This window comes from Odocoileus virginianus, chromosome 22 (assembly GCF_023699985.2).
Source record: "Odocoileus virginianus isolate 20LAN1187 ecotype Illinois chromosome 22, Ovbor_1.2, whole genome shotgun sequence".
NCBI lineage: Eukaryota > Metazoa > Chordata > Mammalia > Artiodactyla > Cervidae > Odocoileus > Odocoileus virginianus.
The window spans coordinates 41,476,521-41,548,609 of record NC_069695.1 but is presented as its reverse complement, the minus strand read 5'-3'; the positions used below and the strand labels follow the sequence as shown (position 1 = coordinate 41,548,609).

General features: G+C 37.2%; 1 protein-coding gene across 1 annotated transcript; it reads left to right on the top strand.

Annotated features, from left to right (window-relative positions):
• Positions 1 to 56,424: 56,424 nt before the first annotated feature.
• Positions 56,425 to 57,276, top strand: LOC139030419 (nematocyst expressed protein 3-like). Its single transcript, XM_070453032.1, has one exon. It carries the CDS (start codon positions 56,425 to 56,427, stop codon positions 57,274 to 57,276), a length of 852 nt encoding a protein of 283 aa, XP_070309133.1.
• Positions 57,277 to 72,089: the final 14,813 nt, after the last annotated feature.

The window sequence follows — 72,089 nt, the reverse complement described above, 5'->3', positions numbered from 1 at the left end:
CTATGGCAACCTCTGGAGCTGACTCCAGTGGGAAGGAGGAATGCAAACAGAGGTGGGGGCTGAAATCATAGCTGAGCCACAGGGGCCATGTGACTAAAGAAGAAGAGCTGAAATCTCTCCTCACAGCTGCATGAACTGTGGAATTGTACTTTTGCTGACAGATTCCTAAATTAAGCGTTTGCAAAACATCTGAAAGGACAAATGCTGCTACAGTTGGGATAGTTCTAGCTTTCACAGCTGTGGGCTTTATGGACAAGTACATATTGGGATTGGGCATGACCAGAGTCTGAGTTGCCTTCACAGTGCCCACAGTGGGTCCAGGTGCATGACTACTGCAGTCCTGGGACCTGACCTCAGAGGATCTGTGCTAGTGGCTTCAGGAAATTAGTATCTGAGAATCACCAGGACCAATTGCTGGCATATCAACAGTTAAGATAGGACTAAGAACAGTACCAACAACAGTGTACTTTGTAAGCCACACAAAGAGCAAAAGAAGACACAACAGCACATTCACAAGTGAACAACTCCATAAGTGGAATACTCAGTAGTTTCTCTCCCAATGGGAGTGCTCCATTCCCACATACTTTGCACCACAGATCAGAAACACAGCTAAGAAACCTAATAAACAGATCAAGGAGCCTCTACTTGGATAACTAAGGAGAAGACCCTGTCCCTGACATGGGAGTGACAACCACAGAGCAGAGGGGAGGTCCCTCTCAATACCCAGAGCAGGCCACAATAGGCAAATCCCCTATCAAGGGGATGATGGCACAAGTTTCCGGATCGATGTCATTAGCCAGGAGGCAGACACCAGGAGGACAAGAACCACAAACCTGAAATCTACAGAAGGGAGAACACAAACACAGTAAGTTAGGGAAAAAAAAAAAATGAGATGATAAAGGAAATATGTTGCAGATGAAGGAACAAGATAAAAACTTACAATTAAATGAAGAGGATATAGAGAACCTATCTGAAAATGAATTCAGAGTAGTGATAATAGAGATAATCCAAGATCTTGAAAGAGGTGTGGATCAATAATATATAAGAAATATTTAACAAAGACCTAGAGGAACTGAAGAACAGATGAACAAAAATAAAACTGAAACGAAAAATACACTAGAAGGAATCAATAGCAAAATAATCAACAGCAGAAGAACAGATAAATGAGTTAGAAGAAAAAATGGTAGAAAGCATTGTCATAGAACAGAATAAAAAAAAAAAGAGAGAGAGAGAATGAAAAGAAATGAAGACAGTCTCAGAAACTTCTGGGAGAACATTAAACAAAGCAACATTTGGATTAGAGGGATCACAGAAGAAGAAAAAGAGAAGTGCCTGAGAAAATATTTGAAAATATTATAGTCAAAAACTTTCCTAACGTGGGAAAGGACATAGTAACTCAGGTCCAGGAAGTAGAGTCCCACACAAGATAACACAAGAAAGAACACATGGAAATACATACTAATCAAACTAACAAAAGTTAAATACAAGTTTTTATTTAAAATTAATATGAAATTTAATTATAAGTTGAATATAAAAGCAAGAGAAAAGCAACAAATAGCATACAAGGGTATCAGCATAAGGTTATCAGCTGTTTTTTCAGCAGACACTCTGCAGGCCAGGAGGAAGTGACATGATTTATTTAAAGATATGAAAGGGAAAAACTGACAACCAAGAATACTCTACTCAGCAAGGCTCACTTTCAGATCCAAAGGAGAAATAAAAAGCTTTACAGACAAGCAAAAGCTAAGAGAATTCAGCATCACCAAACCAGCTTTAAAACAAATGCTGAAAGAGCTTCTCTAAGCATAGGGAGGAGTGCTAGAAAAAAGAAAATTACCAATGAGAAAACTCACTGTTAAAGGCAAAAATATAGTAAAAACGAAATCTTTCATACACAAATATTATAGTAAAACAAGCAATCATTCCAAAGAGGAGAGTACGGATAAAGGAAATGAGAATTGCACTTGACATAAAGAGACCAAAACTTAAAACAGTTTGTAGGTGTATATATATACATGGTCTATCATATACACTATACATATATGACTTTTATCAAAACATCATATGAAATGCAAACCAAAAAATAACAATAGGTCTACACACAAAAAAAGGAAAAAGCAAACTAAACACCACGCTAAAGATGGTTATCAAACCATAAGAGAAGAGAACAAGAGAAAAGGAAGAAAAAAGATCTACTAAAAATTTTAAGAAAATGGCAATAGGAATACATGTATCAATAATTACCTTAAATATAAATGGATCAAATGCTCCAACCGAAAGACATAGACTGGTCAGAAAAAAAAAAGGTCTTTAAAATAAAGACTATTACAACAGACAACAAATGACACTAAATAATGATGAAGGGATCAATTCAAGAAGAAGATATAACTGTAAATATATGTGCACCCAACATAGAAGTCCCTCAACACACACAGCAAATGCAAACAGCCATAAAATGAGGGATTGATAGCAATGTAATAACAGTGGGAGACTTTAACACCCCACTTACACCAATGGAAATATCATCCAGACATAAAATTAGTAGGAAACATAGCCTTAAGTGGCATGTTAAGCCAGAGAGATTTAATTAATATTTATAAGACCTTCCATCCAAAAGTAGCATAATGGTTTCTTCTCAAGTGCACATGGAACATTCTCTAGGATAGATCACATCTTGGGTCTCAAATCAAGCTTCAGGAAATTTAAGAAAATTGAGATTATATCAAGCATCTTTTATAATCACAATGAAATTAGAAATCAATCTGGTGGGTGGGGGGATCTGTTAAAAAAAAAAAGAAAACACAAACACATGAATGCTAAATAATATGTTACTAAATAACCAATAGATTACTGAAAAAAGTCAAAAGGAAAAAAAAAAAAAAAAACTCATGTAGAGACAAATAACAATAAAATCATGACGATCCAAACCTAAGGGATGCAGCAAAAACAGTTCTAAGGAGAAAGTTGGACAGCAATACATTCTTACTTCAAAAAACAAGAAAAAAATTTTAATAAAAAACTTATTCTTACACCTAAAGCATTTAGAGAAAGAAGAAAAAAGCAAAACACAATGTTAGTAAGTGACACGAATTCTAAGAATTCATAAAAATAAGAGCAGAAATAAGTGAAATAGAGATGAAGAAAAAATAACAAAGATCAATGAAACTGAAAGCTGGTTAATGGAGAAAAATAAACAAAATTGATAAACCTCAACAAGAAAAAAATGGAGATGATCAAAATCAACAAGGTTAGAACTGAGAAGGAAAAGTTTCAGGGGACACAACAGAATACAAAAGATCATAAGAGACTACTACAAGCAGCTATATGCCAATGAAAGGGCCAACCTAGAAGAAATGGACAAATCATTAGAAAGATGCAACCTTTTAAGACTGATCCAGGAAGAGATAGAAAATATGAAGAGACTGAAATCACCAAGTACTGACATTGAAACTGTGATAAAAAATCTTAAAACAAACAGAAGTATAGGACTAGATGGCCTTACTGGCAAATTCTATCCAACATTTAGAGAAGAGTTAACACCCTTCTGAAACTCTTAAAAATGTTTGCAGAGCAAGGAACACTCCCAAGCACATTCTATGAGGCCACCATCATCCTGATAACAAAAACAAAGATATCACAAAAACATAAAATTTCAAGCTAATGTCATGGATGGATATAGATGCAAAATTCCTCAACAAAATATTAGCAAACTGAATTCAACAGCACACTAAAAGGATCATACATTATGGTTGAGTGGGATTTATCCCAGAGGTCCAAGGAAGATTCAATATACACCACTCAATGTGATACACCATGTAAACAAATTGCAGAATAAAATCCATATGATCATCTCAATGGATGAAAAAACTTGAAAACAATCCAATACCCTTTTATGATAAAATCTTTCCAGAAAGTGAGTACAGAGGAAACCTACCTTAATGCAATAAAGGCCATAATATGACAAACCCACAGGAAACATCATACTCGATGAATAACTGGAAGTATTTACTCTAAGATCAGGAATAAGGAAAGGATGGTCACTCTCATCATTATTACTCAACAGGGATTTGGAAATCCTAACCATGGCAATCAAAGAAGAAAAATAAATAAAGGAAATCCAAATTGGAAAAGAAGTAGAATTGTCAATTTTTGCAGATGACATGATCCTATACATAGAAAACCCTAAAGATACAACTAGAAAACTACTAGAGATCAATGAAATTTGCAACGTTGCAGGAAACAAAATTAATAGACAGAAATCTCTTGCAGTCCTATATATTAACAATGAAAGATCAGAAGGAGAAATCAAGAAAATAGTCTCATTTGCCATTTCATCAAACTGAATAAGATACCTAGGAATAAACCTACCTCAGGAGGTAAAAGACCTGTACTATAAGATACTTTTGAGATAAGTCAAAGATAACACAAACAGATGCAGAGATACACCATGTTCTTGAAAGAATCAGCATTGTGAAAATGACTATGCTACCAAAGCAATCTACAAATTCAGTGCAGTCACCATCAGATTACCAATGGCATTTTTCACAGAACTAGAAGAGAATCTCACAATTTATATGAAAGCACAAAAGATCCCAAATAGCCAAAGCAACCTTTAGAAAGTAAAACAGAGTTGGAGGATTCAGGCTCCATGATTTCAGACTATACTACAAATCTACAGTCATCAAAATAGTATGGTACTGGCACAAACACACACACAGAAATATAGATCAATGAAACAGGGTAGAAAGCCCATAGATAAAGCCATGCATCTATGGTTACCTTATCTTTGACAAAGGAGACAAGAATATAAAATAGAGATAAGACAGTCTCAATAGCAGTGCTGGGAAACCTAGGACAGCTACACATAAAAGCTTCCTTGGTCACTCAGATGGTAAAGAATCCTCCTGCAATGCAGGAGAGCTGGGTTTGATCCTTGGATTGGGAAGATCCCCTGGAGGAGGGCATGGCAACTCCAGTACTCTTCCCTGGAGAATCTCCATGGGCAGAGGAACATAGTGGGGGTCACAAAGAGTTGGACATGAGTGAGGGACTAAGCACAACACATGGAAAAGAATGAAACTGAATACTTATTAACACTGTACACACAAGTAAACCCAAAATGTACTAAAGATCTAAATGTAGTGGCAGACAGCATAAAACTCTTACAAGAAAACATAGACAAAACACTCTTTTACATAAATCAAAACAAGATCCTTTTTGACCTACCCCCTAGAGTAATAAAAATAGAACAAAAATAAATATGACCTAATTAAAATCAAAAGCTTTTTAAAAAAACATATCAAAGAACATATCATAAACAAGATGAAAAGACAACCCTCAGAATGGGAGAAAACAGTTGCAAATGAAACAACTGACAAAGAATTAATCTCCAAAATATACAAACAGCACATGCAGTTCAATTAAAAAAAAAAAACATAATCAAAAAATGGGTGGAAGATATAAATAGATATTTCTACAGTGAAAACATACAGATGGCCATGTATGCATGGCCAAATACTTGAAGAGATGATGAACATCACTAATCTTTAGATAAATGCAAATCAAAACTACAATGAGGTATAATTTCACACTGGTCACAATGGCCATCATCAAAAAATCTACAAACAATAAATGCTGGAGAAGATGAGGAGAAAGGAGAACTCCCCTACACTGCTGGTTGTAATATAAATTGGTACACTCTATGGAGAACAGCTGAAAAATTGATGCTTTTGAATTGTGGTGTTGGAGAAGACTCTTGAGAGTCCCTTGGACTGCAAGGAGATCTAACCAGTCCATCCTAAAGGAGATCAGTCCGGGGTGTTCACTGGAAGGACTGATGCTGGAGCTGAAACTCCAGTACTTAGGCCACCTCATGTGAAGAGCTGGCTCATTGGAAAAGACCCTGATGCTGGGAGGAATTGAGGGCAGGAGGAGAAGGGGACAACAGAGGATGAGATGGCTGGGTGGCATCACCGACTCAATGGGCATGAGTTTGGGTGAACTCTGGGAGTTGGTGATGGACAGGGAGGCCTGTCATGCTGCGATTCATGGGGTCGCAAAGAGTCGGACACGACTGAGCGACTGAATTGAGCTGAACTGATGGAGAACAGTATGAAGTTTCCTTAAAAAATAAAAAATAGAGCTACCATATGATCTAGCAGTCTCATTCCTGGGCATATATTTGGAGAAAAAAACAAAGTTCGAAAAGATACATGCACCTCAGTGTTCATTGCAATGTTATTTATAATAGCCAGGAGGTCATGGAGGAATGGATAAAGATGATTGATGCATATATACAATAGAATATTACTAAGCCACAAAGAAAGAGAAGAAAATAATCCCACTCTCAATGACATGGATGGACCTAGATATTGTCTACTGAATGAAGTAAGTCAGACAGAGAAAGACAAATATCACGTGATATCACATATATGTGGGCTTCCCTGATAGATCAGTTGGTAAAGAATCTGCCTGCAATGCAGGAGACCCTGGTTTGATTCCTGGGTCAGGAAGATCTGCTGGAGAAGGGATAGGATACCCACTCCAGTATTCTTGGGCTTCTCTTGTTGCTCAGCTGGTAAAGAATCTGCCTGCAATGCGGGAGAACTTGGTTTGATTGCTGCGTTGGGAAGATCCCCCGGAAAAGGGAAAGGCTACCCAGTCCAGTATTCTGGCCTAGAGAATTTCATTGACTGTATAGTCCATTGGGTCACAAAGAGTCGGACAGGACTGAGTGACTTTCACTTTCACATCACATATATGTGGAATCTAAGAAAAGGGTACCAATGAACTTTTCTACAAAACACAAATAGAGTTATAGATGAAGAAAACAAATTTATGGTTCCCAGGGTCAAACAAGGAAGGAAATAAATTGGAAGAGTGGGATTGATATACATACATGTATGCACTGCTCTCTTTAAAATAAATAACTGATAAGGGCCTACTGTACAGCACAGGAAAATCTACTCAATACTCTGTAATTGCCTGTGGGGAAAAGGATCTAAAAAGGAATGGATATATGTATACCTATTAATATAACTTATTCACTGCTCTACAACTGAAACTAATCTAGCATTGTAAATCAACTATACCCCAATAAAAGTTATATATTTATACATATATATGTATATATATATGAGATTTGTCTGCCTGACTTTTTTAACAGCAGTACTTGGATGCAATCTCAAAAATGACACAATGATCTCTGTTCGTTTCCAAGGCAAACCATTCAATATTATGGTAATCCAAGCCTATGCCCCAACCAGTAATGCTGAAGAAGCTGAAGCTGAATGGTTCTAAGAAGACCTACAAGATTTTTTAGAACTAACACTCAAAAAAGATGTCCTTTTCATTATATAGGACTGGAATGCAAAAGTAGGAAGTCAAGAAACACCTGGAGTAACAGGCAAATCTGTCCTTGGGGTACGGAATGAAGCAGGGCAAGAGTTTTGCCAAGAGAACACACTGGTCATAGCAAACACCTTCTTCTAACAACACAAGAGAAGACTCTACACATGGACATCACCAGATGGTCAACACCAAAATCAGATTGATTATATTCTTTGCAGCCAAGGATGGAGAAGATCTATACAGTCAGCAAAAACAAGACTAGATGCTGACTGTGGCTCAGATCATGAACTCCTTATTGCCAAATTCAGACTTAAACTGAAGAAAGTAGGGAAAACCACTAGACCATTCAGGTATGACCTAAATCAAATCCCTTATGACTATACAGTGGAAGTGAGAAATAGATTTAAGGGACTAGATCTGATAGACAGAAAGCCTGAAGAACTATGAATGGAGATTCGTGACATTGTACAGGAGACAGGGATCAAGACCATCCCAATGGAAAAGAAATGCAAAATGGCAAAATGGTTGTCTGAGGATGCCTTACAAATAGCTGTGAAAAAAAAAGAAGTGAAAAGCAAAGGAGAAAAGGAAAGATACTCCCATTTGAATGCAGAGTTCCAAAGAATAGCCAGGAGAAATAAGAAAGCCTCCCTCAGTGATCAATGCAAAGAAATAGAGGAAAACAACAGAATGGGAAAGACTAGAGATCTCTTCAGGAAAATTAGAGATACCAAGGGAACATTTCATGCAAAAATGGGTTCGATAAAGGATAGAAATGCTACGGACCTAACAGAAGCAGTAGATATTAAGAAGAGGTGGCAAGAATACACAGAAGAACTGTACAAAAAAGATCTTCATGAAACAGATAATCACAATGGTGTGATCACTCACCTAGAGCCAGACATCCTGGAATGTGAAGTCACATGGGCCTTAGGGAGCATCACTACGAACAAAACTAGTGGATGTGATGGAATTCCACTTGAGCTATTTCAAATCCTGAAAGATGATGCTGTGAAAGTGCTGCACTCAATATGCCAGCAAATTTGGAAAACTCAACAGTGGCCACAGGACTGGAAAAGGTCAGTTTTCATTCCAGTCCCAAAGAAAGGCAATGTCAAAGAATGCTCAAACTATCGCACAATTGCACTCATCTCACACGCTAGTAAAGTAATGCTCAAAATTCTCCAAGCCAGGCTTCAGCAATATGTGAACCGAGAACTTCCAGGTGTTCAAGCTGGTTTTAGAAAAGGCAGAGGAACCAGAGATCAAATTGCCAATATCCGCTGGATCATCGAAAAAGCAAGAGAGTTCCAGAAAAACATCTATTTCTGCTTTATTGACTATGTCAAAGCTTTCGAATGTGTGGACCACAATAAACTGTGGAAAATTCTGAAAGAGATGGGAATACCAGACCACCTGACCTGCCTCTTGAGAAACCTGTATGCAGGTCAGGAAGAAATAGCTAGAACTGGACATGGAACAACAGACTGGTTCTAAATAGGAAAAGGAGTATGTCAAGGCTGTATATTGTCACCCTGCTTATTTAACTTCTATGCAGAGTACATCATGAGAAACGCTGGGATGGAAGAAGCACAAGCTGGAATCAAGATTGCTGGGAGAAATATCAATAACCTCAGATATGCAGATGACACCACCCTTATGGCAGAGAGTGAAGAAGAACTAAAAAGCCTCTTGATGAAAGTGAAAGAGGAGAGTGAACAAGTTGGCTTAAAGCTTTACATTCAGAACACTAAGATCATGCCATCTGGTCCCATCACCTCATGGGAAATAGATGGGGAAACAGTGGAAATAGTGTCAGACTTTATTTTTTTGGGCTCCAAAATATCCGCAGATGGTGACTGCAGCCATGAAATTAAAAGACGCTTACTCCTTGGAAGGAAAGTTATGACCAATCTAGATAGCATATTAAAAAGCAGAGACATTACTTTGCCGACAAAGGTCCGTCTGGTCAAGGCTATGGTTTTTCCAGTGGTCATGTATGGATGTGAGTGTTGGACTGTGAAGAAAGCTAAGCACCGAAGAATTGATGCTTTTGAACTGTGGTGTTGGAGAAGACTCTTGAGAGTCCCTTGGACTGCAAGGAGATCCAACCAGTCCATCCCAAAGGAGATCAGTCCTGGGTGTTCATTGGAAGGACTGATGCTGAAGCTGAAACCCCAATACTTTGGCCACCTGATTCAAAGAGCTGACTCATTGGAAAAGACCTTAATGCTGGGAAAGATTGAGAGCAGGAGGAGAAGGGGATGACAGAGGATGAGATGGTTGGATGGCATCACCGATTCGATGGACATGTGTTTGGGTGGACTCCGGGAATTGATGATGGACAGGGAGGCCTGGCATGCTGCGATTCATGGGGTCGCAAAGAGTCAGACAGGACTTAGTGACTGAACTGACTGACTGACACACACAAAAGTGTTGGTCCATGAATTTGCCTATACACTGAAACAGAGTGTAAATGTACACTATTTCTATATCAGCAATAATATACTATATTCAACTTATATTTCTAATAGCATTTCATTTCGGTCTAAACCACATGATACAACATGACAAAATGTTTGCTAATTGAACATAATTTAGAATTTTTTGGCAGCAGATAAGACAATTTCCCCTGCATAAATGGTAACTTATTTACACCTATGGCTATGCAAAAATATATAAACTCTTCCATATCTGATAAAATTTCTTGTAGTGGATTTGAATGATTATGTGATCTTCTCATCATTTATCAGAAATATATACTTTCTTCATGTAAAGGAGCTTGACCAATGTCAGGGTCTCTTAAGCTATCTTCTTTTTTCATCTACTACTTTGGTGTCCACCTTTGTCCTTCACCAAGATGGTTGCTATGTTTCTGAGTCTTTGCTTACATGATGAGTAAGAAAGAGAATCTATAAGAAAATAGTTCCATCCTCATAAAATTCACTACCTTTAATCTTCCAGAATAGAAGTGCTGTGAGGACAGGATTTTTGCTTTTCTTTCTCTTATGTAGCCCCATTTGCAATCCTCAATAAATATTGGTTCAGTTAGGTGTATGAGCAATAAAAGAAAAGGGTGATATGTTTACAGTTTATATTTATGTTTGGACATTCTTGTAGTGATCACCAACCTTCAGCCCTGAGATAGGATACCAGATGCTGAAGCTTTGTTTATGGATGTAACCCTGGTGATTGTGATTTCTTCTTTATGTTTGTATTAATATTAATATTATTCTATTAATTCCAATATCCCTTAGTGGGGTTTACTTACTATGTGATTTTCAATCAAAAAGCTTAAAAGTATAACTTTTCTCTTTGATTCAGTGGTTATCTTGCTTACAGTCTAGAAAGTTTTCATAAATATAATGATTATTTTGGAGGCTGAACAATAACAACATAATTGACATACAACATTATCTTAGTTTCAGGTGTACAACATAATGATTTGCTATTTGATTATTGTGAAATATATTGTAAAATGATTATCACAGTAAGTTTAATATTTGTCTCTATACCTAGCCACAATTTTTTTTCTTATGATGAAAATGTATAAGATTTCCTCTTTTAGCAACTTCAGATATATACAATATAGTATTATTAAGGACACTTGCCATGTTTTTCATTACATCTTCATGTATCATTTGTTTTAGTCTTCTGTCATTCATTCTTTTACTTAATTTTTAAACTCTTGCTGAAATATCAGTGCTCTATACTTTCATATCTCATTCTCAAAATACTTCCCTATGAAGTTACTGAAACTAAAATAGTTTCACTGGTTTTCATTATAAATTTAATTCCAGATCTAAATTCTCCCACTATCTATATTAGACAAGTTTTGTTCCCTAAAAAGTGACCACATTACCCATTGCTACATTTATTCATAGGGCTTCCCAGGTGGTGCCACTGGTAAAGAACTTACCTGCCAATGCAGGAGACCTAAGGGACTCAAGTTTGATTGCTGGGTCTGGAAGATCCCCTGGAGGAAGCCATGGCAACCACTCCAATGTTTTTGCCTGGAGAACCCCATGGACAGAGGAGCCTGGCAGGCTACAGTCCATAGAGTCGCAAAGAGCTAATACGACTGAAGCAACTTCGCATGCATACGGCACATTTCTTCTTAGTGAGTAATTTAGGGAAAGTGCATAGTCAGTATACTGTTGCCAGTCAAAGCTCATGAGTTCTATAAAGGAAAGTGAAAGTGTAAGTCGCTTAGTTGCGATGGACTCTTTGCGATCCCATGGACTATACAGTCCATGGAATTTGGTAGGCCAGAATACTGGAGTGGATAGTCTTTCCCTTCTCCAGGGGATCTTCCCAATCCAGGGATGGAATCCAGGTCTCCTGCATTGCAGGTGGATTTATCAGCTGAGCCACAAGGAAAATTTTGTGCAAATAACCTGTTGAGGCTGTGGGTAAGGACAAATAATATATGTGACCTATTTGAATTTTAAAACATTCTGTGACAATGTTAGATCCAGTTAATAAAGGATAAGAAAAATGAAATGAGACTAGAAAACAAATGTGTGTGTTCTAATAGAGTCAGGGATAATTAAATTAAGAAAAGTGAATGAAAAAGTTTGGTTGTAGGAGGGACAAGAACAAGTGGCATGAGACCAAACTTATCAGGTCATTCTGTTTCTCACCATTCTGCTTTAAACTTAATCACTTTGCAGATTGGAAAGGTGAGTTTCTAATTAGCTCCTTTTTCATCAGTCAAGGCTGTCTCTCTAAACAATCTTTGGGTAATGATCATATCCCCACTTTGATCAACGTTAGGGAAATTTCAGAGCCAAATATTAAACAGGTGCTTAGGAAATTGTGCTCAACCACCTGTTCTCTTGACCCCTGGCTGACCCAGCTAACAAAGATCAGTGTACTTCAATTAGTGCAAGTGATACCAAATATAATCAACCCCTCATTAACACTGCACTCTCTTCTCTCAATCTTGCAATCTTATTTTCCCAAATTAATCTTCAGTATATTTTTATAACTCAGTGGAAATCACTAAGAAACTGTAACTTGGTCCTGAAATATCTGTGTGTAATATTGACTACAACAATATGGATTACAATCTACTGCTTGATTTGTGTATTTATTTGATTTGCTTATATTTCCTTGTCTTGGGGTTAAAACAATTTTCTACGTAGATTAAAATATTTTTCTTATGTTAAAAAAATAGTTTCACTGGTGTCCATAGAAACCTCCTAGGGTCTCAGTTAAAAAAGAATTCTAGATCTCAGATCCTGCTTCTTAACTTCGGAATGAGTATCTCCAATGGTGGATACTCTCTACTAGGTGTTTGTAGTTTTAAAAGTTCACCAGGTGATTCAAATGTAGACCAGTCACTGAGAACCATAGGGATGATATTACCTAGTTGACCCTTGAAAAAGGGTAGAGGGTTAGGGGCCCCAACCCTCCACCAGGGTTATACAAAAATCTCCTTATGATTCTATAGTTGGCCCTCCAGGCCTCTGTATCCCTGGTTCTGCCTTCTTGGGATTCAACCAACCCAGGGTCATGTAGTTCTGTAGAATGTATTGAGGGCAAGGAATCCACAGGCTAATTGACCTGTGAAATTCAAATAATGCTGTTCAATGGTCAGCTGCATTTGGAAGATAATCAACTTAGAACAAAGCATTACAACTTTGAGTGAAGTATCTGTTCCTGTTGTGTAGTGATGGAAGTATTTCCTGACAAAGAAGAATCACATAAAAAGCAGGTGAAAAGTGGGCAGGTGGAAATCTGGGTAGATAAGCAAAAAGGCATTACTCCTCTTGTTCTCTATACCCATCTCAAATTAATTCCATTCTTTCAGTTATTCTTAAAAACATTCCAAGTGCCTGTCTTTGTCAGGAATACACACATACACACACACACACATGTATATATATGTCACACACACATATGTATATATATGTATACACACACACACATATATGTACATGTTGCCACACGTGGGAACAAGAAAAATGCCAATTTTATAATATGGAATCAAATGTTGTGGTGGTTAAGGGTGCACATTCTGGAGTCTGACAGTCTGCATTTGAAACCTGTCTCTGCTATATATCAATTTTGGGGTAAGTTCTTTTTCTGATCTAAGCTACTTACTTCATTTTCATCTGGGAAATGGAATTGTTGGTACTTATTTAGCAAGACTGGCACAAAGATTAAATGATTGACTCATAGCTATTGTTCCATATGATTATTTACCAATAAACAGATAACATTTTCAGTTCACATAACTTCTTTTCACTGTTTATGTCATTTTCTCTTAGAGATTTAGCTTTGTTAAATCTAGTGTTTTACAGTTTATTTCTAAGTATTGTATCCTAAGTGTGCTATGTAAGGAAAAATTTATGTTTCTTAGAAATGTTTTCTCTTTAAGTGTAGGTAATACTTCCTAATATTTTTGCCACAGCTTCTGAAAAGCCAAATGTACAATGCTATATGTGCTCATTAAGTACATATGAAGCTTAATTATGTTACAAATTAAAAAAATGTATAGAATAGTGTGTAACTGTGTTTGTATCTGTCTGTATTATCTATTTGTGTATAGCAAATTGCCTCACAATTTGAGCTGCCTCAGACAACACACATTTTTTTTATCTCACCATTTCTGTGGGTTAGGAATCTTGAAACCAAATAGCCAGGCCATCTGCTTTAGGATCAAGTACAAGGCTATAGTCAAGGTCTGAGATGTCTACAGACTCATCTGAAGGCCATTTTGGGAAGAACCCTCTTCTAAGTGCACTCATATTGTTGCTGGCAGGATCCACTACCTCCAAGACTTGTGGACTAAGAGCTTCAGGCCCTTGTTGGTTATTATTTAGAACCTGCCCTTAGTTTCTCACTGAATGTCACTCATCAGCTTGCTTCCTTAGGACAGGCAAGCAAGAAAAGCCAGAAAGAGAGTACTAGCACTATAAAAGTTATATATATATTTTTTTATATCCTAATTACAGCCATACTCTATTTTCTAAGTAAGTGTCTACCTTCAGTCTATATGTAAGGGAGCAGGATTATACAAGTATATGAACACCATGAATTGACAATTACTCATAGCCACATCAGAAGTTGCCTACCACTACATATTTTGGTAAGTGCTTAACTCTATTCTAAGCATTCTCAAACTCAAGCATGCATTCAGAATCTCCTGGAACCATCTTTAGAGTTTCAGGTTCAGCTGTTCAGGTGTGGGACTTTATAACAAGCCCTCAGGGGATGCTGCTGCTGTTGGTTTGGGGCCAAACTTTGAGAGAGTCTGTTTTAGAGCACATGCCATGTCTTATTGCACAAGGATAACCAAGACTCACCTCTTCGTGTAAACTCATTTGTCAGACACTCTGGCAGGCTTTCTTTTTCTCTCTGGGAAAGCTAGTGATACCTGCTGTCATCTGTTGCCATTTCTAAACAAAAGACACTAAGGTTTTTTTGTTTGTTTTCACTTGTTTTTATTTTGTTCTTTATGAAGTGTTTTCTTTACTATTTCCTTTGCATGTGGGTAGATAAATGAAGATCCAGGGATTACCTAGCTTGCTAAAAGATCACAGGCAAATCTTGTCTAGATTTTTTGGAAACATTGGCATTTAGGATGAACTTTGAAGAACAGAGGATAATGAGAGACAGAAAAGGAGAACCATTGAGTGACCTAGTGAAATCATTCTTTTTTGGTCCACTGCAGCATGTTCTTCACCTCCATGTTAATAGAATAAAAAGAAGTAGAAAGAAAGAAACCTAAAAGACCAATTAACACTCTGGAGAGCACTTTGGCATTGCTTTCTAAACTTGGTGTAATGAAAACAAATGGGCATTTTGATTAAATGGCTATCATTAGGATGACATGTTATGATCTCAACCTCTGGTTTAATGGTCTAATTAAGACCAAGAAAAATTCATTATGGATTCTCAGATCAAATAATTCATTTTACAGAGCCATGGAAGAACATTATTTGTTCAGGAGAGGAAGACTGTCTCCAATGAGTGAAGAAAAATACTCAATCCTGAGGAGTTTATAATTGTTTTTATTTCTAAGAGGAAATGATACAGGCAAAGAAGCCAGCAACTAAATGTGCAAACTACTGGAAAGAAGTCAACTCAGGTCCTGGAGGTACTTTTGCCTCCAGTCATTCTTTGCTGTATTTTACAAAAGGAAGATTTGGGAGAAAGATAAGCTGAATGAACTAGGATCTCAGTGTTATCATACCTCAAGGGCTAAGACAAAGAAGGGAGTTGGAAAGCAGGAAAAGTAGGGTGAGAAAAGGCAAATTGCACAGAGGAGGTCAGAGAAAGCAGTAGAAAGAAAGCTGGGATGTAACAGTGCAGAAACTATGATAGTTAACTTTGAGTCAACTTCATAGGGCTAAGGGATGACCAGATAGCTGGCAAAATATTATTTCTAGATCTATCTGAGAGGGTGTTCTTGGAATCAGCAGACTGAGTTAAAGATCTGCCCTCATCAACAGGATTGGAATTATCCAATCTGTTGAGGGCACAAGTAGAACAAAATTGTAGAAGACCTTTCTCTTCTTGAGGTGGGGCATCATTCCTTTTCTGCTCTAAGACATCAGAGCTCTCAATTCTTGGGACATTGGACTCTAGGACTTACATTCTTAACCCTTTCATCTCCAACTGAGGGTTACACAGTTGACACCCTGATTCCCAGGCTGCTGAACTTGACTGAATTATACACTATTGACTTTCCTGGTTCTCTAGCTTACAGAGGGCATATCATGGGACTTCCTCAGACTCCAGATCTGAGTAAGCCAATTCCCACAATAAATCTTCTCTTACATATCTATACCTACATCTATCTATCTATATCTATTATTGGTTCTGCACTCCAATACAGTAACCAAAATATTGAAAGAAAAGGAAAATTGAATGGATTAAAATTAAAGAATGAAGCAACCATGAGATTTCTATGGAATACTACATGTAGTTTTCTTGGAGATAATGTTTTCACCTCAAAAGTCCAGTCTCACTGAAATCTGTGTTCTAAAGTTTCATTACTTTCACAAATTCATTGCACGTCTCTTAGCTGAAGTCTTAACCTAAATATCTGAGAGGGGGAAAAACACTATTGGACTAATGAGGAATTCTCAGTTAAAAGCATTTAAGATTAATTCACTTAAAACCTAAAACAAAAATTAAATAAAATAACAGTATTATCTGTAGTTTTGCCAATGACAGTCTATTAGATGTATTAAATCAGGAAATCCTGAGGTGGGTTTATAAGTAACCGTTGTCAGCCTTCTTTTCCTGTCAAACATAATATTACCAGCAGACACATTTGATCCTGCCTTATTCTTTTTAGGCTTGAATATGTGGTGTGTTAGGACCTCAGCCACATGAGCAAGGAAGGGAAGAGACAGTGGTTGAATTGCACAGGTTGATGAATGGGGGAATTAGTTTAGTTATGGATTTGGCCCCTTAAAGGTAACTTAATAATGTGCAAATTTTGCTTGATTAGATTAAGTGTTAATGTATGAGGAAGTTCATTCCAGAGCAAAATCCAAATGCTAAACAACACCCCAAATCAAACCAATGGTAATGCCATAAGTTCTATTATGAGTATGGAAAGTATAAACAACGGCTTTGTTTAGGGAGCTTATGAAAATTAAGCAAAATATCAGAACATCCATTTTTACAATAGAAGGATATGAAGGAAACAAGGATAAAACTGAATCAAAATATTTCGGCCATTGTGACAGGAAAGTACCTGAATGCTGTGACTCACAGGACTAGTTCTAGATTCCACTGTTTAGTGAGATGAGCTTGCTGATATCCTTTTTGCTGAGTTAACATTAGTTGAGATGGGAAAAGTATCCATCCGTGTAAGTAGCAGGGTGGGAAAAGCAGGGGTTGACAGAACACACAACCATTCTCTGCTTCTTTCTGCTGATGGAGCTCCCTGTTTGCTAGACAAAACAGTCTCATGGATCTTCCAGTCACCTGGGTTTTACCTTGTTACCAGCTCCTTCACAATCAGAACAGAGAGAGATGCTCTGGAGATTGAACTTCAAAATGATATTCCCATGAGGCTCTGTGGTAGAGGAGATAAAGTACAATTTTTTGAATTCATGCAGAAATTGAGTTCAAATGCATAAATGCTCTTTGGATCTTGTTGGTAATCTAAGACTTAGTTTCTTATCTTTGAACCAATTTAGCATTGACTGTTTCATGGTGTTACTGAGGTGATTCAATGGTGGGGGGGGGGAGTTAAAATTCTTAGCTCACGAGCTGTCATTCAACAATTATGAATGTTGAATTCATAATTGAATTCAACTCTACTCCCTCTCTTTCTGTCCATATTTTCTTTTCTCTTATTTAGGGCTTCTTAGCATTCACCTACTGCCTGCTAGTATACTTATCTTTGTGGCTTTTTATAGCACCCTACCTTCAAATACGATACATGTTACTCCATTCTGGCCTAGTGTGTCTCTCATGTCTCATGGTTAAGAAAAAAAGAAAAAAAAAAAAACTATTGAATCAACAGTGTCATTAGCAAACCAGATTGTTGGACATCTAAATGATTGACAATAATCACTTATTGGATACAAGTAGCATTTAGAAGTCGGAAGACTGACAAGACAATTTTTACACTTTATATACCCCTTGTTTTTTTTTCTTTTTAATATACATTCACAGGAGTAACATGAACTTTAATTTATGTAATTCTTATGTTATTCTAAAATTAATACAAATTGAAACCTGATAAACCTGGAATCTCATTAACTGATATAAATATAATGTAGCTATCCTTTCTTTGTCATAGGGTGTTAATTGTTGCTTTGATATATTTTGTTTTATGTCATGTTGTTTCATTTTGCCTTATAATTCTTACAAAGAAAAAAAAGGTTAAATTATCTTTAAGATGAGAATATCAGTGAGTAATAACCAACATTGGTTAGAGTGAAATAATATGATAAGTCAGAATTTTTGCATTACTTTGACATTGTTCAAAATAATACTTTTACTGACCATGAGCTATCTTCCAGGAATATATCAGGTCTGAGAGGAGGCAATTGTTAAACATTCAGGAATATTTAAAAATATGGATAATGCCTAATGGGTAATTAGATAGTTGGAGTAGTCTATTTCAACCAAAATATAAAGGAAGCCCCAAAACCTCTTTTAGTAGGAGAGATAAAGTAGTTTACTTAACAATATAGACCTGTTTCATTCCAATGGGAATGTTGTGAGAAAAAGTCAAAGAATCAAAGACCTCAGTAGATGGAGGATTTGAAAAGAATAATATTGGGAGATAATGATGAGCCATACAACCACTTAATGAGAAAGGTTACTGAAGTCTATTCTTCACTGTTCATTCCCTAAGTCATGGCTGACCCTTTGAGACCCCATGAACTGCAGAATGCCAGGCTTCCCTGTCCTTAACTATCTCCTTGAGTTCATTCAAACTCATGTCCATTGAGCCAGTGATGCCATCCAATTGTCTCATTCTCTGTCACCCCCTTCTCCTCTTACCACCAATCTTTCCCAGCATTAGGGTTTTTTCCAATGAGTCAACTCTTTGTATCAGGAAGCAATAGGATTGGAGTTTCAGTTTTAGCATCATTCCTTCCAATGAATATTCAGGGTTGATTTCCTTTATGACTGACTGATTTGATTACTTTGCTGTCCAAGGGACTCTCAAGAGTCTTCTTCAGCAACACAGTTCAAAAGCATGAATTGTTTGGTGCTCAGCCTTCTTTATGGTCCAACTCTCACAACCACACTCTGACTACTGAAAAACAACATAGTTCTGACACACAGATCTTTGTTGGCAAAGTGATGTCTCTGCTTTTTAATACCCTGTCTAAATTTGTCATAGCTATTCTTCCAAGGAGCAAATGTCTTTTAATATGGCTGCAGTTGCTGTGCACATTGATTTTGGAGCCCAAGAAAAAAGTCTGACACTATTTACACTTTTTCCCCATCTATTTGCCTTGAAGTGATGGGACCAGATTCCATGATCTTTGTTTTTTGACTGTTGAGTTTTAAGCCAGCTTTTTCACTGTCCTCTTTCACTTTCATCAAGAGACTCTTTAGTCTCTCTTCATTTTCTGCCTCTAAAGTAGTAGCACCTGCATATCTTAGGCTGTTGATATTTCTCCAGGGAATCTTGATTCTGGCTTCTGAGTCATCCAGCCCAGCATTTTGAGTGATGTACTCTGCATATAAGTTAAATAAGTAAGGTGACAATATACAGCCTTGACTTACTCCTTTCCCAATTTTGAACCAGTCCATTGCTCCAGGTCCGGTTCTAACTGTTGCCTCTCATCCTGAATACGTGTTTCTCAGGAGTGGTCTGGTGGTCTGGTATTCCCATCTCTTTAAAAATATTCCAGTTTGTTGTGATCCACACAATGAAAGGTTTTAGTGTAGTCAATGAAGCAAAACTAGATATATATATATTTTTGGAATTCCCTAGCATTTTCTATGATCCCGCATATCTTGGCAATTTGATCTCTGGTTCCTCTGCCTTTTCTAAATCTTGCTTGTACATCTGGAATTTTTTGATTCACATACTACTGATCCTAGCTCCAAGGATTTTGAGCATTATCTTGCTAGCATGTGAAATGAGTACAATTGTGCAGTAGTTTGAACATTCTTTGGCATTGCCTTTCTTTGGGATTGAAATGAAAACTGACTTTTTCCAGTCCTGTGGCCACTGCTGAGTTTTGCAAATTTGGTGGCATATTGAGTGCAGCACTTTTAAAAACCATCATCTTTTGGGCTTTGAAATAGCTTAGCTGGAATTCTATCACCTCCACTAGCTTTGTTCATAGTAATGCTTCCTAAAGCATAAGAATGTTAGTCACTCAGTTGTGTCCAACTCTTTGTGATCCCATGGACTATAGCTCATCAGGCTCCTCTGTCCATGGAATTTTCCAGGCAAGAATACGGGAGTGGATAGCCATTCCCTTCTCCAGGTGATCTTCCTGACTCAGGGATCAAATCCAGTTATCCTGCATTGTCAGCAGATTCCTTACCATTTGAGCCACCAGGGAATCCCCCACTGAAATCTATGTACCATAGAAATTAGCTTCTTATGGCAATGGACCCTCAGAGTAAAATAAGAAGGAAGTTTTGCGGGCAGGAATAACATCATGATGGCTAAATGTCAACTCACAAAAAAAGACTCAAGCCTACCCAGAATAGCACTCTGTCATTTTTCTTATTGAAAGATGAATGGAGTACCTCTGAAATTCCAGGAACCCTTCCAGATGGGCTCAAAATGTGGCTCCTTAGTGGAGGAAGGCTCTGAAATTGCAAAGAATATAAAAGATTCTGTAGAGAAGTTTAGGTATAAGACTATAGGAATGAATGAAAAGCCCCGTTTTCTATAATTTTTAGGATAAAAATAAAAAATATTGATTTATTGGCATAAAAGGTAGGGACTGGCAGTAATAGGCAGTAATATAATAATATATTCCCACACACTGTATAGTGATTTGTTATTTGTTGGTATGTGTGTGCCCAGTCATGTCTGACTCTTTGCAACTCCATGGGTTAGACCACCAGGCTTCTCTGCCCATGGGATATTCCTGGCAAGAATAGTGGAGTGGCTTTCCATGTCCTCCTCCAGAGGTTTTTCCCAACACAAGGATCACACATATCCTGTGTCTCCTGCATTGGCAGGCAAAATTCTTTACCACTGTGCAATTTGGGAAGCCTGTGACTTGTTGATAAGGAGGGAAATTATTATATATCTCTTCAAAGAGTGTGTCAAATGGTAAAAATAAAGGGAAGATGCTCTATGTTAACAAATATGCCATCAGCATAATTGCTGATGGCAAATATGTCATTTTCCCAAGGCAGCATTCTTCAATAGCAATAGAGTGCACAGCACATATGACATTTTAAAGTTTCTAAGTAAGAACAACAAATACTTTAAAAGCAGGTAATATTGTTTTTAAAGAACTTATTTTGAGATAACGGTAAACTCACATGCACTTTTTCTGTGACCTTTACCCATTTTCCCCCAGCAATAAGACCTTACAAACCTAGAGTGCAGTATTACATTCAGATTGATGTTATCCTATCAATCTTATTTGTATTTCTTACATCTAACTTTTACCCATTTGTGTGTGAGTGTGAATGTAGGTTTTTACAACTTTCTCACATCTATTCATGCATTCCCTTCCCCAGGTGATCTTCCTGACCCAGGGGTTGAACCTGGGTCTTCTGCATTGCAGGTGGATTCTTAGCATCCAAGCCACCAAGTAAAGCCTAAGGTATGACTTTAACAAAAGTGAGTTCTGCAAAACAGACATAGAAGAGGAGGGAGTCTAGAGGCCTCAGTTTTTCCTGTGTAAAATTATACATGGGACTAGAAAATCTCTAAAATTCATTCTTGTTCTAAAATGTTATAATAATAATTCCAAATAAACTTTTGTACAGCTTAAAAGGACTATAGAAAGTAAATATGCAATGTCATTAATCCAGAAAATGGTCAAAGAAAGCATGAGAATTACACTTGACTTTGAAATATCAGATGAACTAGGTGAATTTGGAATAGATGGATGGAAAAGGAGGTAATTCCAAGCAAGTGAATGATAGTAAACAATATGTCACATTGACAAAACAATTGAGCCAAGGTCCTGTTAAAGGGAGCACTTCAGACATAAAAAAATATTTTAAAAGAATCGTACTGATCACCCTTAAAGCATTCCTATCTGTATTAATAATTGAGCACTTAATATTTGCCAAAGAGATTATAAGCAAAAGTGATGAGTTTAAGGGAAATAATCACTTTTTTCGCTTAAAGACCATAAAGAAGCCTGAGTGCTGAAGAACTGGTGTTTTTGAGCTGTGGTGTTGGAGAAGACTTTTGAGAGTCCCTTGGGTGCAAGGCTGTTGAACCAGTCAACCCTAAAAGAAATCAACCCTGAATATTCTTTGGAAGAACTGATGTTGAAGTTGAAGCTCCAATACTTCGGCCACCTGATATGAAGAGCCAACTCATTAGAAAAGACCCTGATGCTGGGAAAAATTGAGGACAGGAAGAGAGATGGACAACAGAGGATGAGATGGTTGGATGGCATCACCAACTCAATGGATGTGAGATTGAGCAAGCTCCAGGAGATGATGAAGGACAGGGAGACCTGATGTGCTGTAGACCATGGGGTCACAAACAGTCACACACGACTGAATGGCTGAATAACAGCAATCAATTTTTAAAGCACTCTTTTCATTTACATCAGTTATCAGTTAAAACACTTATCTGATATAAATACTAAGCAATAAATAGCTTATGATGAAGGTGAGGGATGTATAGAGGGGAAACTTGCCTTTCCAGATCATGCCCATTTTAAAAGGCTAATTCTTCTAGTATGCCACTGTTCAATCATAACCCATGTTCGCATCTAAAAATGGCCTAACTCTCACAATAAAAGATTCACTGATATGTGGGTCTTTTATGGTTTCTCTGAATTAATGGCACTCAGTCATCTGTTGGAAAGAGGGGGGAAGGGAGGGACTGAGACTTGATCATTTAGCTGGGCACTGAAATCAGAGTGAGATTCAAAGAATAATGAAGAAGAGGGTAATGGATAATGCCCCAGATCTTGAATGAACTTGAAAAGTGGGAAATGTAGAGTGGGACCAAATAAAGAAAAGCCACATCAATTGGAGAAGTTGGAACTTATCTTTAGGTGACAAGAAAGACATACATGAAGAACATGCAGGAAGTGGCATTTAACTCTTAGGCTAGTTTAATGAACTGTTTCTCTCTCAAAGCAGAAATATTCTTCTCTTCATTATACCACAGACTTTCCAAGAAGAGTCATGCTTATTAAAAAAAAAAAAAAAAAAGCACCTTTAGTCATCATTTTATCTCTGGATGAGATCATTGTCCTCAATAAATGCTTCAGTTTTGAAACAAATATCTCCATTGATAGGAAGATGTTTCCACTTCATTTATTTTGCTTATAATTTTTTGTTAAAGTTGAGCATTTTAAAGCATTGGTGTATGAAGTGAAGTAAAAGTTGCTCAGTTGTGTCTGACTCTTTGCAACCCCATGGACTATACAGTCCATGGAATTCTCCAGGCCAGAATACTGAAGTCTTTCCCTTCTCCATGGGATCTTCCCAACACAGGGAGCGAACCCAGGTCTCCCACATTGTAGGTGGTTTCTTTACCAGTTAAGCTACAAGAGAAGCCCAAGAATACTGGAGTGGATACACGATCCCTTCTCTAGCAGATCTTCCCAACCCAGGAATCAAACCAGGGTCTCCTGCATTGCAGGTGGATTCTTTACCAACTGAGCGATGAGGGAATACTTTTAAATAGAACAGGAAAACAGGTAACACAGGCCCAAGTCATAATTATTTACAGAAAAACTTCATGCAAACACACTTGAAAATTCAATTAAATGCCTTCATTGAAGTCCAGATCACCAGTTGCCTTTTGGAAGTAACAGGTCAAACTTGGAAGTTCAGATTCAAATAACAACAAAACCAAAATCATATTTATCTCCACATGATTGATATCTAAATGGAGACTTAAGTCAAAACTTCCTAATTCTAATTATTCAATTGTGTGGATGATCCATCTTTCAACAACATAAATTCAAAAACTGAAAATGAAAGAGTAGCACAGATTCTATTTTGAAATAAAATAGAAGTGAACAGCAGTTGAATTCAGAAGACACAAAAAATACACACTTGTTGCTGAATGAAATAATAACAAAAAAGTGATGTCTGTAAGTTCCATTTATAAGAGAATTTTCTTTCCTTTTCTTTTTTTTTAGAACATCACAGTTCAAAGCCTATATAACCACATATTCTTTCATGAATTTTATTAACTCATTTATTCAAATGTTAATTAAGCACTGGGTCAGGCATTGTACAAGGTGTGAGGATACAGGACATAATACATTTATCTGAACTTTGACAAGTACATAAACTCTGAGTAATTAAAACCTAAGAGCAGAAGTGTCTAGATTTTTTAAATCAGTGACATGAAGAATGAATAAATCAGATACATATAATAATGACAGCTTTGTCTTTAAAGCAAAAAGGATTGGATTTTCAGTTTTTGCTCATCTTGCTATTTATTGACTTAGCTTGAGATAGAAGTAGCATACAATGACACCTTTATGATGCCTACCCGATACTTACTTTATTTCTTTATAAACTGCCTATTTAAACTCATAAAATAGCCTTCTGTAGTCATTTTTGTAGTATATGACTATCCTTCCTTGCTTTCATCTGATTGGAACTGGAGGAGGACAACTGACCTAGGGAAAGCTATCTTATTAAATCTGATGGCTTGAGCCAATTGGATTCTTTCTTCTGAAGTTTCTAATGAGCCTATGAAACAGCTCAGTGAGCTGTGGCAATGGACGTATAAGAAAGAGCTGAAAACGGAGTAGTAGTGTTTGGACTATGGTAAAGCAGAAGAGTAAATGTCTGCAAGAAGAGAGAACACAGAAAGGATTAGAGGGGCTTGTTTCTACACAATCACATTTCTGCTAGTCAGAATGACCCCTGACCATTAGTGTCACTGGTCAGTTCAGGCATACAGACAGTGGTAGCATAGAAGAAAGAGGTACTGCTACCGTAGGGCAAGGAAAGAACAAAAATGTATTCATAAGCAAACATCAACTCTATGTTTGGAATGCTTCTAGTGGAAAAAATAGGTCTTGGCTTTCGAGAGCAGGAAGTTGCTCTTAAGAAACTTTGGGATTCAAAAATCCAGGTGTATTGTGTTTCCTTCATGTTGGAGGTATATGCTACCATCTGCTCCAGGGCCAAAGAATTTCATCTCAAGTAATTTATTTTCCATTTAAGGATGAATGAGGAGGTGGTTTAAAAGTATGCTGAGTGATATGATGACAGACTAGGCAGTGATTCCAGTTCTTTCTGTGCCTATGTGTACGAGGTTGATTTTGATGAGCTTGCCAAAGGACATAGACACTTCTCCTCCTCTAAACATCTGTGGGTGATCCATTCCCCCCAAAATGACAGTATCTGTCTTCCTGCTAGCTGGCTTGAGAGCTGGTGTGCCAGACTCTCACAGCTGTGGGGGCACAGCTGACAATCCATCTTCAAAATGCACCACATGCCAGTTGTTTGGATCGAGGTAGCTTGGAAAAGTCACTTCTTGGGAAGAAAACTTTATTTGAGAGCTGATTTTCTCACAAGGAGTAGATTTCTGCTTTTCCCTTAATTTTGCATGTAAAGGGGACATCAGATGAGAAGTGCCTGTTATCAGATAATGACCTTGCCTTGGGGGCTTTTTCTAGCTTTTAATAGCTTGAGTGAGTCACCTGGGCTGAGAACTATGAGGAACATTTGCCACCCTAAATAAAGTCATCCTCATTTTCCAATACATGCTGGCAGCTTGATATTATGAAAACTAATTATCTCCCATAAAACTTTCTCCCACTTTGCTCACAGGAAGAACATTAATTAATAGGCCTTCATTTCTATCCTAGGTATTCTTTGATTTAAATTATTGATTACTATTTCAAATTCTATATTGTATTTTGAGAAAAAGTACATATATTTATGTTATAAATATTAATACAAATATGTAAGTTTATTTAACAAAATATATCCTAAGGCATCCAGCCAAGTAACAGGTAAGATGTGGATGTATTTATCTATAGATATACATATATATATATATATACACATATATATATATATATACACACATACAAATGTACACATGTTATACACATATGCACACATATGCACATACAAAACATATGAAATACATATAGTCATATAGTTTGTATATGCATACAGGCTTATAAAGACATATGTGCACTCTGTAACCATGTAAAAAATACCATTTTATTAAGTAAAATTACACTGAGTGCTGTAATTAGGTGAATCTTCTGAGCATTTATTATAGATTCCCATGATATTATCTCTGTACCTGCCTTTTAGTATGGATAAATGGATGCAGAGGGACAAATAGCAAGCTGATGTGAGTTTAATGCCTTTAAGTATGGCTGATTCATAAGACTGACAAATGCATTGATTGACATTTCCATCAATTAACCAGTTCTTTGGGAGATTTGATGGATTACACCCAGTGAAGGCCAATTACTTTTCCACCCAACAAATGACTCTCCTTAGAGTCAAGAGGGCTTTTTGATTTACCTAGTGAATATGGTTTCTCTGGTTCATATCTCATATTATCTACAAACGGGTCATTGATGTCTAGTGCACATTTATTAACAGAATAAAAAATGTAATAAAGCTTGTAATAAAATAATACCTTTATATTCTGATGTAGCTTTTCCTTTTAATTAAAAGAGCCATTATGTGTAAATTACTTAGCATAATTCTTGGCACAGAATAAGAGTTCAGTGAGTGTTTATTATTTCTTTATTAGTATAACAAAGCACCACAATATCATGTCAAAAAAGGTCAAATCTAAATATTTTGCTTTCTCTGTATTAGGGAAAATAATGAGCAGAGGCTAAGAGCTGAGTATGCTCCTAAGAGAGCCCATTAAATGGCTCTTTAAGGACCTAAAGATTTATGTTGGCTTGTAAATAAAGAAAAGGGCTAGATTCTGAAGGACAGAGAAACGGGCAAATGAGTCATTGTTTTTCAGTAGATACAAGTTCAAGAGATAGAAATAAAAAAGAAATCATCCATAGTAACTGATTTAAAAAAGGCTGTGTTTATTGTCCTCATATAAATAATTTGGTGCTTCAGTGGTCAAATCTCTAAAAAAATAGCTTTCATGTTCATATAAAGTCCACATGTTCATATAAAGTCCAATTTTGCTATTAAAATTCTTTACTTTGTGTTTTTTAATTTTCTTTTACTTGGTCCTAAAGCGAGTGTGTGTGTGTTTTGTTGTTTTTGTTTTTAACTTTTTAAAATCCTTACAATGTTTTGTTGGCTTCCATCACACAACAATGTGAGTTAGCCACAATATATATACACCCCTTTCCTCTTGAGCCCCCACTTCTCCTATCCTACCCCTCCAGGTCATCACAGAGTGCCAGCCTGAGCTCCCTGTGTTAGACAGCAACCTCTCACACACAATAGTATGTATATGCTGGACTGATGCAGGCATTATGGAGAAAATCATGGAGATTCCTTTAAAGAAAATTAGGAATAAATCTACCATGAGACCCAGCAACCCCAAAACTGGACATACACCCTGAGAAAACCACAATTCTAAAAGACACATGTACTCCAGTGTTCATTGCAGCACTATCTACAATAGCCAAGACATGGAAGCAACCTAGATGTCCATCAACAGATGAATGGATAAAGAAGGTAAGGTACATATATTCAATGGAATATTATTCAGCCATAAGAAGGAACAAATTTGAGTCAGTTCTAGTGAGGTGGATGAACCTAGAGCCTGTTATACAGAGTGAAGTAAGTCAGAAAGAGAAAAACAAATACAGTATATTGATGCACATTTATGGAATCTGCAAAGATGCTATTGATTAACCTATTTGCATGGAAGGAATGGAGACATAGATTTAGGGAATGGACTTACTTTATGTTTTGAAGTTTTTTATGAGATATTATTAGAACAATTGCACTGTTTTAAATACTTGCAAAGCACCATGGACTATAGCCTACCAGGTTCCTCCGTCCATGGGATTTTCCAGTCAAGAATACTGGAGAAGGTTGCCATTTCCTTCTCCAATAGATCTTCCCAACCCAGGGATTGAACCAGGGTCTCCCACATTGTAGGCAGATGTTTTACCATCTGAGCCACCAGGGAAGTCCCTATCTAAAGACTAGTATATTATATTTATAATATGGTAATGATTACTATAGTAAAAGTTGGTACAAATAGGATGTAACATTAGAATAAGGCACGTTAGAAGTATAGTTCTCTGCAAAATGTTGCAGAACATCTACCTTTATGTTATTACACAGTTTAAGTTAATAAAATGTGAATTAAAAATTATTTAAATAAATACTATATACATATATATGCAATATGCAAATATATGCATATTTACAAATCAAATCAGAAACTTAGGTTAGTTACTTTTGGGAGTAGTTTGGTTATTTCCTAAATAATCCCTTATATTCATGGATTCACAATGATATCTCGAAATGATTCCAAATGTATTAGTATGTATTCGCCTCAGAAAAGTCCTGCAATATGTTGGACATTTATAATTAAGTCAATTTTGGACAAGCAAGTGCTACTATAGAAAATATACAGAGTTTACCAGAGTTTACAGAGCAAGTTGCTTTCTAAAGCCATCCAAAGAAGTTCTCTGAAGATAGAAAGGGGCAGCCATCTCCCCAGGGTCATCTTCCCATTGGCAGTGAAGAGTTCTGCTTTGACCCAACCAGTACTGGAAATGCCTGATTAGTGTACCTGTCTTCCCTCGATAGTCACTTTTCCAGATAGCATCTGTCAAGAGCAGATTTGGACAAAGCTCAGAAGGCTACATGTATGCAAATCATTTTCTTTGGAGAAGAGAGAAAGGGAGGGGAGATGTATGGCTTGGGTGCTTTTTCTCAGAATGATAACTTTATCTGTGTTTTGAGCTCTCCTCTGAACAATGAAGGATTCAATCTAAAAGAAAATGTTTCCCTCTTGGGCTGACCTATAAAAACAGTCACTATGGCAAACTCCCAGGGAAAGGAAAGTGTCCTTTTCCTCTTGACTGATAAGAAGTTACAATGATTTCAGAATAGGCAGTGATTCTTTATTTTCTTTGTTGAGAGAATGATGGATGTGGAGAAAGCAATAAGGAGAGGGATAAACAGAGGAGGCGGAACTACGGGGACCACCTCAGGAGAGAATTGGACTGCCACTTGAAGATTGGGAAATGGTTACAAAGGCCTTTGTCTTCAGAAAACAAGGTTCCATTTGCATGTTGATAAGTTTTACTTCGAACCCTGGGTCGCAAAGATCCCCTAAAGAAGAAAATGACAACCTACTCCAGAATTCTTTCCTGGGAAATCCCATGGATAGAGAATCTTGGCTGGCTACAGTCCATGAGGCCACTAAAGAGTCGGACATGACCTTGCCACTAAACAAAAACAACAAAACTTTACTGTAAGAAGAACTGCTTTGCCTCTTTAGGAGTTTATTTTCTATAAGCATCGTTGATAGAACGGCTGATCCACATAGTTACCTTAGGTATTTAGTATCTAAGTGGAGATTCAGTTACTGGCATACAATCACCAAATATAAAGAAAGAAAGAAAGAAAAATAAAACTTTATTTTCAACATCATTTTCTTTCCTTATGTCTGATTGAAATACTAACTATGCACTTATTTTAATCCTGTTTAAACAGACTTTCCACAAATATAATAAATACAGGATTTAAACACTTAGAAAGAATTGAAAGGTGCCATTGACCAGAGTTGCACTCATTATCTAACCAAAAGAAAAGAACTTTGGAAGAAAAAAAAAATCACAAATGGCAAGACTTTGAAGAATCTACTTGTTATCTTTTCCACTCCGGTGATTTTAGACTTCTGCACCAAATTGAAACACCATTTTCTGAACAATAATGTAATACATTTTTGACATCACAAAAGAATGCTTTTAAGGCATAAAAATGCATTTCCCTTATGTAATCAAAAACAAAAACCCTATAAATTACAATGCAGTGAACAGTCCAATTCCTCTATTGAATGTATTTAAAAGATATATGCTGATTAAGCTCTTAGTCATTTGTGTTAACTGTCTAGTGAAAGCTTTACGAATCTGGCTTTACCCATATTAAATGCCCTAGTGGTGGCCCTCAAATAAAAAGAGAAGGGGAAAATTAATCTTAGCCTTTGTTCCTTTATATATTTTAATAAATGTTGCTGCTCATTTTTAATGCATTTATGTCTCACGTAGAATGTCAAATGGTTTGATTTTTTTCAATGGAAAAGCCAAGAACAAATTTACACATTAAAATGTAAAGCAGTTCAACAGTACAAGCTTTGTTTTCCAGAATATAATGTGCTTTCTCTGTTTCTTAATAACTTTTTATAGTCATTTCAGCTGTATATAGAAGTAGGTTTTGCTAAAATTTTGCAGAGTGTCTTTTTTTGCCTTTGTTCCCTTCTGTCTTGTTGAGAATATCTTAGGACTGTCTTGCACATTCACTTATTAATAGATTCTACTTTTTTAATAGGGCTTCCCTGGTGGCTCAGATGGTAAAGAACCTGCCTGCAACTGGGGAGACCCAGGTTTGATCTCTGAATCGGGAAGATCCCCTGGAGAAGGACATGGCAGCCCACTCCAGTATTCTTGCCTGGAGAATCCCACTGATAGAAGAGTCTTGAGGGCTACAGTCCATAGGGTCACAAACAGTCAGACATGACTGAAGTGACTTAGCAGGCACTTCTTTAATATAATGATTTATTTATAAGCTGATAGGGATATTTGTTAGATTTTGCCATGAAACCTCTTTACAGTGAGAAAAATCCTAAAACAAAACTCAATTAAATTTTTAAAAATATCCCCACAATATTATTTGCAGTGATGAACTTAAGTAAAAATAACAGAGGACATTGCAGTGGACAATGAGGTGCCCATTTCTGGGACATCTTTAACTTGAGAAAAGGTAAAGAGGGTAGACAATAAAAAATAAACAAATAAAATAGAACAAAGAAGGCTGCCTCTCAATGGTACAGCCTCTAGTTTTCTAGTTGACAGCACTCTGGTTTAAGAAAAAGAAACAGGCAGAACAATGCAGATTCACATCTCCTACACAAATTGCAATAGGTTTTGGGAAACAAATACGCTGTTAGCCCAATTGAGTATGGTTTAAGTTTTCTGACAGAAAACTAAGCAAGAGGCACTCTTCAACGGTAGATGTCTGCTGTCAACTAGTAAAGTGGTAAAAGTGGAAATGAGACGTACAATAAATGTAAATATGTAGGAGGAAAAACAAATGGGGACCAAGTTCATGAACTATGTGACTCGGACATATTATTTAACACTCTAGGTTTCGTTCTTGAACATTCTTATGCTATCAACACTATTTTATCATTAAGATATCTTCCAGCATAAGACTTTATGTGTGAGGAGACTAATCTCAACCTTTGCTGGAATGTCACATGAAAACCGAACGCCTTCCTTGAGCTAAGCTTCAACCCCACTGTGGGAGTAGGAATTGGAGCTTGGAGAACCATAGCTCCAACCAAACGGAGGTTCTGCAGCCTGACAACTACGCTGTAGCCTTTCTTTCTCCACCCCAGAGGTATTTTTCACATCTGTAGTTTCTCAGTTTAAGGAATCTGCCTGCTTCTTCTATTGGGACATTAAAATAGGCCTGCCTATTTCAACAATTTAGATTATTCTAGAGCAGGTAAAATTTTTTGTTCCTCTTGCTCATTCATTCCTCTGTGCTTAAAGCTTGTTCTCCGCCTTGTTTATTTCATAAGTTTCCTGATTATTCTGAGATCTTATACCTGAATTTATAGGTGAACTGTTGCAGGAATTTAAGAGAAATACCATTTTCACCAACTGGGTCACCACTTTCTGTTTCCTATATGTCAGAACATGCCCATTTTCAGTAGTATTCTAAGAAAGCTGATTTTTCACCTTACGTGAGAACTAAATAACTAAAATAGAGCATTTGCAAAACTAAAAGTAGAAGAAATTAATTAACTAATGATATTTAGAGTATGTTACTATGCCCAGTGCTCTTCCCGTGTTAAATGCTATGGCAGGTGCCATTGACTACCATTCATGCCCATTTACTATGTCTGTGAGCAGCATGGTTCTGAAGCAGAACTCTTCAGTTCGTATCTTCAGTCTGCCTTTAATGACTTATCTTCTCTGTGTCTTATGTTCTATTCACAGTAGGGGCAGGATTATAAAAATAATAATATAGATTTCATAATGTTGTTGATAATATTAAACATTGTAATAGCTATAAATAGCTATTATAAATAGCACTATACCTGACACAAACTATGAATTGCTTTCATTATGACTTTTATTGTTAATCTTATATTAATTAATCTTAATTATAATTATTTATATTGTTCAATATAATTACTATTAATTGTGTACATAAGTTAATTTACTGTATAAATTAATATTATTATTGTCACTGCTCTTATTATTGATAACATCTTTACTAACATATTAATTTATTAATTTAATGCCTTTAAATTATTTGCACATTGTATGAATTTATTATGCATGACTTATTCTACTGTATTATTTTAATTAATCTTCCCTTGAAACTTATGGGTCAAATACTATTGAAATTCTTATTTGAGACATGAGAAAATTGAGCCATAAAGAAATTAAGTAAATTTGTTAAGGTTAGACAGAGAGTAGTAAATCTCAGGCCTCCCCTGTCCCATTTTGAGTTTCAAGTTCTTCCTGCTTGGCTTCCTCCTTAAAATAGTTCACACTTATCAGTTTGTCTCCACTTAGGACCATGGACCACATCAGTGAACCTGTCAGATTTCCAGAGCTGGGTTCTTTAACATTTGGCCTATCTAATTTTGATGGCCCTTAATAGAAATATATAAGAAAAATAGTGCTATGCTGTTATTTCTTAGACTTTTGGAAAGATTTGCATCACTTTTCTTTGACTCTTTCAGAAATGCATGCCTATAAATTGCAAGTACCTATAAATAAGTTCATAAGAAATTATAGTGTTTATCCTTTTAAGAGGTCACATCACACATGCACATACTCACATACTTCAAGCTCTACTGGTAAATATTTGATCTATGTATTATAGTTGTTATTGTTCAGTTACTCAGTCATGTCTGACTCTTTGTGACCCCATGTATTACAGCATACCAGGCTTCCCTGTCCTTCACCATCTCCCGGAGCTTGCTCAAATTCATGTCCATTGAGTAGTGATGCCATCCGACCATCTTGTCCTCTTTCATTCTCTTCTCCTCCTGCCCTCAAACTTTCCCAGCATCAAGGGTCTTTTCCAATGAATTGGCTGTTTGCATCAGGTGGCCAAGTATTAGAGCTTCAGCTTCAATGTAACTTTTTCCAATGAATAGTCAGGATTGATATCCTTTAGGAATGACTGGTTTGATCTCCATGTAGTCCAAGGGACTCTCAAGCGTCTTCTCCAACATCACATCCTTCAAAAGCATCAATTCTTTGGTGCTCAGCCTTCCTTATGGTCTGACTCTCACATTCATAATGACTACTGGAAAAACCATAGTTTTGACTAGATGGGTCTTTGTCAGCAGAGTAATGTCTCGGTTTTTTAATATGTTCTCTAGATTTGTCATAGCTTTTCTTCCAAGGAGCAAGTGCCTTTTAATGTCATGGCTGCAGTCACAATCTGCAGTGATTATGGAGCCCAAGAAATTAAAACCTGTCACTGTTTCCATTGTTTCCCCATCTATTTGCCATGAAGCAATGGGACCAGATGCCATGATCTTCATTTTTTTAATGTTGAGTTTTAAGTCAGCTTTTCCACTTTCCTCTTTCACCTTCATCAAGAGGCTCTTTAGTTCCTCTTCACTTTCTGTCATAAGGGTGGTGCAATTTACATATCTGAGGTTATTGACATTTCTCCCAGCAATCTTGATTCTAGTTTGTGCTTCATCCAGCCTGGCATTTCACATGATGTACTCTGCTCCAGTCATGTACAATTTTCTGTGACCTGATGAACTGTAGCCCACCAGACTTCTCTGTCCATGGAATTTTCCAGGCAAGGATACTGGAATGGGTTACCATTTCCTCCTCCAGGGCATCTTCCTGACCCAGGGATTGAACCTGCATCTCTTTGTCCCTGTGTTGGCAGGCAGAGTCTACCACTCGCACCACCTGGGCAGCCCCATAAGACAGTGTGATAACATAAATTGTTTAAGGTCTCTTTAAGATCAATATAGCATTATAAAATGTCATGGCTAGACATGAATGCCTAGAAGAAATAGATGGGAATGCTAATAGCATCAAAGAAATGACAGGAAGTATAAGAAACAATAGAGAGAGCTTTATTCCTATCCATTGCACAACAATTTCTCTGACCTCAGTAAATCATTTTATTTTCCCAGGATCCTGAATCTTGTATAAAAAGATATCATGTTAAGCCGTGTCATTTTCAAAATTCATTTCTGATCTAACATTTTGTGCCAGCTCTTTCCTGCTTATGTTAACTGCATTTTAATTGCTTATACAAGATCCATATAATCTAGAAAAGAAGACTCCATGAAAAATTATCAAGAAAATTTGGTCATCCCTATCAAAATTCCAATAACATTTTCATGAAACTAGAACAAGAAATTCTAAAATTAGTATATAGCCACAAAATACCTCAAACAGCCAAAACAATCTTTAGAGAACAAAACTGGAGGAATCATGCTCCATGATTTCAAACTATGTTTCAAATCTAAAGAATTTGAAAAAGTCTGGTGTTGTCACAAAACAGACACAGAGATCAGTGGATCAGAATAGACAGTCTAGAAATACACCCAAACATACATGAGCAATTAATTTTTGACAATGAGCCAAGAATATACAATGGAGATAACAAGAGTCTCTTAAACAGATGGTGTTGGAGAAAATTGAATAACAACATGCAAAAGAATGAAACTGGACCACTATTTTATACCAAACACAAAAGTTAAAGGATTAAAGACTTGAATTCAAGTATTAAAACCAAAAACAGTCATAGAGAAAGATTGGATTTGATGATTTGGTTCATGATTTTTAACATCACATCTAATCACAGACAATGCAATAATAGTCTAACTGTATGACTCTGTATTTAACCAGTTGCAGTGTTTAAATTATTAAAAAAAAAAAAAAAATGAGACTTCCATGGAGATCCTGTGCTTAAGACTCTCCATGTTCAATGCAGGGGTTTGAGGTCAAACCCTGGTTGGGGAACTAAGATCACACATACTACATGGCACTACCCACGCCATAAAGAAAATTTTGTCTTTCACATTAAATATGTAAACAATTGAAATAGTTAATAGGATTATATGATGTGTACTCACTCTACCTTCTAATTACAACATAGACAACCCTCAAAATTACCATTAGTTTCCTTACAATTAATCTACAGCATCCATCCAGGCCAACTTAGAAATCCTCTTCCATATCTAGAATCCTATCAGAAAGAAAACCACAACTTTGAAAAGTATTCCTACTCATTGTGAATAAAATACAAACCAGATAATGGAGAGAGGTTAGAATTATACACACATGTCAGTTCATCACTGATGAAAACCAGGAAATCATCTGGAATTTTCTCGTGTGAATCATTTTGGCTAAAGATAGACCACCACCCACCGCCCCGCCCACCCCGCAAATCATTTGTTTGTTTCCTTCTTATTGCATATGCAGTTTATAAGAATTGAGGAGAAAAAAATGAAACAAATATCAATGACAATAAAATCAACAGGTTGCCAGACAGTTCAAGGCAAGAAGTAACTGTAAATAGATTGAAAAGTGCCAGAAAAGAATTTTAATGTGCTAGTCCTTCCCTATCACTCAGCTTTCAAGGATATTCCTTCCAACTTTCTGTGAAAATAATCCTCCAAGGATTTATGAACACCAATGAAAAAGAAAATTTCCATTTTTAGATGGATTTTTTTTTTTCAGATAGATAGGCAGACAGACAGACATGTAAATATGGAAGAAAAATAGTCTATTCATTTACCGTTCCCTCTCACCACTCAGCCACTGAATTCTGATTCATCTGGAGTGAGTTAGAAGTTTCTTCAGAAGTAAATGAAACACTATTCACTCAGTCCACTTCAGAGGCTGCTATGTCTTAAACATTACTTTATATTTGAATGATTTGAAGCACCTGAATTTGGTTGTTTCCATTGTTAGATTTAAAAACTGTTTATATAAAACCCATTTATTTAATAAGACTCTAACAATGGTGAAAACAGTCACAAAAATGCTTTATTAATTTATTAGATGAATTTTGGATTAGGAGAAAATGAGAATCGTGTTACCTTTAGTTTCTCATCTGGAAGATTTCCTCTTTCTGTAAAATAATATTTGAAGGGAGCCTCAGTGGCTTGTCCAGCCTCCAGTCTAAATATTCAGATAGTGAGCAGGGATGTTCTTTAGCATCTCTGAGTAATTGAGAAACAATCATAATGTTCTGAGAAAATTTTCCAGGATCTCCCCAATGTCCAGAAGTTAAAAATTTGCCTTCCAATGCAGGTGACTTGGGTTTGATCCCTGGTCAGGGAACTAAGATCCCACTTGCTACATGGCAACAAAGTGTGTGCGTTGCAACTACTGAAGCCTTCATGCCCTAAAGTCAATGAGCTATAAAAAGAGAAGCCTGTGTACTGCAGCTAGAGAGAAGCCTATGTGCCGCAACAGAGAAGAACTGATCCAGCCACCCAACCCCAACCCACCCTCCCAAAAAAATTCTTCAGACTGCTAATCTTTTTTTCTCTTTCTTTTAGTATTATTTTTAAAAAAATTTCATTTTTAAATAATGGCAGCCAAACTTCAAATGTTCACTTCTTTCTTCAGAATAAAAATCTGTTGAATAATCACTGACATCACCTTGAATGCGACAGTATTGAGAAATATTACTAGTTAAACCAGCATCAAAAGCAAAAACATTTGTATAGATATTACCATCTTATAGATATTTGTATAGATATTTGTATATTTGTACAGACATTACCACCTTGTATAAAACCACCATAAATGCCCACCAAAGAAACTTCAGAGTTTAAAACCAGTGTATAATAATTTTTATTTCCAGATCATTTCCTATGAAATGTGCATCCTGTATGTACTTTGTAAAACATCAACAAATATCATTTATCTTTGATAATGCCTATTTTCTACATATTTCATCATAAAATGTCTTAAGGATTTAACTCAAGAATGTGATTCAGCAGTTGGAAAACTAAGAAGAAAAAATCCTTAATGTCACTCTAGAAATTTGCAGCTGTAACTTTGACAGCAACATTTAAAAGCCTCTTAACTTACATTTGATGTTGATATTTTACCTGTTAATGTAAGTTACATTTAGAAACTTAATTGAAAAATAACACAGTATTCCTCTGGATAAGAAACACATATTTTATTATAGAAAATGGATATGATCAAAAAGATGGAAAAATACAAATCACTTTTAATCTCCTCAAGTATAAATGCAAAAACACTTTTCATGAGTATAGCATTCTAGTTTTTCCTGCAACTTTTATTTACTAATTCTATCATTTTAAAAGATTAATTAACATTTATAGATAAATAATCGGCACATACTATAGTGTTAGTTTCCAATGTACAACATAAAGTTTCAATATGTGTGTGTTTGCTCAATCGTGTCTGATTCTTGAGTGTCTGATCTCATGGACTGTATCCCGTCAGGCTCCTCTGTTCATGGATTTTTCCAGGCAAGACGACTGAAGTGGGTTGCCATTCTCAATGCAGGGATAGACATGGGTCTCTTGCATCTCCTGCAGGTGGATTCTCTATCACTGCATGACCTAGGAAGCCTTGAATATATATATATATATATATATATATATATATATATATATATATATATATATATATATATATATATATACACCACAATGAATCTGATTAACATCCATCACCACACCAAGTTATTCTTTCTGTGTGTGATAAGAATTTTTAAGACCTCTCCTCCTAGCAATTTTCAAATCTGAAATACAATATTATTAACTATACTCACCATGCTATACTTTACCCTCAGAACTTACCTATTTTTATAACTAGAATTTTGTGCCTTTTGACCACTTTACCTATTTCACCCCTTTCACCAGTCCCTGCCTCTGGAAGCCAACCAATTTGTTCTTCGCAGCTCTGAGTTTAGTTTTTGTGTGTTTGTTTGCTTGCTTGTTGTGTTTTATCTCATATATGTTGTTTTATCTCATATATATTGTTTTAAATCTCATATAACTGAGATTACACAAAGTCTGTCTTTCTACATTTGACTTATTTAACAGAACATAATGCATTCAAGATACACCTGTGTTGTTGCAACATAATGCAGTTGCTAAAAACCACATTTACAGTTATTAAAAAAATTTTGGCAGAACTTTCTCTTTCAGGGCTGAATAATACTCAATTGTATGCATATATGCATATATTTATGGCAGAAAGCAAAGAAGAACTAAGCCTCTTGATGAAAGTGAAAGAGGAGAGTGAAAAAGTTGGCTTAAAACTCAACATTCAGAAAACTAAGATCATGGCATCTGGTCCCGTCAGTTCGGTTCAGTTGAGTTCAGTTGCTCAGTCGTGTCTGACTCTTTGCGACCCCATGAATCTCAGCATGCCAGGCCTCCCTGTCCATCACCAACTCCCAGAGTTTACTCAAACTCTTGTTCATCGAGTCGGTGATGCCATCCAGTCATCTCATCCTCTGTCATCCCGTTCTCCTCCTGTCCCCAATCCCTCCCAGCATCCAGGTCTTTTCCAACGAGTCAACTCTTCCAATGAGGTGGCCAAAGTACTGGATTTTCAGCTTCAGCATCAGTCCTTCCAATGAACACCCAGGAATGATCTCCTTTAGAATGGTCTGGTTGGATCTTCCTGCAGTCCAAGGGATTTTCAAGAGTCTTCTCCAACACCACAGTTCAAAAGCATCAATTTTCGATGCTCAGCTTTCTTCACAGTCCAAATCTCACATCCATACATGACCACTGGAAAAATCATAGCCTTGACTAGACAGACCTTTGTTGGCAAAGTAATATCTCTGCTTTTTAGTACGCTATCTAGGTTGGTCATCACTTTCCTTCCAAGGAGTAAGCGTCTTTTAATTTCATGGCTACAATCCCCATCTGCAGTGATTTTGGAGCCCCCCAAAATAAAGTCTGACACTATTTCCACTGTTTTCCCATCTATTTCCCATGAGGTGATGGGACCAGATGCCATGATCTTAGTTTTCCAAATGTTAAGCTTTAAGCCAACTTTTTCACTCTCCTCTTTCACTTTCATCAAGAAGTTTTTAGTTCCTCTTCACTTTCTACCATAAGGCTGGTGTCCTCTGCATATTTGAGGTTATTGATATGTCTCCCGGCAATCTTGATTCCAGCTTGTGATTCTTCCAGCCCAGGGTTTCTCATGATGTACTCTGCATGTAGTTAAATAAGCAGGGTCACAATATATAGCATTGACGTGCTCCTTTTCCTATTTAGAACCAGTCTGCTGTTCCGTGTCCAGTTCTAACTGTTGCTTCCGACCTGCATATAAGTTTCTCAAGAGGTTGGTCAGGTGGTCTGGTATTCCCATCTCTTTCCGAATTTTCCACAGTTTATTGTGACCCATAGAGTCGAAGGCTTTGGCATAGTCAATAGAGCAGAAATAGATGTTTTTATGGAACACTCTTGCTTTTTTGATGATCCAGTGGATGTTGGCAATTTGATCTCTAGTTCCTCTGCCTTTTCTAAAACCAGCTTGAACATCTGGAAGTTCATGGTTCACGTATTGCTGAAGCCTGGCTTGGAGAATTTTGAGCATTACTTTACTAGCGTGTGAGATGAGTGCAATTGTGCAGTCGTTTGAGCATTCTTTGGGATTGCCTTTCTTTGGGATTGGAATGAAAACTGATCTTTTCCAGTCCTGTGGCCACTGCTGAGTCTTCCAAATTTGCTGGCATATTGAGTGCAACACTTTCACAGCATCATCTTTTAAGATTTGAAATAGCTCAACTGGAATTCCATCACATCAACTAGCTTTGTTCATAGTGGTGCTTCCTAAGGCCCACTTGACTTTGCATTCCAAGATAGCTGGCTCTAGGTGAGTGATCACACCATCATGGTTACCTGGGTCATGAAGATCTTTTTTGCACAGTTCTTTTGTGTATTCTAGCCACCTCTTCTTAATATCTAGTGCTTCTGTTAGGTCCATACCATTTCTGTCTTTTATTAAGCCCATCTTTGCATGAAATGTTCCCTTGGTATCTCTAATTTTCTTGAAGAGATCTCTAGTCTTTCCCATTCTGTTGTTATCCTCTATTTCTTTGCATTGACTGCTGAGGAAGGCTTTCTTATCTCTCCTTGCTATTCTTTGGAACTCTGCATTCAAATGGAGATATCTGTCCTTTTCTCCTTTGCTTCTTGCTTCTCTTCTTTTCACAGCTATTTGTAAGGCCTCCTCAGACAACCATTTTGCCATTTTGCATTTCTTTTCCATGGGGATGGTCTTGATCCCTGTCTCCTGTATAATGTCATGAATCTCTGTCCATAGTTCATCAGGCTCTCTGTCTATCAGATCTAGTCCCTTAAATCTATTTCTCACTTCCACTGTATAGTCATAAGGGATTTGATTTAGGTCATACCTGAATGGTCTAATGGTTATCCGTACTTTCTTCAATTTAAATCTGAATTTGGCAATAAGGAGTTCATGATCTGAGCCACAGTCAGCTCCTGGTCTTGTTTTTGCTGACTGTATAGAGCTTCTCCATCTTTGGCTGCAAAGAATATAATCAACCTGATTTCGATGTTGACCATCTGGTGATGTCCATGTGTAGAGTCTTCTCTTGTGTTGTTGGAAGAGGGTGTTTGCTATGACTAGTGTGTTCTCTTGGCAAAAATCTATTAGCCTTTGCCCTGCTTCATTCCATATTCCAAGGCCAAATTTGCCTGTTACTCCAGGTTTTTCTTGACTTCCTACTTTTGCATTCCAGTCCCCTATAATGTCTTCATGGCAAATAAATGGGGAAACAGTGGAAACGGTGACAGACTTTATGTTTTTGGACTCCAAAATCACTGCAGATCATGACAGCAGCTATGAAATTAAAAGACACTTGCTCCTTGGAAGAAAAGTTATGACCAACCTAGACAGCATATTAAAAACAGAAGCATTCCTTTGCCAACAAAGGTTTGTCTAGGTAAAGCTATGGTTTTTCCAGTAGTCATGTATGGATGTGAAAGTTGGACTATAAAGAAAGCTGAGTGCCGAAGAATTGATGCTTTTGAACTGTGGTGTTGAAGAAGACTCTTGAGAGTCCCTTGGACTACAAAGAGATCCAACCAGTCCATCCTAAAGGAGATCAGTTCTGAACATTCATTGGAAGGACTGATGTTAAAGCTGAAACTCCAATACTATGGCCACCTGATGCAAAGAACTGACTCATTGGAAAAGACCTTACTGCTGGGAATGACTGAAGGCAGGAGGAGAAGGGGACGGCAGAAAATGAGAGGGTTGGATGGTATCACCGACTCAATGGACATGAGTTTGAGTAAACTCCAGGGAGTTGGTGATGGACAGGGAGGCCTGGCGTACTGTAGTCTATCGGTTTGCAAAGAGTCGGACATGACTGAGCAACTGAACTGAACCATATGCATATATATCACAAATTCTTTATCAGTTCATCCACTGATGGATATTTTGATTGTTTCCATGTCTTTGCTATTGCAAATAATGCTACAATGAACATGGAGTAAGTATAATTTTTCCATATAATGATTTTGTTTCCTTTGGCTAAATGCCCAGAGTGAAATTGCTACATCTTATATTTCTATATTTACAGTTTTTGAGGAACCTCCATACTGTTTTTCACAGTGACTTCACCAATTTACATTTCTACCAACAGTGCACGAGATCTCCATTGTCTCTGCAACCTCACCGGTTTTGGCAGGTTTGCCAGGTAGAGTATTATTGGTTAGTTTTTTGTTTTTTGTTTTTTTCCTTTCAGCAGTTTGAATATATTGTGCAACTTCGTTCTGGCCTGTGAAGTTGCTCCTGAAAAATCTCCTGATAGTCTAATGAAAGTTGCCTTGTATGTACAAGTTGTTTTTCTCTTGCTCCTTTTAGGATTTTTTTCTTGCCTTTAACATTTGACAGTTTAAATACAATGTATCTTGGTATGCGTCTCTTTGAGTTCAGCTCGCTTGGAACTCTCTAAATTCCTGGATCTGAATGTCGTTTTCCTTTCCTAGATTAAGAAATTGTTCAGCCATTTTCTTCAAAGTTTTATGCCCTTTTCCTCTCTTTCTGTCTTTACCTTATGGGACCTGTGTCAACAAATATCGGGTCACCTGACATTGTCCCATAAGTCCTTTAAGCTGTCTTCATGCTTTCAATTTATGTTTTACTGGTGCTACTCTGACTGAATGAGTCCACTTCCCTGTCTTCTTTTTGCTGATATTTTTTATTCTTCATTTAGTCTACTGTTGAGCCCCTGTAATGTATTTTTCACTTCAGTTATTGTATTGGCATATTCTTAAAATTATCACTGTTTATTCATCGTTTTCCTGAACTTGGTGAGCATCTTTATGACTTTGATTATGAACTTTATATCAGGCAAATTGTCTCTCCTTTCTATTAAGGTATTTTTCTGAGCTGTTATTTTGTTGCTTTGTTTGGGAATATTCCTCTGTTTCTTAATTTTTCTTGACTTTCAATGTTGATTTTTATGCATTTAAAGAAAAAAAGCAACAAGAGCCATGTTTCCCAGTCTTGAAATATTAAATCATATAAGAGATCCAACTATGGTTCAACCCTGCCCTAGTTCCTGGTTGCCACTCAAAACTTTGTGATTTTTCAAAAAGTTTATTTTATTCTGAGTAGTCACCAGTGGTCGAGGTTTACCAATATCTGTCTGTGTCGTGAAAGGGATTATCTCAGTGAGCACCTGGGTTCATTTTATTGGAAGTCAGACCCTCAGGAAACAAATTTTAAATATGCAAACACATCTCTTTTGAAGGAAGACTGGGATATGGTGTTTCTGTCTGAGACACTAAAGAGTTTTTTTGTTGTTTGTTACATTATTGTTGAACCTGTGAACACAACCCCCCTGTAATGTGCCCTCAGAGCAGCAGCTTTAAAATCTAGGGCACCAGATAGATACACAAGGTCCTTTCTTAGAAACACTGGCAACTTTGTGTGAGGCAGAGGGAGAGCATGAAGATAATACAAGTCTCTGGAGACAACTACAGTTAACCCCTAGGTATATGCTTAATTAGCTCTCTGTAGCTATGAAAGTAACCCCATAGTCCTATTTTATGAAATGTCTGGGTGTTTCTGTCTACTAGAGGGGATGAAGGGGCTAAGAACTATTTCTCTGTTTGTTAGTCTTGTGAACTGCACACATAAGCTCTGCTGGTTATCAGAGCTAGATAATTAAGGGGTGTCCCTAATTTTGGGGGGTGGCAGCCATAAAAACCAGAACTGTAGATGTATGTACAAGCCTCTTTATAGGAGACATTAGCAACCTGGAGTAAGGTAGAGGGAGAGAGGAAAGATGGCACATACTGACCTTCAGGATCATTGTTGAGTATTTCCCTTAGCTCCTGTATGTGCATAAAATATTTTTTGCCCTCAGGTCAAGTCTTTTAAGATAAATGAATAGGTCTCTTTCACAGAAAGACTGGACAAGATTCAGGTGGCAATCTCTGCACTGTGTCTTTGATTATTAGCCACAGTGAGTTTAATCTGTGTGATCCTTTTGAGAATGGTTTATTAATTCACCATAGCATTGTGGGTCTCCTGGGTGCAAGCCTTGCTGGCCTTCACAGCTAGGTGTTGTGAGGAGCTACCTCTCAGGTGCAGACCTTAAAAGACAGGGTGTCAGATGTGGGGTTTAAAGCTCATTCATCAGGGAGAAGCTGAGAATTGTGTGTTCCCTCCTGATAATAGATTGTCACACCAGGGAAACCTGTATCTCAGGCTCTCCTACCCATTTCAATGTGTATTTTTTCTTATTGACCCAGCTAAGTTTTAGGTTTCTTTCAGAAAGGATTATTCCATATGTAGTTGTAGATTCATTTTACCTGTGGGAGGAGTTGAGTTTAGGATCCTCCTATGTTGCCATTTTAAACAAGAGCCCCTTAAATCCATCTTAATATGATTATGAATCAATTTTATCCCAACCTATATTGCAAATATTTTCAATAAAACAAACTAAGTATATCATTTTGATACTTGCATCAGTTCAGTTCAGTCACTCAGTCGTGTCCGACTCTGCGACCCCATGAATTGCAGCACGCCAGGCCTCCCTGTCTATCACCAACTCTCGGTAGTATTATATGAATATGCTGCAATATATTTAACTAGCCCCCTATACAGATGTGGAATAACAAATTGACTGTACTTATCCTCATGGGAGAACTGAAGACCTTGCCCCCCCAGATCACTTCCTATCCTCTTAAAAAATCATGCAATTTGTTGCATTTTGTACAAAGCAAATGCCCCATTATTTAAAATTTTAAAAAAATAAAAAAATAAAAGAATGCCAGCTACCTGAAAACAAACATAAATAATTGGTTACTAGTAACTCTTGAAAAAAAATTAGATTTCTTCCTTAAAAACACTGACAGAATATCTTTGAAATCTTTGCAGGATTTTGAAATATCTACATTTCACTTGGAAGATAGAATCATCCCTAATTTTCTTAAATGGAACATTAAAGACGCTCCTTCTCATTTCTTGTTTAATACCATCAAAGCCATGTTCCCTTCCTGGTTTTTGCAGCAGTCAGATCCTGAACTGAAATTTATAAAGGAAGATAGCATTTAGTTTTGATTTTATAGTAACATGGAAATGGCTGACACTCATGCTAGTAAACATTGAAATCCTATTCCATGCTGGCCAATCCTAGAATACTTTGCTGTTTGTCTAACTGGAACTTTCTTTTCCTTCAAATCTCAGGTCATTTTTGTATCATCTCAGCAGACTTTCCTTATCATTCAGTAGAAAGTCAATTCTTTGTTGCTATGCATTCTGTGTTTTCCTCCTAGTAATTATCAATATTCTCTTGTCTGATAAGGCATACCTCAGAGATATTGCAGGTTTATTTCCAGACCACTACAATAAAACAAATATCACAATTGAGCAAGTCACACAAAAATTTTTGCTTTCATAGTGCTATAAAAGTTATGTTTGCAATATAATCTATCAATTGTATAACATTATGTCTTAAAAAAAGAGTATACAAACTTTAATTTAAAAACATTTATTAAAAAAAGAAAAAAATCAAATAAAAGCATTTCATTGCTAAAAAGTGCTAATCATTATCTGAGCCTTCAGCAAGTAAAAGTAGAAACATCGAAGATTATAGATCACAGAACACATAATAATGTGTTCACATAAACAATAAACAATATAATAATACAGAGAACACAAATAATATAATAATAATGAAAAGTTTAAAATCTTAGAAGAGTTACCAAAAGGTGACTTGGAGACACAAAGTGAGCAAATGCTGTTGGAAAAATGTGCTGGTGGGCTTGCCTGATGTGAGGTTGCCATAGATATTCAATTTTTCCAAAACACAGTATCTTTGAACTACAACAAAGGAAGGCACAATAAAATGAGGTATGCCTGCACGCTGGTTGTTTCCCCTGTAATTAGACTATGCCTTCTATGAGACTATTTCTACAGCACTTATCTCATGTTAGTACCTGAACTTAGTGATTGGATAAAAGGAATTAATTTGGATCTAATGCCTATAGGGAAAATGGGAAAATTAGAACTATCAATTCACCATGAAATAACAAACCTAAGAAAATACACTAACTTAAAGATGAGTTTTTTACAATTTAAATAATATTTATCTTAACACAATGGGATACAGTGCTAAAATTCTGTTCACAAAATGTGAATAGGTTAAAATGAGTTCAATAAATATAATAAAATACAAGACAATATGGTGCTCTTAGTATCTATGTAACATTTGAGAATGTGTTCTGAAGAACAATCATTGTCCTTTTGATCTAACTTTGAGGATCAACTTCAAACTGGGCTAGGGGAAGGGGGGATAACTTTGCAACTTATGTGAATGTGAAAATCACTGTGCTAAATCAAAGAGGAAACTAAATTATAATTTAACATTTAACATCTTTTCAATTAAAATAGCATAAAGTGACTTTTTATGAATTTTTAAAGAGGCACAGAACCTAAATCTTTTAATATGTTGCCAATTAGGATTATAGAATGAGGCTAAAAATGAATTTATTTGAGAATTATTCTCTTGATTTAACAAATAAGAACAATTCAGTATTTATTTTATTTTTTTTTAACAATTCAGTATTTAAATCATTTGCTGTATAAGGGTTTAGTATTGCCAAAGCAAATGGACATATAATAAATTCAACATATCATTGATGTTATGATGTGTACCTCCACTGTATAAGGGATTTAATTTAGGTCATATCTGGATGACCTAGTGGTTTTCCCTACTTTCTTCAATTTAGGTTTGAATTTTGCAATAAGAAGCTCATGATCTGAGTCATGGTCAGCCCCAGGTCTTGTGTTTTTGCTGACTTCATAGAGTTTCTCCATCTTTGGCTGGAAAGAATGTAATCAGATTTTGGTATTGACCATATGATGATGTCTATGTAGAGAGTCATATCTTGTGTTATTGAAAAAGAGTGTTTGCTATGACCAGTGTGTTCTCTTGGCAAAACTCTATTAGCCATTGCCCTGCTTCATTTTGTAATCCAAGGTCAAACTTGGCTGTTACTCCAGATATCTCTTGACTTTCTGTTTTTTCATTCCAGTCTCCAAAGATGAAAAGGACATCTTTTTTGGTGTTAGTTCTAGAAGATCTTGTATGTCTTCATAGGAGTAGTCAGTTTCAGCTTCTTCAGAATTAGTGGATGGGACACAGATTTGGATTACTGTGATATTGAATATTTTGCCTTAGAAATGAGATGAGATCATTCTGCTGTTTTTGAGGTTGCACCCAAGTACTACATTTCAATCTCTTTTGTTGACTATGAGGGCTACTCCATTTCTTGTATGGGATTCTCGCCCACAGTAGTAGATATATTTTTCAACTGAGTTAAATTCACCTATTCCCATACATTTTACTTCACTGATTCCTAAGATATTGATTCTCACACTTGCCATCTCCTGCTTGACCATCTCCAGTTTACCTTGATTCATGGACCTAAAATTCCATGTTCCTATGCAATATTTTTCCTTATAGCATTGGACTTTACATTCACCAACAGATACATCCACAACTGAGCATACTTTCTGCTTTGGTCCAGCTGTTGTTTCTGGAGCTATTATTTATTGCCCTCCACTCTTCCTTGGTAGGATACTGAACATCTTCTGACAGGAAGATCCCCTGGAGAAGTGAATGACAATCCACATCAGTATTCTTGCTTGGAGAATTCCATAAACAGAGGAGCCTGGCAACCTACAATCCATGGGTTCACAAAGAGTCAGACACAACTTCACTTTTCCAAACTAGTGGGCCTATCTTCTGGTGTCATATATTTATACACACTATATATATGTGTGTGTATATATACACACATATATTTTGTCTCATACTGTTCACGGTGTTCTTGGGCAAGAACACTAGAATGGCCCTCCTCCAGTGGACCACATTGTCAGAAGTACTCACTATGACCTACCCATCTTGGCTGGTCCTGGACAGCATGACTCAGAGCTTCATTGAGTTACACAAGCCCCTGTGTCAGAAGAAGACTGATCCATGAAGGCGATAGATTGAGTATGCAGATTACTCTTCTTAATATGGGTGGTCTTCATCCAATCCATCAGTGCAGTTCACTGGCTCATTCATGTCTGACTCTTTGCTACCCCATGGGCTGCAGCCCAACAGGATTCCCTGTCCATTACCAACTCCCAGAGCTTGCTCAAAGTGAAAGTGAAAAATGAAGTTACTCAGTCACATCCAACTCTTTGCGATCCCATGGGCTATAGCCTATCACACTCCTCCATTCATGGGATTTTCTGAGCAAGGGTACTGGAGTGTGTTGCCATTTCCTTCTCCAGAGGATTATCCCAACCCAGGGATTGAACCCAGGTCTCCTGCATTGTAGGCGGATGCTTTACCATCTGAGTCAAGGGAAGTCCAAAGTTTGAGCCTGCCTAAACTCATCCATTGAGTCAGTGATGCCATCCAACCATCTCATCCTCTGTCATCCCCTTCTCCTCCTGCCTTCAATCTTTCACAGCATCAGGGTCTTTTCCAATGAATCAGTTCTTCTCATCAGGTGGCCAAAGTATTGGTGTTTCAGCTTCAGTATCAGTCCTTCCAATGAATATTCAGGACTGATTTCCTTTACAATTAACTGGTTTGATCTCCTTGCAGTCCAAGGGACACTCAAGAGTCTTCTCCAACACCACAGTTCAAAGGCATCAATTCTTTGGTGCTCAGCTTTCTTTATAGTCCAACTCTCTTATCCATACATGACTACTGGAAAAATTATAGCTTTGACTAGATGAAACTTTGTCAGCAAGGTAATGCCTCTGCTTTTTAATATGCTGTCTAGCTTGGGCATAGTTTTTCTTCGAAGGAGCAAATTTTTTTTTTTTTTTTAATGTTCATGACTGCAGTGATTTTGTAAGTAAGTGATTTTTTTTTTCATTTATTTTTATTAGTTGGAGGCCAATTACTTTACAATATTGTAGTGGTTATTGTCATACATTGACATGAATCAGCCATGGATTTACATGTATTCCGCATCCCGATCCCCCCTCCCACCTCCCTCTCCATCCAATTCCTCTGGGTCTTCCCAGTGCACCAGGCCTGAGCACTTGTCTCATGCATCCAGCCTGGGCTGGTGATCTGTTTCACCCTAGATAATATACATGTTTTGATGCTGTTCTCTTGAAACATCCCACCCTCACCTTCTCCCACAGAATCCAAAATTCTGTTCTGTACGTCTGTGTCTCTTTTTCTGTTTTGCATATAGGATCTGCCATGAAGTGATGGAACCAGATGCCATCATCTTTGTTTTTTGAATGTTGAGTTTTCAGCCAGTTTTTTCACTTTCTTCTTTCACTTTCATCAGGAGGGTCTTTAGTTCCTCTTTGTTCTCTGTCCATAAGGGTGGTGTCATCTGCATATCTGAGGTTGTTGATATTTTTCCCAGCAATCTTGATTCCAGTTTGTGATTCATCCAGGCTGGCATTTCACATGATGTACATCTGATCAATGGAAGGTCCAAATAGAGCAAAATATGGAGTGTGGGAAACTCATTCTGTGGGACTTGTTGAACTGGTACACTAGGTGCCTCCTGCACTTGGACTGGAACTGCATCATTCACTCTTCTGTGTTTCCCATTTGCTGACTACAGATACTGGGACTTATCAGCCTCCACAAACATAAGAGCTGATTCCTTAAAACACACACACACACACACACACACACACACATTCATATCTCCTGGATACGTGTATGTCTCCTCAGAATTCATAAAGTGAAACCCTAACCTTTAAAGTCATGATGATAGAACAATAATATTGGGAAGTGAGGTTTTTGAGAGGTTATCATGTCATGAAGTTGGAGCCCTCATGAGTAGAATTACTGCTCTTACAAAAAGGGTTCTGGAGAGATCCCTCACACTCTTCCATCATGTGAGGACACAGTAGGAAGGTGTCATGTATGAACCAGTTTTGTTAAGCTAGTACAAACTAGTACAAACAGACTAAGACTAAACATCTGGTCTCAGATCAAGATGTGGGGGTGCTGCTTTAACAAGTACTAAAAATGTGGAAGAAGCTTTGAAATGAGGTTAGCAGTAGAGAATAGAAGATTTTGGATGTGTGTGTTAGAAAAAGCCAACTCGCCATGACTGGACCTTTGAAGGCTGTTCTGATTAAGGCCCAAAAGGAAAATAGGCATGCTATAAAGAAAATCTCTATTTTATTTGATAGTAGCTAAGTGGTTGTGAACAAAATGGTAGAAATATGAACGGGAAAGGCTATTCTGATGAGATCTTAGACAAAAATAAGGCACATGTAGTTGGACAAAGGAGGAAAGGCCTTGGTGTTATAAATTGGCCAAGAACTTGGTTGAACTGTGTATGTATGTATCCTTGTGTTTTGTGGAAGGTAGAACTTGAAAGCAATAAACTGAATATTTGGCAGAGGAAATATCTAAGTAAGTATTGCTTGGCTTCTTTTAAATACTTAAAGTAAAACGCAAGAACAGAGAAATGACTTAAAGGGTAGCAGAACTTAAAAATGTGGAAAATTCTCAACCTATCCATAGTGAAAGAATGAGTAATAGCAGGTGGTGATAGCAATAAAAAACCCACCTGCCAATGCAGGAGACATGGGTTTGATCCCTGGGTTGGGAGGATCCCCTAGAGGAGGAAATGGCAACTCATCCTGGTATTCTTGCCTGGAGAATCCCATGGACAGAGGAACCTGGAGGGCTACAGTCCATAGGGTTGCAAAGAGTCAGATAGAACTGAAATGACTTAGCATGCATGCACATGAAGCAGAGAAGAAAAAGCCTGGACAGGGCAGAGCAATTTCAAAGAAGGGACCAAAGCTGCTTAGCATTCACAATGAAGGTTCAGTACCCCAAATTTCAGTGCTATGCTCGTCAACTGCTCCAGGTGCCATTCCAGAAGCCCTGATGTAGCTTGTGTTTTACCCAGCAAAACATGGGGGGGTGCATGCCTACCTCTACCTAGTTCAAAGGATGGAAACTTCTGGAACCATACATGCACAACTCAGGCAGAAGACTGCTACTGGAATAAGGTCACTGTGCAGATATTCCTCAGTAAAGTAATGCCCAGTGGAGCCGGTGAAGTTGGACTGCCCCGAGTGAACCCAGACTGGAAGGCAAACTCACCCATGGCAGCCACAGACATGGGATTCCAACCCATGAGAATTGCAGCATGGGCTGCCCTTAGCATTGCCATGGGGATGGAGCTAGTTAAAACTCTAGGGGCAAGAAAACCACCCTGATGCATCCTAATGTTCTTGACTTGCTTAGGATCTGTTACCTCATTTCTTTTTTCCTATTTCTCACTTACAGAATGGTGATTTCTAGCCTGTATTGTATTTTGGAAGCACAGAAGTAGTTTGATTCACAGGCTCGTAGTGGGAGAGTAATTTGCCTCGAAATGAATTGTCTCACTCACATGTTATTTAGGTGCTACTTTTGACTTAGACTTTTAAGTGGATATTTAACTGATGGATGTTGGAACAGATGCTGGAACAAGGTAATACTTTGGGGACTACTGGGGTGCAATGAATATGTTTTTCATGCAAGAAGGGCATGCATTTGGAGAGCCAGGATTAAATGCTACAGTCTCCCCCAAATCCTTACACTGAAACTTAACCCCCAATGTGTTGCTATTAGGAAGTGAGGCCTTTGGGAAGTGATTCAATCATAATGGCAGAGCCCTTCTTAATGGGATTGAAGCCCTTACAACAGAGACTGTGGAGAGATTCCCTCATACTCTTCCACGATGTGAGGACACAGTGAGGAGCCACAGTCTTGAACCAGGGAGTAAGGCCTCACCAGTCATCACACTCAATCTGCCAGTGTCATGAGCTTGTACTTCTCAACCTCCAGGACTGTGAGAAATAATTTTCTGTTGTTTATAAGCCATCTGGTCTGCAGTACATTTTTATAACAGCTCAGACTGAGACAAACTCACAGATCCTGTCAGTTCTGATTTTCTGGAGAATTCTGACTAATACACGGCTCTTTGAATTTCTTCTACTTTTTTGCTGAACTTCTTGCATGTGTAGATTAGTGTTTTTCATCAATATTGGAAACTGTTTTCCCATAATGTGCATATTGGTAAGCTTGATGGTATCCCACAGGACTCTGTTCATTTATCTTTATTTTCTTTGTATTCCTCAGACTGGAAAATCTCCACTGAACTACTTTCAAGTTTACTGATCCTTTTGTCTTCTCAATTGTTGTCAAATCTCTCTAGTGACTTTTTATATAAGTTATGTTTCTTTACATGTTTTGTATTTTGTTGTTCTTGTTGCTGGAAATTGAACTTTTAAAACAATACAATGTAGCAAAATTTAACAGACCAGACCCCCCTTCCTCCTGAAGTCTTATTGCTTTTGTAGCTGCTGTTGTTTAGTGACTTTTTTGAACCAACTGTGTAAGGTCTATATTCTTTGCTGTGTGTGCCACTGAAATTACTGCCTGGTTAGCTTAGAGGTCAACCAAGCAATGGACAGAGATGCCCTTGAAAACATGGAATAATAAGTCTCCAAGTTGTGCTTGGGGACTCTGTATTTGTTGGGCCACACCTTCAATACTTGATCAGGTATTTGACAACTCTGACTTGGTCTCTCCTTCCTGCATGTGCAGTCTCAGTATAGCCAGAGGCCAGAGTCCTAGTTCTTTTCTGAGCATGCGCACAGTTCTGGGCAAGCACATAGACCTATCCATGTGCATAAGCTTCTGGATACTCCATAAATATACTGCACAGTTCAAAGTGAGCCAGTTTTCTCTGTTTTGGAGAAACAGAGAAGCTTTTCATGGAGAAAAGCTTTTCACACTGGAATAGCTCCATTTCATGTCTTCATGAATCCAACCATGCAAGATCTTTTGGGGAAACACTAGTCAGGACAAATAATGACAATTTTCTGAGGATGAAGCTTTGAAAGAGCCCCATTGCCACTCTGCTCCTTCTGGTTGCTACTGGTTTTTTACTATGATAGCGTTACTTATTTTCAAAATTATTACTTGTTGCTGTTTTTGGTCAGTCACTAAGTTGTGTCCAACTCTTTGTGACCCCAAGGACTGCAGCACGCTAGGCTCTTCTATCCTTCACTATCTTCCAGAATTTGCTCAAATTCATATCCATTGAGTCAGTTGGTGCTACCTGGACATCTCATCCTCTGCTAATCCCTTCTCTTTTTGCCTGCACTCTTTTCCAGCATCAGGGTCTTTTCCAATGAGTCAGCTCTTTGCATCAGGTGGTCAGTGTATTGGAGTTGCAGCTTCATCAAAATTATAGTGCGCTGGATAGGAGAAAGGGGAATAGAAAAGGGCACATAGAAATGGTACACTGCTCACTGTTCTCAGTAAGTATCATCAGGTTTCTTGATCTTTTTCCTTATATTACTGTCTTTGATTTCCAGATTGCTGACAAATTTAATTTTGAAATTACCAGTTTTTTCATTTCTGTGGAGGAAAGAATTTTTGGAAGTCCCTAACTGGCCCCTTTCCCTGACTATGAACTACTGTTTTGCTTTTGTTTTTTTAAAATAAGCATCTGCCTTAAGTTTAATGTCAGTAGACATCTATCAAGTCTGTGATAACTGGCATTGTAGAAATGATTCTTTCCAAATTTATCTGGGGAACTTGATGGTTTTATTTCCATATATTTAAAAAAAGTAGAAATCAGTACTTTTCAAAATATAACTATTTTCACATTTTCACCTCAGTTTCTGGTTGGCTATGTTGGAGATAATCATGATATGAAAATAACCAGGGGTTTCCCTGGTTCAGATGGTAAAGAATCTGCCTGTAATGCAGGAGACACAGGTTTGATCCCTGGATCAGGAAGATCCCCTGGAGAAGCAAATGGCAACCCACGTCAATATTCTTGCCTGAACAATCCCATGGACAGAGGAGCTTAGTGGCTAAACTCCATAGGGCTGCAAAGAGTTGGACATGACTGATGGCTAGGCATGACAAGGAAACCTACAAGCACATAGGTTTACAGGAGTTCTATTGTTTTCCCTTTTTAATAAATAAAGAAAATGGGATAACTGTGTTCATTAGTGGAAGCTTTATAATTCTACTTTTGATTAGGGTGGCTTCCTCTTTCTTTCACTCTCTCCTTTTTTTTTTTTTTTGTTCAGAAAATATGAACTTAGAAAAAGCCAATTTCATGTGTTGTTAATTTAATTCTCAACGATAAAACCTTACTTTACTGATGGAAAATGAAATTACCCTTTTCATACCCTTTTTATCTGTCAATTAAATGCTGCTTTTTCCACCCCAAAATAAACCCTGCACAATATTTGGCCTATATCTTTATCTCTTGGAAAAATTAAAAATACGAAGTAGTTCACTTCAATAAATCTACCAAATTCTGTCACTTAAAATTGTTGGCATAATGACACTGAGAACTGTCATATCAAGGTTCACACCTTCAATGAGATGATGTTTTTTATGGAGATCTGTGGTGTTACTTCCACATTTAATGGTGTATGTAGAAGCATGATATTTTCTTGACAATTGTATATAATAAAACACTTACAGAGTTTTAACACATATTTAGGTGTGTTTATGTCAACTGTGCCCCATCTTCTCCAGGTTTCTTGGCATTAAAGAATCAAGAATCTGAGTTTGTAAAATAGGAAAGTTTGTCTGAGATATATAAAAGATTATAAGACATAGGAACTGTTTCTCTACTATTGACTTAAATGCTAGTCAAATGATTTCAAAGTATTCTAACCAAGAAATTGCACTGTCTCTGTCCATATTTAATAAACTATCTCTGTTTATATTAAATAAACACTCATATAATATCTTGGTGCTTCTAATCATTCAAGCTTCTTATTCTCCCTATAGGCTGTATATGTAGAGAAACATAGATATTCACTGTTCAAAACACAGGTTAGGCTAAAGAAACTGACTTTTAGTAGACACACATACACACATGTATGTGTGTGTGTGTGTGTGTAAATTTAAAATGTATGGCTTTGAAAAGAACAATTCAACAAATAAACCCTTCCTAGCCTACTTTGGAGAATAAAGACAAAAGCAAAAAAGTCAGACCTAGTACAATTTGGAACATAAAAATCCAAAAAGCCAAAGTTATAAAATAGGATACACTCAATTCTAGGAAATAACTTTGAAAACTAGAAAAGGTAAACAATTTTCTAGAAATTAAAAAAAAAATACCAAAATTAACTTTAGAAAAATAGATAAATTACACAATGATTACCTTAGAAGAGACTCTGATGTTGATTTAAAGCCTGTTATTAAAACAGTCAAAGGCCAGGTGGCTTCAATGTAAATTCTAAGTTTTAATGAAAATACAATTCTAGCAATATTTAAAATCTTTATAGAATATCTTATCAAGTCATTTTATCAAGACTACAATTTTAATCCAAAAATACAACAAAAATAAAACTCATAAACAAAAGTCTACAGGGCAATATTAATTACAGATATAGAGGGAATTATTCTTTATAAATTATTAATAAAATATAATGCAGTTGTATATAAAAATACTATATCTCAATGCTATTTATTTCAGTACCACAAGGATGATTCAATCAGTGTATGCAATATGTGAGTGAATTCAAGGAGTAAAAATATAATTAAATAGTAAATGCTAAAAAGTAATTCCATGGGGTGTAACAGTCATTCTTCATTAAAACAACAACAAAAACCCTAAACAAAGAGTAAAAATAAAAGAATTTTAGTTTTTTTTATGAATAGTTTTTAATCACATAATTTAAACTTTTTTTTAAATGGAAGAACTCTTTCATTTCCATTAAATCAGGAACACAAATAATTTAATATTTAATTATCAATGGCAACTCACTCCAGTATTCTTGCCTGGGAAATCCCATGGACAGAGGAGCCTGCCAGGCTATAGTCCATGAGGTCTCAAAAGATTTGGACACAAATAAGTGACTAAACAAACAACAAACAATAGTATTAACGATTCTGAAATAATAATTTATTTATCAAACAAATATTAATTGCACGCTTGATATGTGCCAAGCTCTAAAAATATATAGCAATGAATGAAAGGTATATCCTTAGTTCTCATAGCATTATTTCTTCTAGTGAGAGAAACAGAAAATAAGGATAGAGGATATAAGATGATGATAACTGTTATGAACAAAACCAAGAGGCAATGCAATTTTGCAATTTTTCCTAAAATTAATTTATAGTTACTCATCAACTGAATATCTCCTGGAAACCTCTGCCCTAAAAATAAAAAATAAAAAAAATCCATATATGACAAAATATTGACAATAAAGTAAATGTCTGCAAGATAAAAGACTAAGCAAATTGTGGCAAATCCTTGCCATGAAATACTACTCAGTATTTTAAATAAATGTATGAAATTTGAAACTATTGCCTTGAGGGAAAATTTTACCTTTTGTTACTAAAAAACTAAATATGTAAGTAGATTTCATTTTAACAGAAAAAAACAATGACAAAAAATTCTGTATATGTATGCATGCTAGTCAATCTTCATACATAAATGCACATATAAATTTATATGAATATATGTTAGTAAAAAATAATTACTTTGCCAATGAAGATAATGACCATGAAGGTAAGCAAAACAAAACAAACAAACAAATACAAAGGTTAATTACTCCAGATAATCATAATGTATATAATATTATTCCATTTGTGAGGGACTTCCTTGGTGGTCCAGTGGTTAAAAGTCTGCCTCCCAATACCTGGGATGTGAGTTCAGTCTCAGGTGGAGGAACTAAGATCTCACATGTCAAAGGGCAATTAAGTCAGGGCACCACAGCTACTGGGCCTATGAACTCCAGAGGCTGTATGCCTCAACCAGAGCGCGCCCACGCCGCAGCTGGAGAAGGCCTCAACCAGAGCGCGCCCACGCCGCAGCTGGAGAAGGCCTCAACCAGAGCGCGCCCACGCCGCAGCTGGAGAAGGCCTCAACCAGAGCGCGCCCACGCCGCAGCTGGAGAAGGCCTCAACCAGAGCGCGCCCACGCCGCAGCTGGAGGAGGCCTCAGCCAGAGCGCGCCCACGCCGCAGCTGGAGAAGGCCTCAGCCAGAGCGCGCCCACGCCGCAGCTGGAGAAGGCCTCAGCCAGAGCGCGCCCACGCCGCAGCTGGAGGAGGCCTCAGCCAGAGAGCGCCCACGCCGCAGCTGGAGAAGGCCTCAGCCAGAGCGCGCCCACGCCGCAGCTGGAGAAGGCCTCAGCCAGAGCGCGCCCACGCCGCAGCTGGAGGAGGCCTCAGCCAGAGCGCGCCCACGCCGCAGCTGGAGGAGGCCTCAGCCAGAGCGCGCCCACGCCGCAGCTGGAGGAGGCCTCAGCCAGAGCGCGCCCACGCCGCAGCTGGAGGAGGCCTCAGCCAGAGCGCGCCCACGCCGCAGCTGGAGGAGGCCTCAGCCAGAGCGCGCCCACGCCGCAGCTGGAGGAGGCCTCAGCCAGAGAGCGCCCACGCCGCAGCTGGAGGAGGCCTCAGCCAGAGCGCGCCCACGCCGCAGCTGGAGGAGGCCTCAGCCAGAGCGCGCCCACGCCGCAGCTGGAGGAGGCCTCAGCCAGAGCGCGCCCACGCCGCAGCTGGAGGAGGCCTCAGCCAGAGCGCGCCCACGCCGCAGCTGGAGGAGGCCTCAGCCAGAGCAAGCTGGAACACCTCAATGAAGACCTTGCACAGCCAAAACTAAATATCTATCTACAATCCATGGGTGGCAAAGAGCCAGACATGACTTAGGGACTAAATAGCAATACACACACACACACACACACACACACACACACACACACATATATATATATTCATACATGTATATTAATACATATACATATATATATACATACATACATATGTATGTATATCATATGTATATGTATAGGCTTCCCTGGTGGCTCAGATGGTAAAGAATCTACCTGCAATGCAGGAGACCTGGGTTTGATCCCTGGGCTGGGAAGATCCCCTGAAGGAGGGCGTGGCAACCTACCCCAGTATTCTTGCCTGGAGAATTCCCTTGAACAGAGGAGCCTGGTAGGCTATAGTCCATGGTGTTGCAAAGAGTCAGACATGACTGAACAACTCAGCACACACACACACACACACACACACACACACACACTCTCTCTCTCTCTCTCTCCCTCTCTCTCTGTGTATATATATATATATATATATATATATGTATATAATCGCATTTATGGGGTTATGAGGTTTTGTAAAAGGATCATAATGGAAATGTTCATGGTGAATCTCAAGATTTTATAATTCTAGGGTTCTTTTGCTTGCATGTTGTTTACTGTGTTATTTTAATTATCATTATCCTCATCATCACCTGTGAAGATGGTGCAAGTGTGATTCTGATTTTGATGCAGTGTTTCCTAGAGTATAACTTGTTATGCAACAAGTGTTCACTGTATATAGCGAGCAAAAGAAAAAACCTATGCTATCGAGTAAGAATATTTCAAGAAATTCGCATGCTGTAAATATACAATAAGATTTGAGTCTGTAACTTCAAATAGAGAGATGAGTGTATTTTATCCATACCTGATTTCCTACCTTTCCTCCATCCCCTTTCAAGACCAAATTAACCAGAATAGCTTTTTAAGATGAAAAATCAACTTGTCTTTGCATCCCTTTAAGGCATTCCAAGCATGAATTTCAGTCGCTGGATTTGTTACTCCAGAAATGGCTATAGTAAATCATGCTATTTAAGATGAAAAATGTAGCGTGCACACCACCACTGCTCTCCCTGCTTCACCCTCTGTTCTTTTTCTTTTTTTTCCTCATCATCAAAATGCAAAATACAGTTTGAAAACTTAAACTAGACCCTGAGTGTTTATCATGAAGTTTATTTGTATTGTCAGTACTCAGATGCATTAGGGAGCTGGCCTCGTGGTGACTCCTCAGTGTTTGTGTATTACCTAGCATCTTGAAGGTGGGTGGGAATATGCCAACCTCTCTGTGCAGGAGAAAGGCCATGCACACCCATCACAATTTTCCACTCCTGACTAATAGACTGATGATTTTAAATTTGAAACAAAATAATGATCATACCTAATATCTTGCACATCAGATTGGCTGGCAGTTCTTTCAGTCTGCCAATTCACTTAACGTGTTCTAGAAGGAAGGGACCATGAATATTCCTATTTCTGGTTTAGCCTTAAGGCATGGTTTAGCTTGTAACTTTAGAAACAAATCCTGAGTGAGAAAATCTAAGAGGATATGGTAAATACAACTATGATACAATACAGTACAATATTTCATACAGTATATTGTATGCAATTCAATACAGCATAACACAGTACAACACAACACAATGCTTTCCTAGTTTTTTAAAAAATAAAAACAACAGGGAAACTATTTTTTTTTAATCATTTATTCTGCAATGTGACCACTTATTAGGACAGTGAATGTTGGAAAATGACTCTTAAAAGGTAGCTCAGAACAGTAATTGAACAATGAAGATGACTTTGAGAAAAATTAAAATCAAGTTATTCTTCTATTTTTTGAAGTGGGGTTTTGCAAGCTCCAGGTGAGCCCTGTACAGTACTGGGAAGCAAGCTGCATGATTTCTAGGCTTATCGCATTCACTTTTCCTTCTTCGCTGTATGTCAGTCTAGCTTTCAGTGCCCTCATGGTGATACCGGAGTGTAATTTGTTTCACTATGGTTGTTCATCAGTTAATTATGAAAGATAATTATAGCTGGAAATCTATCTTAAAATTATCTTTAAGACATTTTGGAATGTTACTACAACTTATAAAAATGTTTTTAATCTCAAAATTTGGCCCAGTTCTTCTAAAGATTCCAGGCTTCCCTGGTAGCTCAGTTGGTAAAGAATCTGCCTGCAGTGCAGGAGACCCTGGTTCAATTTCTGGGTCAGGAAGTTTTGCTGGAGAAGGGAGAAGGGATAGGCTACTTACACCGGTATCCTTAGGCTTCCCTTGTGATGCAGCTGGTAAAGAATCCACCTGCAAAGTGAGAGACCTGGGTCCAATCCCTGGGTTGGGAAGATCCCCTGGAGAAGGGAAAGGCTACCCACTCCAGTATTCTGGAGAATATAGTCCATGGGATTGCAAAGAGTCAGACAGGACTGAGGCATTTTCACTTTCAATTCATTTTCTAAAGGTTCCAATTAGAGTTTTCTTTTCAAACATATAAATAAATTAGTAAATTATGGATGACATTAGCCCTTTTTTAGATCATCACAAAGTAATCTTTGTTAGTATAAAACTCAGCTGGCAGAATCAGAAAGGTTGATAGTATGAGAGATAAACCAACTGGTCAAAGCAGTTCTGCAGATGATAGTCATTAGCTCACAGGTTTTATGGGGAATGAAAAACATTGGTTAATCAGAAGGTGGAGGCCACTTATGAAAGCATCTGTGAAAATAAAGGGAAATAATAACATTGGGTTAAACTTGTTGAGTATATGCCATGTACATGGCACGGTGCTAAGCTTGTACAGATACAAACTCCTTATGTTTCTGGGCAGATAGCAATCTACTCTTCATTCCCAGTAGCTTCCCTAGGTCTCTGTGTCATTCACAACCATTGTCATGAACAATTACATCCATTTACAAACATGTTCTTCCTGTTAATACTGAAAAACTTGTTTTTGTATGCTTCAAGTTTAAGTTAATTTTAGTGGACAAAGTGCAAAGAATCAAAGTACATCTCACTTCTCAAACTACACAGTAGAAAGAAGAGCAATCTAAATCATAAAGAGGCTGAGAACAACTGGAAAAAAGGAAGGACTCATAAATCCCTGGAGAATGTTTGTTGAAAAAGACTAGGTAGACTCAAGTTAGAATGAGGAATATTCTCAGTTAAATTATATTAACTGCAAGCTTTTCTCTTACAGGATAGTATATTATATGTATCCTTAACTTTTCTCAAATAAATGTAAAACACCAAAATAAAGTTTTTTTTTTGTTTGTTTGTTTTTAATTTTATGGAGAACTCAACAAGAATTACACTTCTGGCAAAGCAGATGAAATTTTGGCAAACGGCAGAGAAGGAATTCCAGATGAGAATATAAGTTATACTTGGAGGTGTCTAGAGAGTAAGCTGGATGACAAACCTCCTTGACAATATAGTGTCTACTTTCTGGACTTCCAGCATAGAATATTTTTAATGACATCCGTAATGCTGGTACAAATAATGATACAAAAATAATTTTAACCAAGCTAAGATTAATCAGTTATATTCTCTAAGGACCTATGCTATAAGATAGAGAGGACTGGAAGGGTTTTAAGGGGAGGAGAAAAATAATCCTTGAAGTGGAAGATGATTAGGGAAGTGCCTTAGGTTTGGGCCGGGATCAATCCTTTCATTGCAGAGCAGTTGTCTTTTCCTTTTTCATATAGATGAGTCCTCTTATGATTAATAAAAATAAGAAAAAAAACCTACTATTAAAAAAAAGTGAACACCATTGTCCTGATGTCCCATAGCAGAACCATTTAGAAAGTGCAAGGGCATCACTTCCGGAGTTTATACACAGTTCATACTTGTGAGAGGGGAAACCAAGAATCCAAGAATTCTGGAGATTATACACAGTTCATAGGTGTGAGGTGGGAATCGAAGAATACAGTTGGATTCTTGTAATCAATTGCAAATTGATTATAATTTTCAACTATGAACTTACTTAAAATAGGTTCTTGGGTTGACATCGATAAAAGTAATTTCAGATCAGTTTGAGAAATACTTCACAGGGCAATGTTTTATTAATAGTGTTCTGATACTTACCTCCAAACACTTCTAACACAGCCTGTTCTGAACACCCTTCTTCTGATTCAGGTCTCCTTGCCTTCTCTGGACATACAGGAACTTTGTAAACTCAGAATTTACTCCCACCTTTTTACTAATATGGGAATTTTATCACCTTGAAATTTGTCATTTTTGTGATGTAAAAGAGATTTTCCTTATGAATGTTTTAGAATTCTGAATTATGTTAATTGAGTTTTTACCTAGGACATCTTAAAAAATTAATATATAATATTTTATTGTGTTCATATCCACATCATTATGATGATTTTGAAAAGATCATTTATTGTCTTGCTTTCCAGTTATAATATGTCTAATGGGTATCAGTGGTTTTAAAACTTTTGTACAGTATGGAAATTTGAACACAAAATTTAATGAAAGTCTCAATATTTGAAGCAACATGAAGATTCTTTACAGACTTTAATTTTTAGTTGTCCAAAGGAAAATAAGTTTCATAGATGCACTTAAGCACCTCAGTTGAGCCTTAAGTTTCCATATTGAATAGATTCAAAACCATTACCATCAACTTTATAGCTATGTATTACTATCCAAAAAATGGGCTTTCCCAGCACTTTTCTTTTACACATATTTTTCAAGGACATTCAATGGAACTGTGTAAATGCCAAGAATTTCTAGGAAGCCTACGAGTAACAAATGAGCATTTCTCTTTTACTCAGTTTAAATCATAAGTTTAAATTCTTTCTTGGTCACTCTGCCCGCCCTCTTTTGTTTTATTATGTCCACATGTGTGAGCTGGGAGAAGCACATAAAGTGGACTGTTCATTAAGAAAAGAAAACCTCAGCTCTTAAATCATGAATTTATGCAATTTTTAACTGTTTTTAACAAGCACAAAATGGTTCACGGGAATTATGCCAGTATAGATCATTTTAATTTGAATTATTGTGGAATCATAAAAAGCTCAGTTCTTTAATTTTGTGCCTTCAAGTCAGCTACTTTGATTAAAAAATAATAAAGCATGAGAGCCGTAGGGTCCTCATAGGTTCTTGGTGCTATCGTGGCTCCCTGATCTTCTGTGCTAATTCTCCTCATTAATATTAATAAAAGGCTGATAGAGCATTGAAAAGCATGATACAAAAAGCAGGCAATTAATTGTTTGTAGTATTTTTATGCTTATTTTGCAGAATGAAAATAATGCCTTGGAACTGACTATCAGCTAATCAATAATATCAATGGTGTTGAAAACTAGCTCCTTCAGTTTCTTTTTCATAAATCTCCCTTAAATCTAAGAGACATGAAAATCCAGGGAATGTTCTTGAAGTAACAGTTGGAAAAAAAAATGTTATATTTTGCCTAGCACTCTTCTACTTGGAGAGAGAAATGCCATAGATCTAGGCACTTCCAATCAGTCATTTCCAGATTGTGCAGCCATTTCAATTTTAATGCATTCTAGGTGGTTTGAGTTTTGGTAGGGGAAATTGAAATTCAGCAGATGAAAGCATGTTGTAGGTTAGATAAGCCATCTGGGCAATTTCAGAGCAACACTTTTGATTGATTTGATTAATCAACCAGTTTTATTGATTTCTAAAATCTTATTAATCAGTCGCCTGATATTTTAATATCAAGTTCACTACTTGTGAGTTGTTTCGCATGTTTGACTTAAGTTAAAAATTGTAAATGGATGCTTCCCTTATTCTCTTTAGAGACTGGAGAAGAATGCTTCTGATTCCAGTGCTTCTATCTTACTGTGGAAATGTTATAAACTCAGTTCTAACTTTGCCATTTAAAAAGCCATGTTAGATGCGTGAAATGGTGAGCTTAATCTGATCTTGTCTCTGGCATGGCCATGTTCTTTTTCTCTTAAGCCTCCTTTAGTGTTAGGACTTTGGCTCCTGTGCCATATCTAATAATATCAATCATTAGGTGTTAAATAAATTCAGTTGCCTATATATGTATATACATATTATTTAGATGAAAATACATTTAATTAAAATTTTAATGGAAATAATATTTTATGAGAAAGCTACCTTTAAAGTAATTTATGCATTTAAAATGATCAAAATATTAAGTGTTCACAAATAAAGTTCATGTACATGTATGTCATTGTATTCAAAATAACTCGACCTAAAATTCTTAATTGGAAAGGGAAACAGTGAGAGACTTGATTTTCTTCAGCTCCACAATGACTGCAGATTGTGACTGCAGCCATGAAATTAAAAGACTCTTGCTTCTTGGAAGAAGAGCTATGACCAAATTAGATAGTATTTTAAAAAGCAGAGACATTACTTTGTCAACAAAGGTCCATTTAGTCAAAGCTATGGTTTTTCTACTAGTCATGTATGGATGTGAGAGTTGGTCTATAAAGAAAGCTGAGCACCAAAGAATTGATGCTTTTGAACTGTGATGTTGGAGAAGACTCTTGAGAGTACCTTGAACTGCAAGGAGATCCAACTAGTCCATCTAAAGGAAATCAGTCCTGAATATTCATTGAAAAGACTGATGCTGAAGCTGAAGTTCCATTACTTTGGCCGCCTGATGAGAAGAACTGGCTCCCTGGAAGAAACACTGATGCTGGGAAAGATTGAAGACAGGAGAAGAGGATGACAGAGAATGAGATGGTTGGATGGCATCAACAACTTGATGGACATGAGTTTGAGCAAGCTCTGGGAGCTGGTGATAGACAAGAAAGCCTGGCATGCTGTAGTCCATGGGATTACAAAGAGTTGGACATGACCGAGTAACTGAAGTGACTGAAAATTCTGAAATTAGCTAGTAATTAAATAAAAATCTGTCTCATCAAAATAATAGTCATGATATGGAATTTCTCCAAGTCAGTCATATATGTCAATGACAGTAACCACTTACACTTCCATTTAGCTTTTGTGTGCTTGTGTGTGTATGTGTGTGCTCAGTGGTGTCCAACTCTTTGTGACCCCATGGACTGTAGCCTACCAGGCTGCTCTATCCATGGGATTTTCTAGGTAAGAATACTGGAGTGGGTTACCATTTCCTACTCCAGGGGATCTTCCAGACCCAGGAATCAAATCCGCATTTCTGCATCTCCTGCATTGGCAGACAGATTCTTTACCACTGTGCCACTGGGAAGCCCCCATTTAGCTTCTAAATGAGAAGTATTTCCACCTAAATAGGAAAATATTTTTATGAAGGTTGCAAGTCAAATTTTCAAATAACTAAGGAATAAAATATAGTAAACAAGGCTAACACAATAACTGGCAACAGAGTCTACCAGTTCTTTTAAAACATGCTGATTTCAATCCTTAACAAAAACAATCTAATAAAGCTACAGAGTAGGGAGTGATACAGTATGAGGAAAAAGGCTGCTTGCCAGGACCTAGAGTTGTAGCAAATGTTACATTTTCCCATCATCAAAGTGGCTTAGATTTACAAAATACACATCCAAAAATTGTTTATCTTTTATTTTGAAGTGCTGTTCTTCTCAGAAGTTACCATCAAGTAATTCAAAGCACTGGAGATTTAGAGCTTTGATTTGAAAGTTCACAGTGTTTTGAAGATAGTTTGGATTAGAGTGGATTTAAGATACTTTATAAAAACAGAACTTCATTCGTACATTAAAGAATTCATCTCAATGAAAAATAGTAAAAATTAAAAAGGTGAAGAAAGCAATGTTAGAGATGTGACATTTTAAATTCATTCCTTTAATATAATAAACTGTTAAACACCATTTATTTATATTTATGCATTTTCCATAAACATTGAGGTACTGTAAAGCTAGACAATATAGAGAATGAAAAATATATACACTTCTAATGTAATATGTTATCTTGAGAAGCAAAACAAGCTGTTGAGAAGTCATTGTTGCTGTCATTGGAAGCTTCATTTTGCTATGAAATTTCTAAGATCTAATCTAATTTCAGTTTCTTAGAAATTAAAGTAAAAATAGGGAAACACATTATGATGCATAACTTTCATTTTCTTATAAAGTACAATTTGCAAATTAGTCCCCAGAAATATTTTTTCTCCCAGAAACTGAACTCGACTAATTGACTAAATAATGTTACTTAAATAGCACAATTTCTTAGAATGAATCTTAAAAACTGTAGAAATGTCTTTTCTTTGTTCTACACTAAAACAGTTTTAAAGCTAAAAGTTATTTTGGAGTTCATTTATATAAGCTTAGCATTTTATGGACATTTGAACTGAATTTATGAAAAATAGTTTTTCTAGTAACACTCAACTGCTAGTAACTGAAGTCATCTGCAAGCTACTGGACTCGTATCTCCATTAAATCCCACTTCATTCTCATGCATTTGGTTTCAGATTTTGACATTGCAGCTCATCCTCTCCTTCTGCCCAGACTATTCTAGTTAACAAGTACCTACAGAGGATTTTATTGAATTATTCTTAATTAGACTGTGACTTTATTTCTCCATCTTTCTGTTCAGTTCAGTTCAGTCACTCACTTGTGTCCAACTCTTTGTGATCCCGTGGATTTCAACACACCAGGCTTCCCAGTCCATCACCAACTCACGGAGTGTGCTCAAACTCATGTCCATAGAGCAGGTGATACCATCCGACCATCTCATCCTCTGTCATCCCCTTCTCCTGCCTTCAATCTTTCCCAGCATTAGAGTCTTTCCTAATGAATCAGCTCTTCACATCAGGTGGCTGAAGTATTGAAACTTCAGTTTCAATAGCGTTCCTTCCAATGAATGTTCAGGACTGGTTTCCTTTAGGATTGACTCCTTTGATCTCCTTTCAGTCCAAGGGACCCTCAAGAGTTTTCTCTAACACCACAGTTCAAAAGCATCAATTCTTCGGTGCTCAGTTTTCTTTATGGTCTAAATCTCACGTCTTTACGTGACTACTGGAAAGACCATAGCTTTCAACAAAGAGACATTTGTTGGCAAAGTAGTGTGTCTGCTTTTTAATATGATATCTAGGAGTGTCATAGCTTTTCTTCCAAGGAATAAGTATCTTAATTTTATGGCTGCAGTCACCATCTGCAGTGATTTTGCAGCTCAAGAAAATAGTCTGTCACTGTTTCCATTGTTTCCCCATCTGTTTGCCATGAAGTAATGGGACCAGATGCCATGATGTTAGTTTTCCAAATGTTGAGTTTTAAGCCAGCTTTCCACTCTACTTTTTCACTTTTATCAAGAGGCTCTTTAGTTCCTCTTTTTTTCTGTCATAAGGGTGGTGTCATGTGCATATCTAAAGTTATTGATATTTCTCCCAGAAATATTGATTCCAGCTTGTGCTATATCCAGCATGGGATTTTGCATATTGTACTCTGCATATAATTTAAATAGGCAAGGTGACAATATACAGCCTTGATGTACTTCTTTCCCAATTTTGAACCAGTCTGTTGTTCCATGTCCAGTTCTAATTGTTGCTTCTTGACCTGCATACAGATTTCTCAGGAGGCAGGTCAGGGGGTCTGGTATTCCCATCTCTTTGAGAATTTTCCAGTTTGTTGTGATTCACATAGTCAAAGGCATTGGTGTAGTCAATGAAGCAGAGGTAGATGTTTTTTCTGGAATCCTCTTGCTTTTTCAATGATCCAGCGGATGTTGGCAATTTGATCTCTGGTTCCTCTGCCTTTCCTAAATTCAGCTTAAACATCTGGAAGTTCTCAGTGCACATACTGTTGAAGCTTAGCTTGGAGAATTTTGAGCATTGCTTTACTAACTTGTTTAGAGAAGGCAATGGCACCCCACTCCAGAACTCTTGCCTAGAAAATCCTATGGATGGAGGAACCTGGTAGGCTGCAGTCCATGGGATCGCTAAGAGTCGGATACGACTGAATGACTTCCCCTTGCTAACTTGTGAGTGCAACTGTGTGATAGTTTAAACATTCTTTGAGATTGCCTTTCTTTGGGATTGGAATGAAAATTGGCATTTTCTGAAGTCTCATTTAGTTTTCCACAGAAGCTACTTTAAAAATTTTTCTGGATTTGAAATCTTGCCCCTTTCTATCTTGTTTGTATTACAGTAAAACCCACTGGCTAGACAGGTGCTAGATACATGCTAGATATGACACATACCGCAAATTCAGATTTATCACCGTTATCACCACTGTTGTTGTTGTTCAGTCACTAAGTCTTGTCTGACCTTTGGTGAGCCCATGGATTGCAGCATGACAGGGTTCTCTGTCCTTCACTGTCTCCCAGAGTTTGCTCAAACTCATGTCCATTGAGTTGATGATGCTATCTAGTCATCTCATCCTCTGCCATCCCCTTCTCTTCCTGCCCTCAATCTTTCCCTGCATAGAGGTCTTTTCTAATGGTTTGGCTCTTTGCTTCAGGTGGCCAAAGTATTGGAGCTTCAGCTTCAGCCTCAGTCCTTCCAATGAATATTGAGGGTTATTCTCAAGGAAATCCTAAATTTCCTTTAGGATTGACTTTTTGTTGCCTTGTAGTCTAAGGGACTCTCAAGAGGGTTTTGTTTGTTTGTTTGTTTGTTTTTCCTACAGCACTACAGTTCTAAAGCATCATTTCTTTACTGCTCAGCCATCTTTATGGTCTACCTTACATGTGTACATGACTACTGGAAAAAGCACAAATTTGACTATAAACACTTTTTTTTGGCAAAGTGGTGGCTCTGCCTTTTAATATACTGTCTAGGTTTGTCAGAGCTTTCCTTCTAATAGGCAAATATCTTTTAATTTCAAGGCTGCAGTCATTTTTCACAGTGATTTCAAAGCACAAGATAAGAAAATCGAAAGGGATCGGGTCGAGAGGGAGGTGAGATGGGGGGATCGGGATGGGGAATACATGTAAATCCATGGCTAATTCATGTCAATGTATGACAAAAACCACTACAATATTGTAAAGTAATTAGCCTCCAACTAATAAAAATAAATGAAAAAAAAAAGAAAAAAATAGAAAATCTGTCACTACTTCCACTTTTTTGCTATGAACTGTTGGGACTGGAAGCCATGATCTTAAAGTTTTGAATGTTGAGTTTCAAGCAGGTTTTTCACTTTCCTCTTTCACCCTCATCAAGAATCTCTTTAGTTCTTCTTCATCTTCTGCCATTAGGGTGATATTATCTGAATATCTGAGGTTATTGATATTTCTCCCAGCAATCTTGATTCCAGTTTGTAACCTATGCAGCCCTGCATTTCACATGATGTACTTACTCTGCATGGATGTTAAACAAGCAGGGTGGCAATATGCAGTCTTGATGTACTCCTCTCCCAATTTGGAACCAGTTAGTTTTTCCATGTCTGGTTCTAACTGCTGATTCTTGATCCACATACAGATTTCTCAGGAGACAGGTAAATTGGTCTGGTATCCCCATCTTTAAGAATTTTCCACAGTTTGTTGTGATCCACATAACCCCAAATTAAACTCATCTTCCTTCCCCACAAAATGTCCCCTCCTTTTATGTTTTGTATTTTAGTAAATATCCTAAGTATTCAGTAAATATATAGCTCCCCAACTCCATTCCCACCACTAGCTTACCGTCACTCTTGTCTAACAGTTCCTAATTTGTTGTCCAGAGTGTTTACTGGAAAAGACTCTCAACTTGTGTCCGTTCTTCCAGTCTTGACTCATTTCTATTATTTTCTCTACATAGATATGAGTGCACAATGTAATTGTGGTCCTATCCCTTCCGTGATTAAGAGCCTGTAATGAGCTCAATGTTTAGACTAATCATGAAGTAAAAAACCACTCCTGACTGTTACCAGATAGGGAGATTCAAAGAGGACCCTTTCTCGTGTACCTTGGTTCTTGGTAAAGACACGAAGAAGAATCTGAGGTACTATCATTGCAAAAAAAAAGTTTATTGGGGGGAAAAAAAAGGAACAGAAAGAACATCTCAAGAGAGAGGTAGACCAAGCCAAGAGAGGCACTGGTTCTGGAATGATGAGGTATGAGGTTTTTCAAGACAGGAAGTTTACATCTAAGGACATGTACTGACAGTTTTGATTGACACTTGTAAGTTCCATAACAACAAGTTCTATAGCACATGTCTTTCCCATAATTTTGTCTGTTATAATCAAATATGTGTATGTATAGGATGTTTATGAACTTTCAATAGGCTCCGGGGGGCTGCCTAAAGTCACTTGAGGACACAGCTCTGCTTCAAGGGACATGTGTCAAAGTTGGAGAAGTCCCTGTGGTTAGTTTGTATCCATTGTGGGTCTAGGGCTCAAGTTCTAGAGTTGGAAAGATCTCTATGGTTATTTTGTAGCATATCCATGAGCTCTCCTGGGCCACAGGGGGGTGGGGATGGGGTGCAGCTTGTCTGAGATGGGATTTAGAAATCAGCTTGAATCTTACCACTTCAGTCTCATCTCTTCATGCACTTTGAACTAGAGGACCTAACTATATTGGTATTTTTTTTTTGGCACAATGTTTTTCTCTATCTGCTCGGCACACTTAAAATACTTTAACTCTTACTGGGCCATTACCTATGTTTCTTTCTTGATTATATAGTTTCCTCTCATATGTTATATGGCAACTTCAATTTTATTTCTTCTGGGAAGCCTATCAGATACCCTGATCTGCATATGTGGAACTGAGAGGTTATGCCACCACTATACCCAGCTTCTTAGAATATGTCACTATGCATAGCAACATCCTGTGTACTTCCCAACATCCCTTAACTGTCTAAACTGAATTTAAACAGCACCTGCTTTATTTTGTTTCTTTATTTATAGCCCCTAGTACAATGCCCAGAATATGTGTTCACTAAATATCATTTAAAGAATGAATAAATGGAATTGTGATTTTTCATTATTCTTGCAGTTGGTGCATGTATGATAGTTAGTGTGAACTTGATTATCTTCAAGTCCTCATTCTGACCTCTTAAATGACATGAGATAGGAAGAAAATTCACTGCTTAGGAATTAAGTTTTGTTGTTATCATGCCCCCTCCCCCCACCAAGTCATACAATTCTTTTGGATATTATAATATCACAAATATATTTAATCAAATACTTTCTGTGCATGAGACACTGCTAGTCAATATGTGGTAAACAAGTTTGCTTCAATATAAAGTGGAGACACTGTTTCTGAGAAATGCATTGATCTCAAATGGCAGAGTTAGTCTTCTTTTGTGAGAAGCATCTTTCAAATAAAGCTACTTGAGCGTTTGAAGGTGTCAACACTTTGATGTTTCAAAGCCTCAATTATTCAGGTACCACAGAGCTGAGCATTGTACGTCTGCCAATGTCGCATTTAAAAAGCTCAGATGGCTAAGATGCCATGTTCTGTTCAAGTCTTCTGATATTTGAAATTAAGAGAAAAGCTCTTTCATTTCAGCAACACCTAAGGCTCTCCCAGTCTTCATGCTGCTGCTGAAACTCAACATTCATTAAATACTTGCTTGCAATTTGAATACATTGTTAATAGAGTGGACGCTTCGGAGGTTGAAAGTTCAATTTATACTCTAGGGCTGGGGGGCGGAGGGGGGAACTTTTGATATCTCTGATTGAGATTGGATACTGTATCAAGGACTTGGTTTGGAGCCAGAAATGTATTAGACAAATTATCCAAGGGGAGTGAAAATAAATGCTTTTATCTTAAGCAGCACCTGAGGAAGCCACAGTCATGTTTCAACATAAAGCATTCAATCCCGTGTTGCCCACATCCCAGACATGTTTGAGAACTTTTTCCTCAAGAAATCAGCTGCAAATACTGATTTTCTACCAACATTATACAACAATTCTTTATTTAATCCCCTGCAATTTAAAGCTTCTGGCCCACTGACTCTAAAGTCACAACCTTCTACCTCAGGGCTACATCACCTTTTACTTGTCAAACAAATATTTGTATTTAAATTTCTAGTGCAATTTGTTTCTAAAGATAGACTTCTCTTAGCATCAAAGAATCTGTAATTTGCATTGGCCTGAAATTGCCTGGAAATGACATTTAGACTGAATAATCCTTGTGGTAGAAATTAATTTTAAATATTTGGGAGAAATAATGCATGAAGAGGTGTCATCAATAATACCTATAAATGAAGTTATAAGCTCCACATTTTGCATCCAGTTTCATGCATGATCCAGAGTCTTATAGGTACTCAAATGGTAATTGCTTAATTAAGAAGGGAAAAGAAGTATCCAAGCTACACCCTACTCAAATGATTCCTTCTAAAGCACCATTTTCAAAAATGCCTAAATAAAACATCCAAACTGCTCAGCCACACTGCCGTCCCCTTTTGGCAGCATTTTGGTCTTTTATTCTGTTTTGGAATGCACTTTCTTGCTTTAGCATTCTGCTTACTGTAACACCCAGCTCCTTGGATCACTGTGGTGCACCTAATCTACCCTTTAAAAATCTGCTCTACTGACTTTTCTATGAACAATTTTCTTACTGTTCCAACCTAGGGAAGATTTCTCCTGTCTCACATTTATATTACTTACCATTTGCCCCCATTTATTTGGCATTACAGCATGTATTGCCTAGTGGCATCTGTTCTATTTTTGGCTGATATTGCTACTGACCTTTTTATGTACATATCTTGTCTCCTTAAATGGATGGAATGCTTTTTGAGGACAGGATCAGGAATTGAATCATAGATTTTTGCACCTATAAGAAACTTTAGAGATCAAATGGCCCAACACTTCATTTTATAATTGAGAAGAAAAGAGTCTGGTAGAAGTTAAATTACTGATTTAAGGTCAAACAATAATTTAGTTAGAAGATCAGAAATAGAATTCCTGGCTTGAAATACACTTTTCTTTACAGTGTGCTCCTCAGTAACTTTCCCAACATATTAGAGTTGAAATGAACATTAGTTATCCAACCTCCTCAATTTACAGAGTCAGA

What these genes read in the sequence shown, in the direction of transcription:
- LOC139030419 (XM_070453032.1), top strand. Translation starts at nt 56,425, where the DNA reads ATGAACTCCAGAGGCTGTATGCCTCAACCAGAGCGCGCCCACGCCGCA.